Raw genomic sequence first — 72089 nt, 5'->3', positions numbered from 1 at the left:
GACTGACTGACTGGGTGGGTGACTGAGTGACTGACTGGGTGGGTGACTGAGTGGGTGAGTGACTGACTGAGTGGGTGACTGAGTGACTGACTGACTGGGTGGGTGACTCACTGACTGACTGGGTGACTGAGTGACTGACTGGGTGGGTGACTGAGTGACTGACTGGGTGGGTGACTGAGTGACTGACTGGGTGGGTGACTGAGTGACTGGGTGGGTGACTGAGTGACTGGGTGGGTGACTGAGTGACTGACTGGGTGGGTGACTGAGTGACTGACTGGGTGGGTGACTGAGTAACTGACTAGGTGGGTGACTGAGTGACTGACTGAGTGGGTGACTGAGTGACTGACTGACTGGGTGAATGAGTGACTGACTGACTGGGTGGGTCACTGAGTGACTGACTGACTGGGTGGGTGACTGAGTGACTGACTGGGTGGGTGACTTAGTGACTGACTGACTGACTAGGTGGGTGACTGAGTGACTGACTGACTGAGTGGGTGACTGAGTGACTGACTGACTGGGTGAGTGAGTGACTGACTGACTGGGTGGTTCACTGAGTGACTGACTGACTGGGTGGGTGACTGAGTGACTGACTGGGTGGGTGACTGAGTGACTGACTGACTGACTGGGTGGGTGACTGAGTGACTGAATGGGTGGGTGACTTAGTGACTGACTGACTGGGTGGGTGACTGAGTGACTGGGTGGGTGACTGAGTGACTGACTGGGTGGGTGACTGAGTGACTGACTGGGTGGGTGACTGACTGGGTGGGTGACTGAGTGACTGGGTGGGTGACTGAGTAACTGACTGGGTGGGTGACTGAGTGACTGACTGGGTGGGTGACTGAGTGACTGACTGGGTGAGTGACTGAGTGACTGACTGGGTGGGTGACTGAGTGACTGACTGGGTGGGTGACTGAGTGACTGACTGGGTGGGTGACTGACTGACTGACTGGGTGGGTGACTGACTGGGTGGGTGGGTGACTGAGTGACTGACTGGGTGGGTGACTGACTGACTGACTGGGTGGGTGACTGACTGGGTGGGTGACTGAGTACCTGACTGGGTGGGTGACTGAGTGACTGACTGGGTGGGTGACTGAGTGACTGGGTGGGTGACTGAGTGAGTGACTGGGTGGGTGACTGAGTGACTGACTGGGTGGGTGAGTGAGTGACTGACTGGGTGGGTGAGTGTGTGACTGACTGGGTGGGTGAGTGAGTGAGTGACTGGGTGGGTGAGTGAGTAGGTGACTGACTGGGTGAGTGACTGACTGGGTGAGTGACTGACTGGGTGAGTGACTGACTCGGTGAGTGACCGACTGGGTGAGTGAGTGGCCGACTGACTGACTGACTGGGTGAGTGACTGACTGACTGGGTGAGTAACTGACTGGGTGGGTGAATGACTGACTGTGTGGGTGAGTGACTGACTGGGTGGGTGAGTGACTGACTGGGTGGGTGACTGACTGACTGGGTGGGTGACTGACTGACTGGGTGGGTGACTGGGTGGGTGACTGAGTGACTGACTGGGTGGGTGACTGAGTGACTAACTCGGTGGGTGACTGGGTGGGTGACAGAGTGACTGGGTGGGTGACTGAGTGACTGACTGACTGGGTGTGTGACTGAGTGACTGGCTGGGTGGGTGACTGAGTGATGGACTGGGTGGGTGACTGAGTGACTGACTGGGTGGGTGACTGAGTGACTGGGTGGGTGACTGAGTGACTGACTGACTGACTGGGTGGGTGACTGAGTGACTGACTGGGTGGGTGACTGAGTGACTGACTGGGTGGGTGACTGACTGACTGGGTGGGTGACTGAGTGACTGACTGGGTGGGTGACTGAGTGACTGACTGACTGGGTGGGTGACTGAGTGACTGACTGACTGGGTGGGTGACTGAGTGACTGACTGGGTGGGTGACTGAGTGACTGTAGGGTGGGTGATTGAGTGACTGACTGGGTGGGTGACTGAGTGACTGACTGGGTGGGTGACTGAATGACTGACTGGGTGGGTGACTGAGTGACTGACTGGGTGACTGACTGACTGACTGGGTGGGTGACTGTGTGACTGGCTGACTGACTGGGTGGATGACACACTGACTGACTGGGTGAATGAGTGACTGACTGGGTGGGTGACTGAGTTACTGACTGGGTGGGTGACTGAGTGACTGACTGGGTGGATGACTGACTGGGTGGGTGACTGACTGGGTGGGTGACTGAGTGACTGACTGACTGGGTGGGTGACTGAGTGACTGACTGACTGGGTGAGTGACTGACTGACTGCGTGGGTGACTGAGTGACTGACTGACTGGGTGGGTGACTGAGTGACTGACTGGGTGGGTGACTGGGTTACTGACTGGGTGGGTGACTGAGTGACTGACTGGGTGAGTGAGTGACTGACTAGGTGAGTGAGTGACTGACTGGGTGAGTGAGTGACTGACTGGGTGAGTGACTGACTGACTGGGTGAGTGAGAGACTGACTGGGTGAGTGAGAGACTGACTGGGTGAGTGAGAGACTGACTGGGTGAGTGAGAGACTGACTGGGTGGGTGACTGAGTGACTGACTGTGTGGGTGACTGAGTGACTGACTGGGTGAGTGACTGACTCAGTGGGTGACTGGGTGGGTGACTGAGTGACTGGGTGGGTGACTGAGTGACTGCATGGGTGACTGAGTGACTGACTGGGTGGGTGACTAACTGGGTGGATGACTGAGTGACTGACTTGGTGGGTGACTGAGTGACTGACTCTGTGGGTGACTGGGTGGGTGACTGAGTGACTGACTGACTGGGTGGGTGACTGAGTGACTGACTGACTGATTGGGTGAGTGACTGACTGACTGGGTGGGTGACTGAGTGACTGACTGGGTGGGTGACTGAGTGACAGACTGGGTGGGTGACTGAGTGACTGACTGACTGGGTGGGTGACTGAGTGACTGGGTGGGTGACTGGGTTACTGACTGGGTGGGTGACTGAGTGACTGACTGGGTGAGTGAGTGACTGACTGCGTGGGTGACTGAGTGACTGACTGACTGGGTGGGTGACTGAGTGACTGACTGGGTGGGTGACTGAGTGACTGGGTGGGTGACTGGGTTACTGACTGGGTGGGTGACTGAGTGACTGACTGGGTGAGTGAGTGACTGACTAGGTGAGTGAGTGACTGACTGGGTGAGTGAGTGACTGACTGGGTGAGTGACTGACTGACTGGGTGAGTGAGAGACTGACTGGGTGAGTGAGAGACTGACTGGGTGAGTGAGAGACTGACTGGGTGAGTGAGAGACTGACTGGGTGGGTGACTGAGTGACTGACTGTGTGGGTGACTGAGTGACTGACTGGGTGAGTGACTGACTCAGTGGGTGACTGGGTGGGTGACTGAGTGACTGGGTGGGTGACTGAGTGACTGCATGGGTGACTGAGTGACTGACTGGGTGGGTGACTAACTGGGTGGATGACTGAGTGACTGACTGGGTGGGTGACTGAGTGACTGACTCTGTGGGTGACTGGGTGGGTGACTGAGTGACTGACTGACTGGCTGGGTGACTGAGTGACTGGGTGGGTGGCTGAGTTACTGGGTGGGTGACTGAGTGACTGACTGGTGGGGGACTGGGTAGGTGACTGAGTGACTGGGTGGGTGACTGAGTGACTGACTGACTGATTGGGTGAGTGACTGACTGACTGGGTGGGTGACTGAGTGACTGACTGGTGGGGGACTGGGTAGGTGACTGAGTGACTGGGTGGGTGACTGAGTGACTGACTGACTGATTGGGTGAGTGACTGACTGACTGGGTGGGTGACTGAGTGACTGACTGGGTGGGTGACTGAGTGACTGACTGGGTGGGTGACTGAGTGACTGACTGGTGGGTGACTGACTGACTGACTGGGTGGGTGACTGAGTGACTGACTGGGTGGGTGACTGAGTGACTGACTGGGTGGGTGACTGAGTGACTGGGTGGGTGGCTGAGTTACTGGGTGGGTGACTGAGTGACTGACTGGTGGGGGACTGGGTAGGTGACTGAGTGACTGGGTGGGTGACTGAGTGACTGACTGACTGGGTGGGTGACTGAGTGACTGGGTGGGTGGCTGAGTTACTGGGTGGGTGACTGAGTGACTGACTGGTGGGGGACTGGGTAGGTGACTGAGTGACTGGGTGGGTGACTGAGTGACTGACTGACTGATTGGGTGAGTGACTGACTGACTGGGTGGGTGACTGAGTGACTGACTGGGTGGGTGACTGAGTGACTGACTGGGTGGGTGACTGAGTGACTGACTGGTGGGTGACTGACTGACTGACTGGGTGGGTGACTGAGTGACTGACTGGGTGGGTGACTGAGTGACTGACTAGGTGGGTGACTGAGTGACTGACTGACTAACTGTGTGGGTGACTGAGTGACTGGGTGGGTGACTGAGTGACTGACTGACTGGGTAGGTGACTGACTGACTGACTGACTGGGTGAGTGACTGACTGACTGGGTGGGTGACTGAGTGACTGACTGACTGGGTGGGTGACTGAGTGACTGACTGGGTGGGTGACTGAGTGGGTGAGTGACTGACTGGGTGGGTGACTGAGTGACTAACTGAGTGGGTGACTGAGTGACTAACTGAGTGGGTGACTGACTGACTGACTGACTGAGTGGGTGACTGAGTGACTGACTAACTGTGTGGGTGACTGAGTGACTGACTGACTGATTGGGTGGGTGACTGAGTGACTGACTGACTGGGTGGGTGACTGAGTGACTGACTGGGTGGGTGACTGAGTGACTGACTGACTGACTGACTGACTGGGTGGGTGACTGAGTGACTGACTGGGTGAGTGACTGACTGAATGGGTGGGTGACTTAGTGACTGACTGACTGGGTGGGTGACTGAGTGACTGACTGGGTGGGTGACTGAGTGACTGACTGGGTGGGTGACTGAGTGACTGGGTGGGTGACTGAGTGACTGACTGGGTGGGTGACTGAGTGACTGGGTGGGTGACTGAGTGACTGACTGGGTGGGTGACTGAGTGAGTGACTGAGTGAGTGACTGAGTGAGTGACTGGGTGGGTGACTGAGTGACTGACTGGGTGGGTGACTGAGTGACTGACTGGGTGGGTGACTGAGTGACTGACTGTGTGGGTGACTGAGTGAGTGACTGGGTGGATGACTGAGTAACTGACTGGGTGGGTGACTGAGTGGGTGAGTGACTGACTGGGTGGGTGAGTGAGTGACTGACTGGGTGGCTCATACCAGTATTTGGTACACTGGAAGTGTCATGGCCCAGAGGAAAGATCCTGGGTTCCTAGTCATCATGTTCATGCTTCCAGGATGATCCTTAACTTCCATTCCAAATTTCCGGATAATCCTTCATGGAGTCGCCCAGGGGTTGCTCCTAGAGGGGGGGGGGGGGTACTGTGAGGATTCGCTGTTCCGGCATTCAGGGACCATCCCCTCACCTGGCTGTACGTCGTGGGCGCTCATCTAGTCTGATGCGCGCGGTAGGCTCCGTCCCCGCTCTGTTGTTAAACAACACCAGTATGGCAGTGACGCGCATTCCAGGCTGCGCCCCCGCTCTGATGTCTCAAGGAACCGGCGTGGGAGTATCACACACTCCAAGTCCCGCCCTCTGAACCCTGTGACACGTGCGGGCTGCAAGTAACCTCCTACCTGATCGGCTGCATCATTGGACAAACCTGTGTGTACCAGCAGCCTATGACGATTCACTTCCTGGTTCCACCCCTGCTTCCTATTGGAGCCTCCTGCCTTATATACCCTGCACTTTTAGCTTACCTTTGCTGAGCATAGTCAGTGTGACGCCGTGTCTTGCTGCATTCTATTCCTGATACCTTGTTTTGCCTTGTCTGCCTGATTAACCCTTTGTTGCCTGAACCTTGCTAGTTACTTGGACTCCGTTTCTCTCCGCTCCCGACCTTGGCAAAGTACCCCGACGATCCGCTCTTCTACAATCCTGACCTGGCAAGTATATTCGACTACTCTGCACTCTATAACACTGATCCGGCTTGCACGACTAATCTAAATCCTAAGCGCGGCCGGGTGACTGTGGGTTGGCGTTTCTCAATTCCCTACCTCAGCACCGCGATCGCACTTCGTTTGTGGTGAGCTACGCGTTACACAGTCATCGTCTGGAGTGGTGCGCAGTCCTGGTCTTCGGCATAGAGCATCCACTCCGATATTCAAGGGCCCCGGTTTATATTTCAGCGTGAATTTGTCGTTTGATAACGCTGCCAGGCATCGGTGGTTGGTAGCATCCAGTTGGGCGGATGTGAGTATGTATGTGAGTGGATTGTGATCTGTCCTCACTTCGAAAGTGACGCCGTACAAGTAGTCATGGAGCTTCTCCACGATGGCCCACTTGAGGAAGGAGGAACTCCAATTTGTGTACCGGATAATTTTGCTGACTGGAAGTCAAACTGCAGCTGACGTAGGCAACTGGTCGGAGCCCCTCCGGGTGTTTCTGGTGTAAGACTGAACCTAAGCCGTTGAGACTTGCGTCTACATGGAGGACGTAGGGCTGTTTTGGGTCAGCATAAGCGAGAACAGGTGCCTCTGTTAAGCTGTTCTTCAGGCCCCGGAAGGCCCACTCGCAGTCGGTCGTCCATTTATCATCAAAGGACTGAGTATGATCACTGAGCTGTAGCTGTGAAGCCACTTGAGACCGTGGAGGACTTGTATGTAAGGGATTCTCTCTTGGGTGACCTGGACGTGGCGATGGGCACCTTGGGAGCATGATAGTCCTCATCGCTTTCGGCTTCCTTGACCTTTGGGGTCAATGTCCCTTTGGGTTCGTCCTTTCGATACCACTTGGCGGAGGAAGCAGGCCTTTCCCTTTTTGCAGAGTCCCCAGGTGGTTTGGACAAAATACAGCCGTAAGGTACTCTATTGGGCTTGCACTCTATCCATCAAGTCTTCGAAGCTTAGAGACTGGTCCGTTGAGAGGGTGCAACTGACAAGTATACCAACGGGTGCATAGGGTGCATAGGGGATGCGCCCCCCGCAGGAGTTGCTGGATTCGCAGACCGTTAGCCTGGGACGCTGGGATAATCTTCTTCATCAGAGGCCATAGGACCAACTGGATTCGACGAAGGAATTCCGACACATCTTCTCCCTCGTCTTGCATGAGGGCGTAGAACCAAACCAGCAGAGAGATTGTGTCGTCCGGAACACCATAGGTCTTTGTTAGCGCATGTATTAATGCTTGAGCCTCAGCGTTGGGGTGACTGTCGTTGTAGAACTGTATCATATGGGCAAACTTCTGTTTGCAATAGAGGTGCATACTCTGACGTAGCGCTGAAACATGCGTGAAACGCGTTAGCGTTGCTTGCTTACTAGAGGGAGATGTTCACTGGTTTTTCCATTCTATGGACATCTCCCTCTACTGATCATTACGCCAGGGAGCACGCCCACTTGCTGGTAATGATGCATCTACGGACAACATTTCTATTCAAGACGGATCTATGTCATCGTCAAGCTACATGAGCAGGAGCTCAGTTCTCTCTGAACCTCACCGCACCGGAGGAACGATTGTCTTCCAGGGGATTTCTACAATGTGAGTACCCAGACAACTTTATCTAGTGCTTACCTTGTAACCAGTTGTCGGTGATTCCGGTTACCTGCATTCATTCTAATGTTCCATGCATGGACTGTCCGTCACATCTCTCTCCCCTCTCCCCCCCTGCCCCCCTTTTCCCTTCCTTCGTTCTGGATGTGGTTTTATGGGGTGACTTGTTATACACGGATACAACAGGGATTGCTTATATACATTTGGGGATGATTCAGCTTTTCCAGCATTTGTTCTGACTCTGAGCACTGGATGACTGTCTCAGAAGTCACCACACAATTACTTGCTTACTAAATCTTGCCATTTTGTCACTTATTCATTAAAAGATTTTTAATTTAGCTTCAGTATTGTAGCCCTCCGATTTTTGCAGCTGTGCTCTGTTTTCTCAATACTTCTGGATCCTTCGCATTTACCGGCATAGCGTGAGACACGCATGAGGAACTATCAGCATCATATTGTGAGTACATTTTGTTTCCTCACCATATTACAGTTTATATACAGTGGGAGGATCATTTCTGGACTATATATCAACAGCTCTAGGGTGGTGGTCCATCTAGGAAGAGAATCAAACAGCACTGTCTCACAACAGTCACTGTTTGTACTATCAACCAAGGACATTATTCATACACCTTTCCCGTATTTTGAGCATTATACAGTATCTTCATAAATAGCCAGACTCCAAGATGCCTTATATATATTGTTTCCTCTCAAGCAAGTGGATACTTTTCTCATCAGTAAAGAGACTGTAACATTGTATTCAACAATCTAGAAGCACTGATCATTGAAACTTAGTTTATTTTTTGCCAAATTTGACTACTGTGTAGGGCAAACCAGGTCTGAGATCTCAGCAGCGCCTCCAAATGTAGCGCACTTTCCCCCACCCCCGGGAGATTTGTGGCTAGGGTTTGTGTGGTATGGTGCGATAACTGTGGCTCACGGGAAACCTGAGCCTCCGCTGCTGGGAACCTGGGGTGTACCTGAGTTGGTGATCAGTAGCGCTTCCACCTGTACGGGATTCTACTGTGTGGTATTACCCCGTTACAGGAACCACATGCAATAAAACACACTTGTGTAAGTATAACAGTTTTACTGCACAGACTAATAATAATAACACTCCAAAACATACAAGCCTCACACCCTTTCACCGTTCTCCCATTTGCACTGTGTCCTCACCTCGTGGGGTTTACCCCCAAGTACTAAAATGCCCCTGAGCACCCAACACACTGGTGTCCATGGAGTCAATCACCCTCCCACATGTGTGTGACAGCGTTGCCCCACTAGCCCGTGTATGGTTGGTGCACTTGGTGAGATGAGGAACTGCCGGGTGTGTCCACACCTGGGTGCACAAGAATGAATATGGGATCCACGGATCTGAAGCAATGAAGCGCAACGCCTCCGCCTCCACGTTCGGTGGGTCCCACGTGGTTTGTGGTCATAGATGGATGATCTGGTCCCAGATCACCCTTGTCCAGGATGCGTGCTGGCTTTGTCCCCATGCTCTGGTTCTACAGGGCAGTGTCCCTATCTATGGGCAGGCCCGCCAACAGAGGAGGACAAAAGGTACTGGCGTCCCAGGCCCCGTGAGTCAGGGTGGCCCGGCCGTGCCAGTTATTAAAAAAAAAAAAAAAACAACGCTTGCCGGGTCTCCCTGTCGGCAGCACCGAAAGCCAGCAGCTGGGCTAAGCTGCCGGCACGCCAGCGTAAGAGGTGCCTGCAGCGGGGCTGGCGGCAACTTCTGTGACCTGCCAGCTGGGTCCCCACAGCATTGGGCAACCCCCTGCAGCACTGGGCGACCCGCCGCCGCACCGAGCCACCCGCCACAGCACCGGGACAACCCCAGCAGCACCGGGACACACCACGCATTGATAGAGAAGAAGAAAATTATTAATGTAATATAATAATTGTAACCCCGGTCTCTTTTAAGCCCCAGAGACCCCCCATATAGCGCTCCGAGGCTCTGCGGCACACCAGGCTAGCGGGGGCCGCCATGACAGGTTGTGCGAGCGTGCGCATTGGTCGTGCAGGCGCAGTAAGGGTAGCGCACGCGGTACCAATGCTAAAGAGGTCCTGAGTGGACTACAATTCCCAGCAGCCTCTGGGGATTGCCCTTTCACCCACATCACATGCAGCCAGCCAGCAAATAGGGTTTTGCAGCTTTTCCTGTGGAGGAAGGCTACAATATTGCGGGGACCACGTTTGGCAGTTGGAGCTGGGAGCAAGAAGATTAAGGAAGGGTGTAGGGAGCAAGTGGCTCCGGCAGGCCCCAATCCCCACCAGGGTAGGGGGTAGGTACTGAGGGACAGCCCCTAGGTTTGGGACCCTGCCCTTAGGTGTGAGTGTGTGGTCTTGTCTGTGTCACGGCTGGTAGTGCTGTGATCCACCTGCATAGGACAGGCTACCCCGTAGGACCCTAGGAGTGTTCCCTAAAGTCACTGAAGGTTGCTGTGCTGCAGGGATGGCCTATAGTAGTAGCAAGCATCACCCTTACTGTGTAGACAGCTAGGGACAAAGAGACAAGCGTGCGGAGCAGGTTGCTGGCGAGTCGTCCGGGACCAGACGGCTGGACATTAAGACCCCAGAGACAGACCGTGATTCATCTGACCCTTTGCGAAGAGGTACCGGTCACCGCCGTGACCGGAAGTTACTATAACATCAAGTGCACCAACACCGGTCAACAGGCGCTGATCCCGCCTTAGGCTAAACTCTTTAGGAACACTGAGCGAGTGGTTAAAGAACTGAGCCTATACCATCACTTTAAAATATATGGACATGGTGTGTGGGGCACGCGGTGAGGGGACGGAGACATTGCTCCTGAGGAGGGGGCAGCCACTAAGGTTATACCGTTAGAGTATAGTGTGTATTGATATGTGTTATTGCTAAGTTGCATGATAGAGTGATAAGGTTGCCGTGCATTATCATATTACAGTAAAGTTGGTTGCATCACATGTGTGTGTATGTATTTCTTGCCCAGGGGAATCTCACATAACGGGGATCCTGGGTAAGTGGAGGCGCTGCGCTAAGTACGTGTATGAGTGTTACCCCAGGCTCCCAGCTAGCGGAGGCTCAGATCTCCTGGAGCCGCAGATGTTGTACAGTGACCAGTAGTCTCTTTGGGGAGCGTCAGAAAAGGGGCTACATCATTTTAAAATTTAATTTCTGACACAATATAATAGGGAAGCCTATAAGAGTATACATTATTACAGAAACATTGGCATATTTTAAAAAAAAGATGTGATTTTAAAAGAGCATATACTGGATATACCTCAAGTCATTTTTAGAAAAGATCCTAATCTCAAAGGTAAATTGGCTCCGACTACTTTTAAATCTCAGAAAATTACAAATAAGTCTACATGGATGGATAAACCGAAAGGTTTTTATGGCTGTTTTATGTGTGTTTTATGTGTAAAGCATGTAAACATAGTGGGTACAGATTCCGGATGAACTGTGTACAGCCTTGACAAAGCCAATCGCGAAACGTACATCGGCAACGGACGTACTGACGTCATGTGGAAGTGAATGTAGAGACTGCCTGCTCACGATCCGCAGCTACACTTTAAATGTACTCCCTCTGTCCAGACACGTATTAGCATGACATCTGTGAGATCAGCAAGTGTATATCACTACTTCAGTGTTGCTCACATGAGCTGGGAGGGACTGCACCCTGGGAAATCACTTAGTGGCTCCTTGGAGCCTGCTCTCTTGATATACAGCGTAGCCTCCTGTGTCGGAAGCGTGGTCACACTAGGACCCAGGTGTCACGAGAGAACAGACAATATATACAATAACCGGGCCAGATTGAACAAGATTAGGATATTGTAAACTGAATGAGTTTATTTCTTGTGAGCAGAACAGACAATACATGAAGCAAATAACATTACAGAAATATTCACACTTACTGGGGTTGGATTCAGCCGAACAGCGGCTCATTTACAGTAGTTGTTACAGTCACAACCAGCTCAGGAATAAGGGGTGCAAGCAATTATATAGGTGCAGGCCCGCATTCCTAACATGGCAATTCAGTTATTGGTGAACAGTTACCTTGTCCCAATCACAGGTTGACAGGTAACGTGAGAAGCAGGGTTTACCCAGCCCCTCATTAATACACCCCTCCCCGGTTCCTACTTGGCCAGCCCATTTATAAAAAAATATGACCACAGGTCTGGGTGCCATTCTGGCTAGCAAAATACTTATTGGGCAGAGACCGTTCCTGAAAGGGTGTTACATGTGTAACGGATGGACCCCCTTGTCTGACCCCCCCAATCTCACATTGGCCCGTGTGGTCTAACCGGTCCCCATTACGTGATCGTGTATGGTGGTGCACCTGCAAGTAACAGGACTCCTGAGTCTCCCGCTTGATGGTATTAGGGGATGTCATCAGGACAGGTAGCTGAGGTAGTGGGTGCGAGTCCTACTTACATCATGTGCAGCGCCTCCACCTCATCAGGATCTGTGCTTCCGCAGGGAGATGGTCCTGGCGAGGAACTCCTTCTTGGTGGTGCCATCCACTGCTGAGTATCTTCACACTCACACAGTGGATGTATATGTGAACAACACATCTTTATTTGCATGGTATGGGCCAGCTGCCCCTCACAGATAGCAACTCAGCCGCTCATCTCTGTGCAGCACTCCATTAGGAAGGTCCCTTCTCCCTAATAGAGCTTCTTTCCACCTTTACTCTCAAAGAGATTCCCCAGCTTCTCTGGCTGCTGTAATCTCCTCTCCTGAGCTGCTTTGTCTCTCTCAGCTTCTCTCTTGAGCTGCTCTGTCTGTCAGCTCCTCCAACTCTGCCCCATGTGTTGCGTATGCTCACTGACTCACAGCTAGCATGAGACACTGCAACACTGTTGCAAACCTTCCCGTGCCTCTAACTGAACAGAGGCAGCACAACAACAGGAAACTGACTTCTAACTTTAGGCAGTGCTGTACACAAAAGACACTAGATGGCGCTCAACACTAATAAACAAACATGCAGTGAGTATAGTGATAATATAATACAATCAAAATAAAGTGCAATGAGTGCTATAGGCAAAAACTCAAACCCTGATAGGACTGTTTCAATTGTCCACAAGAAAGCACAATATAGATGAAGTCACACAGTGTTAGATCCAGAGGGAGAGACTGCTGTGAAGCTCCGGTGGCGTCTTCGATACGAGTTGAGAGAACCGGATGTGACGTATCGGCTCCAGTTGAGAGAACCGGATGTGACGTATCGGCTCCAGCAGCACAGGTCGGAGGTCGGGGATCGGTGGATGTGGCAGAAGTGTGTGGGGATTCCGAGAACGCGACTCGGCGAACATCTTTACCATACACAAATGCTGTTTAACATCTGATATCTCGTAAGCCTCCAATTTTATCACTGTCGGATAAAAGTTTGGCATTTTATCTTTTGACTCTGTGTCTCTGTTTTGGACGCATTTTTCTCCTGATTTTGCTCCTTACCGCTAGTCTGTGGTTGCAGTGTTACCACCTAGCGTCTTTTTTGCTCTTGAGAGAGATCTGCCATTTAAGTGTATTTTACTATTATGTTTTGCACTATGGTTTTATTTATTTTTTCCTATAGGTAATGATGCTCCCCTGACTTCATCTATATTTAGGCAGTGCTGTGTCTTATATCACCCCCCAGAGAACAAACCTGCTCTGTATCACTAAGTGGGGGCACATTGCATGTTGTCACTTCCTTTGGGGATATATGACACCTCACCAGGGTGTGAGGGCAAACCTCATTGATTGTTGCTGGCAATCCTGCATACTTACCAGGTTTACTGGCAACATGAGAAAGAGATATGTACACCAATCTTAGATATGGCTACATTCTCCCCCTGGTTGAATCCCAACGACCCGGCTGGAAACTAAATTTGCGGAACCTTCCTTCAGGTAGCACTGCAAAACATAACAACACATTATTACAGTGCATATCTTTTCATAACACAATAACAGATACATCCTAACATAGATGTGTAAGAACTAGGATTACCCCATGCTGGAGTATCCATTCTGGTACTACCATACCCTCTCAAGGTGGCTTGCACACAGCATGGTCCACTGGGTTTAGAGCAGCAATGCTGTAACACTCTAGGGGACATACTAGACACCCACAATCAGCCCACAACTCTGGCTTGGATGCTAGTGGACTGAGAATATCATGCCCATACATTTCCCCAAGGCATCTCCTGGAGATGTAGACTATCCCCTCTTGACTACACCACTTCTCATCTAACCCACCAGGATCCCAATTTTCTTTCCCTGATCCTTCCTCTTCATCAATGCCATATTCCCTATCTTCATCAGGGGTATCCATTTTGAACTTACTTTCTCCCTCCCATGGATGGTGAAAATAAAGTAACCACATTTTGCGATCCCTGACAACTCTTGCCGACACTGGAGGCACATAGGGGGTTCCCCGGGCAATAGGCACAATATGAGCAACATTACCCAAATTCCCAGGCGAAACTCCCAATGTCCCTGGGGACCCAAAGGCTCTTAGGATCACACCCCACACTAACAGTACTATTGCTATCATTAGTGCTGTATAACATTCTTTGCATAGCCATTTCCCTCCCCGGTCCCTCATCGGAGGCAAAGCAGTCACCCCAGTCCAGATTTTCCCCAGTCCATTCTTCAGAAGTGGCTCGGGACTCCCCAGACAACCCTTGGCTAGACTGGGACCCATAGGAAAAAGTGACAGGGGCAGGGGTTTTAACTATGGCCGAGGGTTGGGCATAGGGAAACACTGCCGGCATACGCGGGGCTACGACCCGCAACTTCTCGCTACCTAGCCCGGTACCATCGGACTGGCACTTTGGTTCACCTGTGTCCGTATTCCCAGGCTTCCGCAGGGCCTGCTGTCTCTTCCCGGACCCAGGCTTCCGGGTACAGCTTCTTGGCCGCGAGGACACGGCCATCTCGCTGGACTCGCCGCCATCTTGTGTTGGGTTCCCAACCGGAACCTCTTCCTCCAGAACGACATCCGCCACCGGAAGTGATGGTTCTGCTCTCCGCTCCGTCCGGGCCTGAGCTAGGCCTTTCTCCGCCATTCCCACCACCGGCGCCTGTGGGGGGTTAGGAGGTTCCTCACCACTCCGCTGGCTTGCGATGGGTTCCTCTGTGGTAGGCCGGACTAGCCGTTGTAGGGCACACGGGCCTACATCAGGGTCCGCAGCCGATGGGATAAATGTCTCTTTATCTTCAGCTTCACTTGTGTGGTCCGCCGGCTGGCGCATCACCACAGCTGGTTGACTATTGTCTTCAGTAGTACAGGATGGGGATAGGGACATCTCCGCAGGGGAACAGCGTCGGGGCGCTTCGCATTCGCTGGGGGCCATCGGCCTGAAGTGGTCCTGCTCCGCCGGTACCAGTGGTAGCGATCCCCCTTCTCCCTGGGCAGTCACCTTACCCTTCGTTGATTCTTTCAGGAATGGTTCCATCATCTGGGGTTCCGGTTCTGGAACCGGATCTGGAGCCGTCTCTGTCATCGGGGCTTGGAACTCCTCACTCTTAGGCAGATAAGGGCTAGACACAAGCTGGTTTGCTCCTTTTGCAAAGAAAGTAGCTCCCCAAACAAGTTCTTTTACCAGAGATACACAATCAGAGTCCTCACACCTCAAGCTGGTGATTCCGTCATTGGATACTTCCCGGAATCCTTTAGGCAATGAATAACAGGCAAAGATCATATCACCCTTCCTCACTTTATGTATACACGGGCACAAAAGAAAGGGGTAAGTCACTCCTCTGGCCCGCCATGCCCCTGGTAGCTGAGGTTGTGCTTTGCTGCATTCTGTTTCTTTCTTAGGGGGAACAGAAGTTGCTACTGGCAGTTCACTGTGCTCACTCCCCCTGGTGGACTCTAGAGGAGGGTCTCGTAGACTTGTAGGCTGACCCAGCACAGGGGCGGAGTGAGTCATAGTCCATGAGGGCGCGGCTCCAGCTTTCGCGCCAACCTCCCCAACAGGGTGGGGTTTCCCCGTTGGCGCCAATCCTGGCCAACAATCAGCAAACTGCAAAGTTGCAAGACTTTCTGCAGCTGGCCCACGCGGTGTCCCGGGAACGCGGGAACTGCCGTCTTGGGTCGTATTATCTTTCTTCATCACATTTGAGGTAGCGTTTGGCTGTTTGTATATTGAATAATAACAAAGTCCATTTCGTTCCTCCCATCTATCAACACTGTCGTTCTCACTAGCCTCGAGGTTACTTTCCCGAGAGCATAGACAGAACAAACCCGGTGCAGCCGCGGCTGTCACGCCAGTCTCCAACAGGCTCACAAAAGTCTCTTCTGTAGCTTGTTCTTCAACCTCGCACAGAACAGGTGCGATCTCTTCGTTTGCCTGCCATCCTGGACCTTCTGCGCTCTGCAGATCCTCCATTCTGACGGTTCTCTCTAGATCACTGTATACTGGATTCTTGTACATGGAGCTTCTCTCTGCGGGACAGCTGCCACACCGATGCAATAAAATGCCTTGTGCACCACCTTGTGTACCTAATGTAGATCTGACTCGTGTTTGCAGTACCTCAGGCTAGGCTCACTCTTTCTGTGTCTACTGTAACGCTTTCCTCCAGTCTGTGCTCCTTGGTCAAGCGATCTGGAATGGAGAATAGAGTACTCTGGCTCTTCCATGCAGTACTTTGGGCGTCTACCTACTGTTGGCTAGCCTAGTGCGGACCCTTCCAGAATTCCTGCCCTAAGTTACCAGTTTATCCCTTCAGGAGTCCCCCGCTAGCGCTACCTCAAGGTGACTAGAACAGCAATAGCCTCCCGCTCCAGACTCACTAACCCCTAGCAGGATCCCAAGGCGTCTTTGCGGCCTGCAGCTCCAGCAGCTCCCTGACTACCCCTGGTTCCGTCCCACGCAGCACAAAGTGGCAGCAGATACTCTCCCTGTTTCCTAATGTGTGCCTAGCAAAAGCCTGTCCTGTTGACAGGTATCTCAGCAGCGCCTCCAAATGTAACGGGTGGACCCCCTTCTCTGACCCCCCCAATCTCACATTGGCCCGTGTGGTCTAACCGGTCCCCATTACGTGATCGTGTATGGTGGTGCACCTGCAAGTAACAGGACTCCTGAGTCTCCCGCTTGATGGTATTAGGGGATGTCATCAGGACAGGTAGCTGAGGTAGTGGGTGCGAGTCCTACTTACATCATGTGCAGCGCCTCCACCTCATCAGGATCTGTGCTTCCGCAGGGAGATGGTCCTGGCGAGGAACTCCTTCTTGGTGGTGCCATCCACTGCTGAGTAACTTCATACTCACACAGTGGATGTATATGCGAACAATACATCTTTATTTGCATGGTATGGGCCAGCTGCCCCTCACAGATAGCAACTCAGCCGCTCATCTCTGTGCAGCACTCCATTAGGAAGGTCCCTTCTCCCTAATAGAGCTGCTTTCCACCTTTACTCTCAAAGAGATTCCCCAGCTTCTTTGGCAGCTGTAATCTCCTCTCCTGAGCTACTTTGTCTCTCTCAGCTCCTTTCTTGAGCTGCTCTGTCTGTCAGCTCCTCCAACTCTGCCCCATGTGTTGCGTATGCTCACTGACTCACAGCTAGCATGAGACACTGCAACACTGTTGCAAACCTTCCCGTGCCTCTAACTGAACAGAGGCAGCACAACAACAGGAAACTGACTTCTAACTTTAGGCAGTGCTGTGTCTTATATCACCCCCCAGAGAACAAACCTGCTCTGTACCACTAAGTGGGGGCACATTGCATGTTGTCACTTCCTTTGGGGATATATGACACCTCACCAGGGTGTGAGGGCAAACCTCATTGATTGTTGCTGGCAATCCTGCATACTTACCAGGTTTACTGCCAACATGAGAAAGAGATATGTACACCAATCTTAGACATGGCTACACATGTAATAGGTCACAATGGTTAGTGTCCATCTGTGAGAGCTGGCTGTAAATGCAATGAGGCGAGTCACCTCCATTGATGTCCAGGTCTTTTCTCACCTCTGGCTAACCTCCACAGGGGACCGAGGAGTAAAGTACCTCACAATGCCTTTCAAGGGTGTTACATGTAACAGGTCACAATGGTTAGTGTCCATCTGTGAGAGCTGGCTGCATATGCAATGAGGCGAGTCACCTCCATTGATGTCCAGGTCTTTTCTCACCTCTGACTAACCTCCACAGGGGACCGAGGAGTAAAGTACCTCACAATGCCTTTCAAGTATCTTTCTTTGATTGTACAATTACACATCAAAGCTGTCATCTGGCAAGCTTTTTGTCCTATGTCCAAAGTTATAGTAAAAACAGCGATAACTCATAACTATATTTCACATGTCATAAATCAGATTAACGATATGTGTGCGACCTGTGTTATTTGCATAGGAAAACATATCCAAATTTCACCTTTGTAGCATGTATTACACTTTATCCATTGCCAATTATACAATACAATTCTCCCCCTCCCTCCATGTTAACATAGCAATTAATTCTGCTGAAGCGAGGAAATGCAGATCCACATATACACAATATGGTTAACCCTTTCCCTCCCGACATGATTTATACACATACAGGAATATAACACAGACTGCTTGGGGAAATAAATCTAAGACCTGGGACAATTCTGCTGAAGCAGGGGGATGCAGATCAACATATACACAGATCCCATTAACCCCTCATATCCCGATCATGACACCAGGGTGAGCCGATGGTAGGCTACCCCTGAATCCAGACATGCAGTTCACCCGGAATCTGTACCCACTATACTGAGTTGGGATCTGTTGAGGACTACTCCCCTAAGGGGAAATGTATATCAATATTAAGGTAAAGCACTGCTTAGCTGCCTACATATGATAGCATACTGATAACGTGCTCATTATGGGACAAATGGTGAACCGAAACTTGACTCACCCCTAGTCCAGACACATGATATATCCAGTTCATACTATTGCTACTTTGGGCTAAATAAATACAATTTTAGGCAGCAGCTGTTCACACCCGCTAATACATCTCAGCACAGACCACGCAGTGTGCAACGTGCGCTAGAGGCTGCTAGCGTGATCACTATAGGACCTTAGGTGAGCCGTTGCCTGGCTATCCCTGGGCCCAGACACGCTCATTATCCAGTCTACTTACCTTATACAGGCTGTGTTGGCACTGGGTTCAGCCCCTCCTCTTCTCCCCTGTCATTTCTGACACTGTTGCATACACCACCCACGTTGGGGACTGAAGTGACATCACATAGCATCTCCAGACGTGTGTGAGTGCTTACGTTGATGTGGTTTGCTCACTCCAGCCTGTTCTTCATGTTCGCCAGTTTCCCTATTTTTAATTAGCTTAGCTTTAGTATTATGTACATCAGGTTCATGGGTTTAACCCAATTTATTGTAGGTTGGAGACATACTCCTTAATAAAGATTCGTGTTTTAAAATTGAAACTATATCATTTGCTCTGATACCCATTCACATTGAGGTCCTTAAGTCCCCGTGTATAACCCAGTTCTCCATTTAGCCTCGCGTGCTCTCACCACATAGGGGATTCTTGTTCTGCGTGTTTCATTAGTATTTATATTATATATACTAGTTTATGTAGTGCATATTATCCTTTGACACTCACTGCTATGTGTTGGAGCAGTTGAAGTGGTAAATTAACATATTGTAACTGATTGGTTGATAAGCGCCATCTATGGCTACAAAGAGCTAGAAGTCAGGCGGCAGGATATGATTCTTGAGAAAGCCTATGAGAAACATGTTGGATCTATGATCCTGGGAGGACTGGAGACTGAAAGGACTGGCAGTGCATAGCTGGAGAAACCAGAGAAGCCACTTCCGCCCACAGTTGGAGTACAACCGGAAGTGACCAATGCGGATGCGTGCGGTGTATAGTGGTGTGGCGGTTTGCTCCGTGAGACGTGCAGCAGACCAGTGATCTCTTCAGCAGTTCTCTCCCACGTATTTTTTTTTAACATTATCAAATGTGAGTGCAATTGTTCACTTGTTACTTTGTGCAATATATTAATCAGTACAATATCACACTATTGCGATATATCTCTTCTTAAGTTATTTATGACTGTTATCTGATGAGAACAAGTGGCATACAACAGAGGGTGTTTTCCAACACAAACTCCTCCTGGGGGACACACACAAGGGCTCCCATCAGAGAGAAATTAATCTCTGATATGCTATATTACATCAGAAGAATATTGTGAGTGAGACCAACACTGAATTAATAGATTGGAATATTTTTTTTATCACCGATTACACTATTATTGGTTTTGTCTCTCCCTTTTTATCTTCATATATATCACTTATCCAACAAGCGCTCCTCCCTTACCTGGAAGAAGAAAACACGGTGTAATATGTCATGTGCTGTTGTTCATCTGAGGTTGTATTTACCTAATTTTAAGACCTGCTAAGGAACAGTTGATTGTTATTATGTCCTGATATGTAAAACCATAGAATTCAAAGAGGTTGTACTTTCTTTTTCACACAACTGTGTGTGTGTGTGTGTGTATATATATATATATATATATATATATATATATCTCCTAATAGGGGATATCTGGCCTTGTGCAGGTGCCAAAGACATCTGCTCATACCTCATACTCTTTCCTTGTCCCAGCTCTGACTGGCATGGCTTGCAGCGCACAAGAAGTATCTATCTGCAGAGCAGGAGAATTCAGGAGCCCTATTGGCTATGTGCTAGGCTGATTGGATATGTAGTACCTGCTTGGAGCCTCTACCTATAAGCCGCCATTCACGTGCTTGTCCTGCGAATGTGCAGCATCTCGTGCATGTGCAATTGCCTCTAAGATGGTGGTGCCCTGCAAAGGGAGCCGCCAGTGACGAGATCACCATCGCAACCTTCCTTGCACCTCTGGAACTTGCTCCGTGCCTCAGCTCCTGCTCAAGGATGTCTTCTCTCTACCCCTTTCTTATCTAAAGCCCTCTCCTACCTTAAACCTTTCTCACTGACTGAACCACACCTCTGGAATGCCCTTTCCCGCAGTATCCGACTAGCACCCTCTCTATCCACCTTTAAGACCAACCTGCTTAACGAAGCATATGAGTAGCTCCATGGCTGATAATTTACAACTCATACATAAACCTTGGCCCTTTGCAGACACTTACCAGAACTCCCTCCTACTGTCTCTGTACGTTCTTCCTACCAACCAATTAGATTGTAAGCTCTTTGGAGCAGGGTCTCCTTTTCCTAAATGTTACTTTTATGTCTGAAGCACTTCTTCCCATTATGTTTTATTTGTATTATTTGTTATTTATATGATTGTCACGTGTATTAGTGCTGTGAAGCGCTATGTACACTAATGGCACTATGTAAATAAAGACATAGCTACCCTGTGTAAACACTTGGGTGACAAGGTTTTCTTACTGAGAAACATGTTATACACTCTGCACATGGGAAAGGTTTCTGCACATGGGAAAGGTTTCTCCCCTGTGTAAATGCTCTGGTGTCTGAGGACTGTCCTCCTATTACAGAACTGATTATGATGTAATCCCCTTTTATGAATTGTCTGGTGTATGTTGAGGTGCCTCTCAGTGCTGAAATGTTTCCCAAATTCTGTACAATTAAAATGTTGCTCCCTTGTGTAAATCTGCTGGTGTAACAAGAGGTCCCACTTTGTATAAAATGGTTTACCACACTCTGAACAAGCAAATTATTTCCCCTGTGAGAATCATGTGGTGTGTGAGGTCATTCATCCAAGAAACGTTTTCCTATACTCTGTCCATGTGAAAGGCCTCTCCCTGCATGAATTTGTTGGTTTCTGAAGAGGTGACCCTTAACACTGAATTGTTTCCCACACTGAACAAGCAAATGGTTTCTCCACTGTAAATACTTGGGTGTGACAGGAGGTCACACTTTGTACTGAATTGTTTCCAACATCCTGAACAAGGGATAGACAATAACAAAAATACTTCCCACCATAAGAGTATTAAGTAATTTATTGTGATAACAATAATCAGCAATATATTAACACCCAATAGAAAGCAAAAAAGCAAAAGTTCTCAAAATGTTCAAGGTCATTTGTTGTGAAACATATTTCTTATACAAATCTATTTCATTCTTAATAAAAAAAATTAAAAAGCAAATATATTTTAGTATATTTAAATTTTAAGAATAAAAAAATGTTTCAATGAAAATGTTACACTAACTACACCCACACTAAAGACCCCTTTCTTCACCATTTTATTTTTATTTATTTATAAAATGTTTTACCAGGAAGTAATACATGGAGTTACCTTTCGTTTTCACGTATGTCCTGGGCATAGTGTTGAAATGACAAATAATACATGGTTACAAATACATAAGTGAACAGGGTATACATTATATACAAGACATTGCATGCACAGTTAAAGATAATATATATTATAGGCGTATGTAACAGTTACAGACCAGATTAAAATGTGAGAGCCTTAGTTTTGAAAGAACTTAAACTGGTGGTAGATGCGAGAGTCTCCGGGAGGTTGTTACAGTTTTGGGGTGCATGGTAAGAAAATGTACAATTATCCCCATGACCCCCCTTCTCCTGTACACATTAATAGGGCATGGGGAGGCGTGGGTTAATGGACATGGGGAAGGAGGGGGTCAAGAGGCACGGGTGGGGGAGAGCCGAGAGAAATACAGGGGAAGAGAGAAAGGGATTGAGTCATGGTGGAAGGGAAGGGGTAAGAGGCATGGCAGAGGGGAAGTGGTTAATTTGGGGTGAGATTACCAGCAGGAGGATTCCTTATAGCTGCAGCATGTGAAAGTCATGGAGCTTCTAGACTCGATCCCATTCCACTGTCCTTACCAGACCCACACTCTGTCCTCTCTCTGACAGTCCCCACCCCCACACCTCTCTGCCAGACCCACCCCCACTCTGCAGCTGCTGATAGGAATGCCATGGTAAGAAGTAATGGCAAATATTTTGTTACCGTCCATTTTTATTACTGCAGTATTACTATGCTACTGGTATATTGCCCAACCCTACTTTGAACAATCACATATTTTACCTTGTGTGTAAGGAGGCTGATCCTCTGTGAAAAGCTTTCCCCACACTATGTACACGTGAATGGTTTCTCCCGTGTATGGATCTTGTGGTGTGTGAGGAGGTTGCTCTTAACTGTGAATTGTTTCCCACACTCTGAACATGTGAAGGGTTTCTCCCCTGTATGAATCTGCTCATGGATGAGGAGGTCTGTCTTCCGAGAAAAGCTTTTACTACACTCTGTACATGTGAATAATTTCTCTCCAGTATGAGTCATCTGGTGTCTGAGGAGGTTTCTCTTAGAACTGAATTGTTTCCCACACTCTGTACATGTGAATGGTTTCTCTCCTGTATGAGTCATATGGTGTGCGAGAAGCATGCTCTTAATACGGAATTGTTCCCCACACACTGCACATGTGAAGGGTTTCTCCCCTGTATGGATACGCTCATGGATGATGAGGTCCGTCTTCCGTGAAAAGCTTTTACTACACTCTGAACATGTGAATTGTTTCTCACCTGTATGAGTCATATGGTGTCTGAGGAGGCTTGTCTTATTACTGAATTGTTTCCCACACTCTGTACATGTGAATGGTTTCTCTCCTGTATGAGTCATATGGTGTGCGAGAAGGATACTCTTAATACGGAATTGTTCCCCACACTCTGCACATGTAAAGGGTTTCTCCCCTGTATGAATCCGCTCATGGATGAGGAGTTCTGTCTTCTGAGAAAAGCTTTTACTACACTCTGTACATGTGAATGGTTTCTCACCTGTATGAGTCATATGGTGTCTGAGGAGGCTTGTCTTATAACTGAATTGTTTCCCACACTCTGTACATGTGAATGGTTTTTCCCCTGTATGAATCCGCTCATGGTTGATGAGCGCTCTCTTGCAAGAAAAGCTTTTACTACACTCTGTACATGTGAATGGTTTCTCCCCTGTATGAGTCATCTGGTGTCTGAGGAGGTATGTCTTAGTACCGAATTGTTTCCCACACTCTGTACATGTGAATGGTTTCTCCCCTGTATGAATCCGCTCATGGTTGATGAGCTCTCTCTTGCAAGAAAAGCTTTTACTACACTCTGTACATGTGAATGGTTTCTCCTCTGTATGAGTCATATGGTGTCTGAGGAGATTGCTCTTAATTCTGAATTGTTTCCCACACTTTGAACATGTGAATGGTTTCTCCCCTGTATGAGTCCTCTGGTGTATGAGGAGACTGCTCTTAATTCTGAATTGTTTCCTACACTCTCCACATGTGAATGGTTTATCCCCTGTATGAGTCATATGGTGTGTGAGGAGGGTTTTCTTAGTACTGAATTGTTTCCCACACTCTGTACATGTAAATGGTTTTTCTCCTGTATGTATCCGCTCATGGTTAAGAAGTTCCGCCTTCAGAGAAAAGCTTTTACTACACTCTGCACATGTGAATGGTTTCACCCCTGTATGAATCATCTGGTGTCTGAGGAGATTTCTCTTAGTACTGAATTGTTTCCCACACTCTGTACATGTTAATGGTTTCTCTCCTGTATGAGTCATATGGTGTCTGAGGAGGGCCCTCTTGGTACTCAACTGTTTTCCATACACTGTACAAGTAAAAGGAGTCACTGCTGTCTGAATCATCGGGTGTGGAAGAAGTTTCCCCTTCAGTGAGAAACCGCTTCCACCATCTGTACATGTAAAGGTTTGCTCTCTAGCGGGGACACAAAGGTGTGTGAGCAGGTCCCTGTCCAGTGAGAAGCTTTTGCTACACTGACAACAGAGAAAAGGCTGAGCACCACGGCTTCTTCTTAAATCTCTCTCATACCTTTTGCTGGACCCATATTTTGAGTCCGTCTCCGCTGTGTGCTGTACAAGGTCTGTAAATTCACCATCATGTGGCACTGGTTCCTTGAACAAGTCTAAAATGTGGCAGGAATCATTGTTTTTTGGTACTTCTGGGCTGCGAAGAGTCAGCCAGCTTATGGATGTATCAGAGCTCAAGTTCTGGTCCTCATTTAGACCGTTCTCTAACAGAAGTAAACAAAAAAGCCAGAACAAATGTTTTCAATCTGTAAATCAAATTACTGAATGCAAATTACAAATCCAAAACACTGAAGAATCTATTTCACCAATACTTAATTAACAAAATATTCTCTTCAACCAGGGTTTTAAAATTGTGGCACATGGACATCCAGTGGCCCCTAATGACAGTGGTGGTGGTTCCTGAAGGCCTGAAATGTATTTGTAGCAGCTCTGACAGTGAAATCACTGATACATACAGGCATACCCCGTTTTACATACACCCACTTTACGTACACTCGCAAGTACGTACATTTTTTTTTAGCTACACCATACCCCTGTGTACGTACACGTGCTTCGCGAGTACGGACACCAGGGGGCGGCGTGCGTGCGTGCGCACCTCCAATACAGCAACCTCCTTCATTGTGGTCCCTTACTGAGTGGGAGTGCAGTTAAAGGGTAACGGGGAACGGGGCCGGATGGCAGGGGGAAGGGGGAGATCGGGCGCGCCATCAATCAGCTGCTATAGCAGTGATTCCGCCCGCACTGCAGCTCCTGGCTTTTCTCCCTCCGTTCTCCTCCTCCCTCCTCCCTCCTCCCTCCTCAGATCTTGCTCTAGCCTGCTGCTGATGCAGCAGAACGGAACTTTGCATGTGAGTTACAGGCTACGGGGGAGGAGGAGGTGATCTTCTACTGCATTCTGTGCTTGTGTGTGTGTGTGTCTGAGTGTGTCTGTCTGAGTGTGTGTCTGTCTGTCTGAGTGTCTGAGTGTGTGTGTGTATGTGTCTGAGTGTGTGTGTGTCTGAGTGGTGTGTGTGTGTGTGTGTGTGTGTGTCTGAGTGTGTGTGTCTGAGTGTGTGTCTGCGTGTGTGTCTGCGTGTGTGTCTGCGTGTGTGTCTGCGTGTGTGTCTGCGTGTGTGTCTGCGTGTGTGTCTGCGTGTGTGTCTGCGTGTGTGTCTGCGTGTGTGTCTGCGTGTGTGTCTGCGTGTGTGTCTGCGTGTGTGTCTGCGTGTGTGTCTGCGTGTGTGTCTGCGTGTGTGTCTGCGTGTGCGTGACTGAGTGCATGTGCGTGCGTGATTGTGTGACTGAGGGAGTGCGTGCGTGATTGTGTGACTGAGGGAGTGCGTGCGTGATTGTGTGACTGAGGGAGTGCGTGCGTGATTGTGTGACTGAGGGAGTGCGTGCGTGATTGTGTGACTGAGGGAGTGCGTGAGAGATTGTGTGACTGAGGGAGTGCGTGAGAGATTGTGTGACTGAGGGAGTGCGTGAGAGATTGTGTGACTGAGGGAGTGCGTGCGTGACTGAGGGAGTGCGTGAGAGATTGTGTGACTGAGGGAGTGCGTGCGTGATTGTGTGACTGAGGGAGTGCGTGCGTGATTGTGTGACTGAGGGAGTGCGTGAGAGTGTGTGACTGAGGGAGTGCGTGAGAGATTGTGTGACTGAGGGAGTGCGTGCGTGACTGAGGGAGTGCGTGAGAGATTGTGTGACTGAGGGAGTGCGTGAGAGATTGTGTGACTGAGGGAGTGCGTGAGAGATTGTGTGACTGAGGTAGTGCGTGAGAGATTGTGTGACTGAGGGAGTGCGTGCGTGATTGTGTGACTGAGGGAGTGCGTGAGAGATTGTGTGACTGAGGTAGTGCGTGAGAGATTGTGTGACTGAGGGAGTGCGTGCGTGTAAGCCAAGCTGATCAAGGACCTGAGTAAGGCCGTGCGTATAGTGCCGGCGATGCCGCCCAAAAACAAACACATTGCCGCCGCCGCGTGCGCTTATAGTAAGCGCGAGAGCGGCAATGCGACGGAGCGGACTTTGGAAGCCGGGAATATTTGATTTTCAAGGGCTGTCACCTCGTGTGACAGCCCCTGAACAAATCAAATGTCCGGGAGTCTGCGATGCCGGCGCAAAGCGAAATATAACTTTCGCTAGCGGGGATGGGTGACGTCGCCGGTCGCGGGCACTATACGCGCGGCCTAAGCAAGCACAGCATTGTAAAACACTGTACTGTACAGTATTGTACTGTTTTCACCAAAGTCACAAAAAATAAGTCCCAAAAATATATCAGTCAGTCAAATAAATGCACCTCACCTTCATGCCCTTTCAGTAAAAATACTGTACAGTAGAAGATATGCCCTCTCCTTCATCCTTCCTACATATTTTTAAAATAATTTTCCATTCATCCATGTTGTATCTGTCAGCACATAAGAAAAATCAGCTGACATTAAAGATTTTATTTCAATAAAGACTACTGTATTTATTTTGGTTACAAATGCGTTATTACATCAGTTATGCACATATATGATGTTTGCAGTACAGAACATGCATTGTAAAGTGGAAAAAAGGTAGTGCTTCACTTTAAGTACATTTTCACTTTACATACATGCTCCGGTCCCATTGCGTATGTTAAAGCGGGGTATGCCTGTATATAACTTGTATTTATTATTTAAGGACACATGTACATCCTCCAAATAATTAACATTAAAATGACCATGAGAAGTAAAGTTAAGGAACTCCTGGTCTATCATATTACTGCGTTAATAATATCAACTAAACCAGACAGAAACCTATAGTGTAAAGATACTGTAGATACATGTATGTATGTCTTTATTTATATAAGGCCCGCAGTGTACTCAGCGCTTCACAGCAGAAACAATACAATACAGGGAATTATAATACAATAAGTGCAACAAACAAAATCAGACAATAGGAACGGAAATCCCTGCCGTCATTGTAGAAAAAGCTTATTACAACTTTTAATTACCGGGATCATTGATTGAGCAAGCAGAGATAAAAATAAATTGCGTTTATTCACCTAATGAACGCACGCAACTATGTTAAACAAAAATACAGTAAAAAGACACACTTACTTTGGAAAACTGGGATAACAAAACTAATCTTTCCTAATTGCAAATACATAGCCACATATTCCAGGCCACTTTTCATTCCTCTGGCCTCTGGCTGTTGAATATTCCGGTCACTTATCCTCTGAGAAATGTAGATGATTTACTCAGAGCTGGAACTTCTCAAATGGGACTGAATCTCAGGTGAATCACACAAGATGGAACTGATGAAACTCTTAGATGGAACTCTTAGAACAGAAGCATCTGACCTGTGTCAGGGCTTTTCAAACCTCTGGTGTCCAGGTCCCAGAAAACCTGCAGCCCAATCAAAAAACCTTAGCAACTGCCTAGTGACCAATCTAAAACACTCATACAGGGTTTCCCACCCTTGAGCCCTTTCCCCAGGCAGGTGAAAAATCCCCCTCTGCCCCTTCGCCCCCCACGGTGCGAGGCGCCACAGCAGCTGGCTGTTTAGCAAAGGGTGTTAGGTTGCCTTGTTTCATGCCAGGATATGGGTGCTCTATAATAATGGCAGGGCCCATATGGCCTCACACCTAGGCATCTCTGAGCCCTTTCAAGTTTGACCCCTGGACAGACACAATGGAGCCGAGCCTGGTAACCATCTGTGCCTTCCAGAGTCTATAACTTAGAAAGCCCTCAGCTCATATACTGGTCAGCAATATCTATACATATTAAACTATTCCCATTTAATAAAAGATGTGGTGTCCTGTCTGCTGCATGCAAAAAGTTATGAGTTCCTATTCTGGTGTCATGCATGGAGTGAGTGTAAATATTCCCTACAAATCACTAGCCTCATTCCTGGCACACATTAGAAACATACTTTTAAACACTGCAAATCTGCTCAGCTTCATAACCTTAGCGTGAGCACCTTCCTGAACCCCTACTCTAGGCTCAGGATACCTGGGCATGGACGCATTCTGCAAAGACTTTCTCACCCAAACCCACCCTGAAACTTATAGCCTAGAAATCTCCCGATACCAGCATCCCCAGAGAGGAAATAAAATCACATCATTCTTTAATGTCGCAAAATCAGTATACAGTTGCAGTAATACATTTTTGACATCTGGGTCCCAAAGCTGACACTCTAAGACCCTAACACACGGTTAGGGTTAACCAAGTGGGCCTGGACTTTATTATAAGCCCAGTTAACCCCTTCCCTGCCACACCTGCCCCGGAGAGCTTACAATCTAAGTGATGCAGTGACTATACTGCCCATGTAATCTTCTGCCATAAGACCCACATAAACTAAACTGCTCCATTTTGTGTCATATTTTGTCAGTCAAAAATACTATTCATATCATTTCCCAAGCACGCGGCCTTGGTGTAATATTTGACTCCTCTCTTTCCGTCTCCTCTCACATTCAAAACAAAGAAAAAAAATGAGCACTGCAGAAAAGAAGAACTGGAGGCAAAAGTAGAAAAAATAAAAGTTACTGAGACACAGCCTAAGTTACAAGAGAAACCTCCAACGCGTTTCTCGCCATGGGCGCTTTATCACAGAGTGGTTTCCTGAGTCTAGAGAGTGTCACGTTATAGTCACTCCCCGCCGGAAACACTGCCTACCTGTATCCCAGGTAAAAACGTCCCATGGGAACAAAACAGTCCGGAAAAAATGTAACCACGGAAAGAAGGCAGTATAACTGTGGGGGAGAAATCCAACAAAAGGACACAATAAAGAATACAATAACAATAAACTTACATAGACTCATAAGGACAATAAAAATTAAATGAAAAAGCATCAAATTTAAAAGTGGATAGGATGTGGAGAGAATAACATTATCTTATATTAATTTAATTAACTGTAACACCAAATAATATAATATAATCATGTAATAATATACATATAATAAAAGTAACTTCAACTACCACGGCAAAGAACAATTTGAATCTTGATAAGGGGAATATACATAATGAATAAGATGTAAATAAATAAACCACACTGAGAAAATTGCCACAGTAAGGATACAATACTACTCATCAAATGTGAATAGAGAGAGACACATATGTATCTCAATGATAGAAACAAATGTACAGGCAGTCCTCGGTTATCCGACACAATGCGTTACTCAAAATAGCGTTGGATAGCGAAACGTTGTAAAGCAAAACACGTTTTCCCATAGGAACACTGTTTAAATGAAAGGTTCCGTTCCTGAGGCATTTTTAATGCTAAAATATATATATATATATATATATATATATATATATATATATATATTATATACACAAACAACTTTGCAAAGCGTCTTAAGAGCGTTGGATAAGCCATTTTGGCGTTGTAAAAATGAACATAGGTATGCATTGCATAGCGTTGGATAAGCCATTCGTTGTAAAGCAAAGCGTTGTAAAATGAGGACTGCCCGTATATGAAAAACACACAGTATTATATAACCTGAGAATGGGCAAAGGAATAATATAGCTTAGAGAAAATGTTTTAGGTCCCATTCTGTATTAATCCCAAAAGGGGATAGAGTATTAAGTGAGTGGATCCAAAACATCTCACGCTGATTAAGCTGTTTAATTCTATCACCCCCTCATGTAGGGACAGGTATAGATTCAATCCCCTCGTGTAGGGACAGGTATAGATTCAATCCCCTCGTGTAGGGATAGATATAGATTCAATCCCCTCATGTAGTGACAGGTATAGATTCAATCCCCTCGTGTAGGGACAGGTATAGATTCAATCGCTGAAAAATGAAAGTGGACAAGTTTCCCAATGTACAATGTGTAAAATGTTTGGAAACTGGGAGCATCTGATCTAGTTTTTTAATAGAACGAATGTGCTCCATAATTCTGACCTTCACTGGTCTGATTGTCCGCCCAACGAATCCTCGACCACAACCGCAGGTTAAGTAATAAATTACAATATTACAATGAATAAAAACTGGAATTGTGTGTGTTTTCTTACTGTGTACAATATCAATAGATTTGATAGGATTGGCATAGCAACAAATACACATTTACCACATTTGAAAAAAACAAATAAAAAACATGTATTATAAATGTCTCTATGATTTGGGCTGGTGAATCACTGGGCTAACCATGCAGTTAAAGAGAACTGGATCACAAGTGTATACATACACTCCAGAGTGGAGCGGATTTTGTTTGCTGATTTACATGTTTGCTGTGGTTAAAGCAACAGGTGCAATAAAGCCTTATTTTAATTTCACCTTAAAACAGTCTCCATTGCGTACCTCTGAACACGTCTCCTACATATGGTGTCAGAAGTTTGGGATGAGAGGTGGCCCTTGAAGTTAAAAGGGGCCCGGAGATTTCCTGTGAAATTTTTTTGTGCTTTTTGCCTACAAACAGCCTGAGCAACATAAACAAAGATTCACCTGCAGCAGAGATCAGAATTAAAGGGATACACATCCAGGCAGGAAATCTACACTGCACTGAAGAAAGCCACAAAACCACAGATGGACTCTTTTCCCCAATCCCAAGAGGAGAGAGAGAGAGACTGCTGAAGCAGGCAAACCTTACTTGCTTATCACAATAAAGTGTAATATGGTCGTTGAAATAGGGGTTTTTGCCTTGCAGCCATAGTCAGGGTTCAAGAAGTAAGTTAGCCCTTAAAAAGGGATAGGAGTTTGTTGTTTTCAAATGTTTCGCTGAAGCATTGAATACAGATGGTGACCCACGAGCGGTACTGATTCTGCAAGTAAAGACTGACACACCACATAGGACTACCAGCTGTGAATGGAGTATATGCAGAAAAGTGGGAAAATTGATGCAAGACTGTGTTGAAGCAGGGGAATTTTCAGCAAACAAGTGCCGAGTGTAAAATTGCCCTACCGGGAAAAAAGGGATTGCTGAACTGTGTAAAAGGTAAATTGGCATAATGAGAGCTAGATGAGTCGCCCATATAAAACAGTGCATCCAAAAATTGGTAAGGAAGGTTTAATAATAGACAATAGATAATAACCCCAGTTCCTGAGAAGAGGGCTAATGAAACAGCAGTAGGTAGTGAGTAAGATGAGATAAGAAAGCTCATTGAAGGGTGGACAATATTGACCTGTAATATGTGAAAAGAAAGGGGTCACAGATTGAATGGCCCCATCTAAAACACAACACCAGGAGTCTTCGCTAGAGCATGAGACCCAGCCAGGGTACAAATCAAAATAAATTACTCACCTACTGGTAGCTGATGAAATGTCCTCTTACTGATGCGTGCATCACGCGTTGAGACTGATGTGTAGAGAAGGATCCAAATTGGAAGTCACGGTGCACAGCCAGGTACTGGTGAAAAATTGCAGTGGGAGCCACGACCAAAAATTGAATTAAAATTTATTGAGTGGATAACACATGGGTAAGAGAGAAGCAGGTTAAGAGACACCCCTCTGGTCTATCACCCCACGCAGTAATCAGTGCCAACATTTCAGGGGTGAACGGACTGGTAGCCGCAGCAACCAGTACCCCTCCTGTTGCACTGCTCCCAGGAGGTGCACTCGTTCCCTCCCCAAGATTCCATCGCCCCGGCACTGGGTTCCTTCCCTGATCTCCGGGTGGCTGTAAAAGGGAAAGCTGAGCCGTATCCTGAGGCTCTGCAAGCCGGGCTTCATAGTCACCGATTGCGTCAACCATGTCTGCGACCTCCTGGGTCTCATAGGGCAGTCCATTTTCACGGCACTTGTCCTTCAGCTGAGCTCGGGTCCTCATGTTGGATGAGCCTTCAGCCTCGCTCATGGTTCACGGTCGCAGCAGTGAGGTGGTGTTACAACTTGTGTTAACTGTTGCACTACTGTGTGTTCAATATCTTTAGTCCCAGGAACTCGCAATTACTCTCGAGTTCCCACCAAATGACAGAGTCCCGCAAAACACTGTAATATAGGTTCAGTTCAATCCCACCTCTGCCACCAGTTAATTATAGAGCTTGTCACGGTAGCTTATGACAAGATATAATGAACACCAAATATCTGGGTTGAACTGAACGAGGCTTAGATATAATAAAATATATTTATTCCTTAAAAAAGGTGAACACAGCAATATAGTACAATTAACAGGCAAGAAGGTAACACTTACTTAGGGTTGGGGGATGGAGAAGTATCAGTTAGCAATTCTCCAGCAATCCGGTGACATTCCAGGTGGAATAAGAAGCAAAACTAAAAACTGTAGGGTTGACACAGTTTATATACCTGTGTAACCCTATTCTTAACATTGAATACAGACTATTGGTGAACAATTATCTGTATCCAATCCCTAACGTGGAGACACAGATTAACCCATGCCCCCCAGCTAATTAGCCCATGTGTACTGGGACTCTATGGGTAGCCCCATAATTAAATCAGGGGCGACGACCAGTCTACCAAATTAAGTATCTGCATTGTTTGTAGGTGTAGACATAACACTTACAAACCACTCCAGTTTGATGATTCTCCACCCTCAGGTAACAATTAGAGTGGCAGTCTGTTGATTAGTACTTGGTCTGTTGATTAGTACTTAGTGTAAACAATCAGGGCAGTTACCTTTTGATCACAGTGCTTAGGCTCAATCAGCCGGCTGCCCTTCATGATCTATTAGCATAGAGGATGGCGTCTGCATTTTCAGAGCAGATCCAAAATACCATACATATACACTTTAATATCTACACATATTAATAAGTTCAATTCTGGTGGGCTCAGTGGGTCGAAATTTGCCAGTTTTTAATGCCTACAGTGACTCCACATATTGGCCAAATATGAACTCTCTGCGACCTCCAGAACTGGAGATACAGAAATGCACTTTAAAACATCTTTAAAATACAGGATTATAATGAAACATGGGAACAGGGGAACATACATTTTCATGACATGACAAGGTGTAAACCACATTCCTGGACTGCAGTCCAGTTAACCCCTTGCCTCCCTGGTGAGGTCAGGGGGTGGCCATATGGGGTGCAACCCCTTTTAATACCGGGCCAACCCCCCTCTCCCTCTACACCCCAGTATTCCTGGTGGGACGGAGTCATCCAAAACAAAAAGGCAAAGAAAAAGAAAAGCGGTTCTTCATGTACCGTGGAAGGAACAGACACGTCCGCAGATCCGGCGGAGAAAAAGGGGGACCGAGATGCCCTGCAGCCTAGAGAAAATGGAGGATTCGTCATGCGGATGACCGAATATCCAGAGGGCCCAAGGCAGAAGTCGGGTAACCCAAAGAAGTGTCTGTCCGGTGCCAACAGTGAGCAAACCTCAATCAACCATTCCAGGGAACAGAGCCGAAACCAGTGAGTGACTATCTCTTGACCAGCCCTGAAGATGCCCTGAAAATTGCCAGGCGTGACTGTGATCTGCTCCGGGAACAGTTGAAACTGAAGAAAGATGGCTACGCAGAGCTACTGAAAAATAACGTGGAGCTACAGAAGAATGTGTTCGCGATGTACTCCTTGGCCAGGACAGAATTGGACGATCTCAAGACTGAGCTAGATGCTGCAAACACTAATAATGCCACCTGGTGGAAAAGCAGAGCCAATCTGATAAAATGATGGCTAAGCTGAAGCGGAAGTATGAGGAGGCACTGAAGGAGATTACAGTTTTTCAGCAAGATGTTCACAATCTTCGCGCAGCACTGGATGCCTCACAGTATGAGATCAACAGCGGCCACACAAAACTGGAAGTCTCCAGAAAGGAACTTCACAGTCTCGCTGAGGAGCTGGACATTTCAAAGAAAACTATCCTCCATCTTAATTTAAATCTCAGTCTCTCAGAAGGAGCTTCAGACCCTCAACCTGGAGATGGAAGTCTCACGCCAGGAGACAGCCTGCCTCCATGCAAATGTGCAAAAATGGAAGGTGGACTGCAAGGAGGCCCTGAATAGTACTGAGACTGAAAAAAGAGAAAATGTAAGATTAAAAAAAGAACATTCTGATTTGACAGACCACGTCAATGAAAAGAATGAAAAGCTGCACGAGCTTAAATAAATAAATAAACTTTTGGAAGATGAAAAGTTTGAAGCAGAGCACCGACTGCAGAACCAACTGCAAGGTCTGCGTACACACCTCCAGAATGTCGAGGAGAATGCAGCGAACTCTGCAGGAAGAAAATCTGCAGGCTGCTAAGGAAATACATGGGCTGCAGGAACGTCTGATTACCCAGTGTGTCCTCGAAAAGCAGTAGGATAAACTGAAGGCTACCCTGACCATCACCAGGCTAAACTCATAGGCCAGGTGACTCGGTACAAGAGGGAGCGCATAAAAGGTCCAGAAACTGAGACGAGTATCTGCGGCCCAAGCGAAGAAGCTCACAGTGCTCCACAAAATAATGAATGATAGGTGGAAGCAAGATCAGAGAAAGCACAGGGAAGAAATAAAGACCCTGAAAGGAGAAACAGCGTGAGACTCTGCAGACCAGTAACTTACAGATTCCTCCAATACGGGAAAAGGTATTGGCTCTGCCCAAGCATCGGTATCCCACAGTAACTAATGCCCGTGAGGACAAGGGTACAGTGAGAGCTGGGGACTCCACGCACCTTCAAAAAAAGATTACGAAGTTTGAGCCACCTAAGAAAGCACTAGCCAAACCTGCAACTGCCCGACAGGTAACAAACAGAGATAGGAGTGCAGAATCAAAGCCAGAAGAATCCTTAGCTGAGGAAGCTGCAAAGATAGGACGTTCTCTGGAAAGGGAGGTGGAGGTGCAACTCAGTCCCAAAGAAGCTGAACTGGCGACTGCGTTGTGTGGAGGAGGTGCAGAAAGACCGCTTAAAGAGCGGAAAACTCTAAGGGCTAGTCCTAACTGCTCTACAACAGTTGCAATACAGTTTGTCTACAAAAAGGGGAGTGCCCGACGCAACGGAAATCTCATGACCGCGCACTCGGTAAGAAGATTTTACTTGGAAAAAGTCCTCCTCCAGCGACTGAGGAGTGCTGATCTCAAGCACCTTCGGGAGGAGACAAAAATAAAAAAGGGCTCCAATCCCAGCGGGACTGAGGGTTCTCTTCCTCCATCCACTCTCCTTCAAGTCACAGAAAGATCTCGAATGAGAGTGGAAGGATGGGCTTTGGCCGTGGGAAGCCCGAGCTTCCCACAAACAGGGGAGGTATGTAACAGGGGACTTATCCCTGTTCACAAATGTGCCTCTAATCCAGCAGTGTGGTGGTTAACTGCTGGTAGGCAATTAACTAACACCACCTGGCTGATTACAGGTGTTAGAAAAAGCCTGCCTCTGAGACAGGAAGGGAGAGATTCCTTAGTCCACAACTGGGCTGAACCAAGGAACGACAGATGTCTTGAGCGGCAAGCTGACAACAAGACAAAGGGGACAAGATTCTAAACCTGTAGCCCGAGATTGCCTTAGCACACAAGGGTGCGGATTAGAGAGAGCAGAGAAGCTTCCCCTACAGCAGCCCAGCTAGCAGATAAGACTTTTCATATAAGACTATTATCTATGTCTATGTATATTGATAAATGTCTCTATGATTTGGGCTGGTGAATCGCTGGGCTAACCACGCAGTTAAAGAGAACTGGATCACAAGTGTATACATACACTCCAGAGTGGAGTGGATTTTGTTTGCTGATTTACATGTTTGCTGTGGTTAAAGCAACAGGAGCAAAAAAGCCTTATTTTAATTTCACCTTAAAACAGTCTCCATTGCGTACCTCTGAACATGTCTCCTACACACCTCCTCTGATATTGGTATCATATAATACCTCTTGTAAAGAAATGTATTACTAGCCCTTCTGGCAGAAAATGACAAAGAGTTGAAGATATATTATCTTCTTACCTGCTGATGGTCATGTGATAGAAAACGAAAAAGGCTCCAAGGAGGAGGTGATGACAATAAATGTGCTAAATAATCTTAACTTAATAAAGTGAAAAACGTGATAAATACTGTGACTTAGTCCCAGGATATTAGGCAGCTTTCTGCCCGATTTAGGTCAGAAAGTGCAGGAATAGTGCAAAAGGATCCATCCCACAGCTTCACATTTACTCAGGCAGGTGGATGGAAAGTCCAGGCCACAGTTTACAATGGGTCTAGTTCTCCCTCACCTGCTCTCCCAATTACAGAAACAGGTATATATGGCAGCAAGCCGAGCTGCTTCATTCTCTCTTCTGGGGGCTGGGGGCACGCTGTTCCCCTGTATCCAGTTCGGGGAGGACGCCCCCATCATCACTTTCACTGTCCGGAAGATATGCCTGGACTCTGGGCTCCAGGAGTGCGCAAACTGGGGGGGGCGCAAGATTATTTAAGGGGGGCGCATGGCTGGTGCAGGCGGCGGGTGGCGAAAGCTGTTGAGGGGGGGGGGGCAGACGGCACAACATGCAGTGCACAGTGCAGGTGGCCGAAAATATTGATGCGGGGGCGGGCTGCCGGGTAGATGTCCTACCAGCCCCCAAGAGCGTTCTGTAATATTTTTAGAGTAGGAGCGGGTGGCGTGGCTATTACGGGAGGGGACGTGGCTATTATGGGAAGGGGCGTGGCTATTATGGGAAGGGGCGTGGCTATTATGGGAAGGGGCGTGGCTATTACGGGAGGGGACGTGGCTATTATGGGAAGGGGCGTGGCTATTATGGGAAGGGGCGTGGCTATTATGGGAGGGGGAGTGTTCTTGGCTGGATCGGGTCTGTGTCTCTGTCAGTGTGTGTGTCCCTCCATTTTCTCTCCCCCTCTATCCCCCTTTCTCTCCTCCACCCCTCCTTTCGCCCCCTTCCCTCTCTCTCTCCCCTCCTCTCCCCCCGTTCACCTCTCTCTGGTCCCCTCCTGTTCACATCTCTCCAGAACCCCCCCCCCTGTTCACATCTCTCCGGTCCTCCCCCCCCCCGATCACATCTCTGCGGTCCCGCCCCCTCCCCCCTGTTCACATCTCTCCGGTCCCCCCCCCTTGTTCACATCTCTCAGGTCCCCCCGTTCAAATCTCTCCGCCTATCCTGCCTCTGTCTTCTCCCATTGGTCAGAGCACGGTTATGTGACCCTGCTCTGAGCCCGAAAGTATAGTTCTCTTGTCTCCCCAAGCACAAAGCTTGGGGGAGAGCGTGCGTGCCCGCGCATGAGCGTGCATGCAAATTCCCATTCACAGAGGTAAGCGCGCAATCAGAAGAGGCCAGTACTGCAGTAGGACAGCAGGGGAGGGGCACGAACCAGCGCGGTATCGATGAATGTCCCTCCCAGTGTCTATCCTGAAATAACTCTCTGGTCCTGCTCTCCGCTGGCACCCTGATTTGCTGAGACCCAGCTGAGATCTGAAAGGGTGAGCTGCAGCTATCTAAATGTTAGAGTACTTTGAATGCAATAAAATACTAAAAAAAAGAAAAAACACAACATTAAAACCGGAAAAATAAATAAATAATACTGGTAGGTACTGTAGGAGGGTGGCAGGCATTTGGGAAGGCAAACTACACAACTAAACAAGCTAAAGAGCAGGGGGAAAAAGGCTGAACTTGGCGGCAGAAGATTGTAGATGGGTGGCGGGGGCGTCACAAAGCTGGTTCACCCTCATTGGCTGAACCAGATCACTTGCACAGTCACGCGGCAGCCACCTGAAAATACAACATTTGTTGCATTTTCAAAACGCTGCCGCATTAACGCGCCTCTCCGCCTAGAGGCGCGCAGGCACAGGGGTAGCTCCCATAAGAAAATACAGCAGTGGTTGCCGGGCGCGCGCACGCAAGTGTGTTCATGCAGCGACGCTGGCACCATAATCCCAGCCATAGATAAAATGAGCCGACCCAAGCCATGTTATTAAAAAAACACTTAAATGTTAATGTTTAACTGTTTTTAAAATGTTGCAATATGTAAGTATTTAGACGTATTTGTATTTACATTGTATACCGTTTAATAAAGGATTTTTTTTTTCCATGTGATTTTGAGGCAGGGGGGCCCGAGAAATTTCATGGATGAAAAGGGGGGCTCGGCTGAAAAAGTTTGCTCACCCCTGCTAGAAGACTGTGTTAGTAAGAGCCCAGACAGACGTCAGCGCTACGCAAAGGTTGCCGTTTCTCACTTATGGTTGAGAATGTTGGTCGGCACTAAAAAGTCTGTGGGTTTACAAATAAATGCGGGAGTTTAAAATGGCCGCCCAGCCGAAGTAAAGTACTCTGTGAGTAAAGTCTGTCCTACGGTGTAAGGCTAAGGCTCCGCTCCCTCAGTCAGACGGGCGCTGACAGACACAGACCGCGATATGCGGTCTGTAGGGAGCCAGAGCGGGAGTGGGGGGGGCGTAGTTTGAGTGGAGGGACCCGCTACTCCCCCCACGGGCTCGGGCTGAAGGAGGGAGCTGCTGCGGGCTGCTGTAAGGTAAGAAGCTCCCTCCCCCTTCTGCCACAAACGACACACACACCCCTCCCCCTACCTTGTGTAGGAAGCTGCCTGATGACAGCTCCCGCTCCCGCCGCTGATTGGCTCATGAGCGCACCACGTGACGCGTCACCGCTCAGTATCACAATTTTCTTGAATCCCCTGGCGACTGACGCGTCACAGCGCGTAGTGAGCCGTGCAGCGAGGGGGGAGTGGGACCTGCTCGGGAGGATTCCCCTGCTGGTGGGGAACGCTCACGCGGCCGCAGCGGTCCCAGCCCTTAGACTACCAGTTCTGCATACACAAGGAAAAGTGTGACAAATATTGACGCAATAGCACCTCCAGAGGTCAGGGTGAAGAATACACCTGAAAGTGCAAAAAAGGAAAAAAATTGTTTAATGTGTCATGTGTCTGACCACACAAAGTGGTGTCCTTTCAGGAATGAGCGTCTGAGTACCCAGTGTGTCCCCACAGAGCAGTATGAGAGGGAGCACGAGAAGGTCCAGAAACTGAAGCAAGAGTTGGAGGAGCAGAGACGCTGCTCCATCCCCAACAGTCAGGATGACCAGGAGAAAGAAACCTGGGAAAGACAAGCTGATGGGACTCTAGCAACGGGATTTGTAGAGGCCCTAGATGTAATGAAGGCAGAGTTTCTAAATGTAACGAGGGATGCGGTCATGCACACAGAGCCAGCGCCAGGAAGAGATGGAGGCTCCGAGAGCAGAATTGCGAGATGTACGCAAGGAACAGGATTCTCTCACAAGTGGACTAAACGTATTGAAAAGGGAGAAAAGCATTCAAATTATTCAGAAGCCCTGCAAAGCTCTTATCCAAGGAAGATGGGAAATTATCAGCGTATACGCGCCGCAACTATCGTCCTACAGGCTGCCTACAGAGGGATGAAAACTCGTCAGTTTAATCATCTAGTTCTCCCTCACCTGCTATCCTAATTAAGGAACAGGTATTTATGGCAGCTAGGTTTGCTGCTTCATTCTCTCTCCTAGAGCCTGGAGGCTGGGGGCACGCTGCTCCCCTGTATGCAGTACGGGGAGGACGCCCCCATCATGACCTTCACTGTCCGGAAGAATTGCCTGGACTCTTGGGACGCTGTTCCCATCTATCAGTTAAGCTATGTCTAAAGACTGAGGCTATTATTGCGCATCTAATGACCCTAAATGAGAGGGTATTGTTGAAGCCGGGGAACCAAGTTAGTTAGGGAAGGGTCCCTTGAATTTGTTTTCCCAAATGCGTTTTATCGTATCTATTGATGGTCAGATACCCATAACTCTGCATTTCCAACCTTTATACGTGTCTGAGAGCCATATTGCACTTCTAACTCTGCTGCATGTGGCTTGTCCCAGAACACCCAGCAGGCCTGGGGACTTCCTATGAGAGGCAATTAACCATGAATATTCGCTAAATGTGACCATGCGCCTTGTAACAAGATAACATCCCTTTGTATTGTATGTCTTTATTTATATAGCGCCAAAAGTGTACTCAGTGCTTCACAAAGAATACAGTACAGGGAATTATACAATAAGTGCAGCAAAATCAGACAATAGGAAAGGAAATCCCTGCCCCGAAGAGCTTACAATCTAAGAGGTTAAATGGGAAACTTACAGAGACAGCAGGTGAGGGAGTAAGTGCTGTAGATGGCAGTGCTTGGTCACAATTGGTGGTAGGAGTGACTGAGTGTGGGACATTAGCCATGAGGGCAGGCTATTGGGATGCTTGATTTGTGGGGTAAAATTAAAGGAAGGTCAGTGTTAAATGAAAAAATTTGTGCAGACAAAGGGGAAAAGGTACTCACCAGAGACAGGAAATGGAACAGTTCCACTCTTTATTGGGGTCAGATGTTCCTCTGTGTTCGGCTCTTCTTTCTCTGACTTAATCTCTAAACTCTCTGGTACAACCACTGGGAAACCTGGCAATAAGAAAAGGGAAATCCATCATGTAAAGCTGGGAGTGGGGGCGCTTCTTGTGATATCAGAATACAGAAATACTCTATACTGATCCCTATGGGGGAGGGGTGAAGTGATTGATTTTACTTTGTTAGTTACCCTTTGAGTGCTGAGTGTGAGTGCTGAAGAAGTTTTTATCCCCAAGTGCTGAAAACATTTTGGAGCTACCAATGTTCAAACCTCAATAACACTAATATCCTCAATATAACCTTAGACAAATTATTTTTTTAATTAGGACAGGTATCTTATAATTGTATGCACGCTTTAATATTATTTCCCAAAATATTGCAGACATTTCAGTCCATTTTTAAACATATTGAATACAGATAAGTGAGGATGTAAGGGTACTTACCACAAACAGGAAATGCATCTATTTCTTTCTTTATTTGGGTCAGATGTTTCCCTGTGTCGGTCTCTTCTTTCTCCGACTTCATCTCTAACTCCTCCGGTACAACCACTGGGAACCCTGGCAACAAGGAAAATCCATCATGTAAAGCTGGGGGGGCGATTCTTGTGATTTCACCTCCTCTGATATTGGCATAATATAATACCTCTTGTAAAAAAATGTACTACTAGCCCTTCTGGCAGAAAATGACAGAGGTGAAGATATATTATCTTCTTACCTGCTGGTGGTTCTAGAAGAATACAGGATTCGTTTGGGTGTTTGACTCGCATAACTGCCAAATAATCAGATATTCCATCCTTGCAGATTTCAAAGACACCAAAATATCTCCTCTACTCACTTAACAAGCGTGGATCCATGCTGGCAGTGGGCAGTGCTGCTCTGGAGGTGCTGGCAGTGGGCAGTGCTGCTCTGGAGGTGCTGGCAGTGGGCAGTGCTGCTCTGGAGGTGCTGGCAGTGGGCAGTGATGCTCTGGAGGTGCTGGCAGTGGGCAATGCTGCTCTGGGGGTGCTGGCAGTGGGCAGTTCTGCTCTGGAGGTGCTGGCAGTGGGCAGTGCTGCTCTGGAGGTGCTGGCAGTGGGCAGTTCTGCTCTGGAGGTGCTGGCAGTGGGCAGTGCTGCTCTGGAGGTGCTGGCAGTGGGCAGCGCTGCTCTGGAGGTGCTGGCAGTGGGCAGTGCTGCTCTGGAGGTGCTGGCAGTGGGCAGTGCTGCTCTGGAGGTGCTGGCAGTGGGCAGTGCTGCTCTGGAGGTGCTGGCAGTGGGCAGCGCTGCTCTGGAGGTGCTGGCAGTGGACAGTGCTGCTCTGGAGGTGCCGGCAGTGGGCAGTGCTGCTCTGGAGGTGCTGGCAGTGGGCAGTGCTGCTCTGAAGATGCTGGTAGTGGGCAGTGCTGCTCTGGAGGTGCTGACCGTAGGTTACTTAATCTATATGTGTTGGGTTTTAGAATGTGCCTGTATATAAAAACAGAATTGGAATGATCAGTTTTTTTTTGGACAAATATACAGCATTTAGTATCAGCTTTTTCAAACCTAAATCATTAACCCCAAAGGAGTCGGAGAAGACAGGGGCACCAAAAAACACATATGGTCCATTCGCAAAAAGGAACTTCATTTCAAACACTGCAAAACTTTAATGGCTGAGGATTGTGTCACAACATAACCACCTAGAAAAGTATAAAGAGAGTCGGAGATTAGCAGCCAAAAGACCAGTAAAGTCCTCATAGTGTAACATAGTAACATACTGTACAGTTCCATAGTATGAATAACAAGCAGATACAGTACATGAGTGAGACTTTGATAAATGTTCCCGATACTCTCTCAGGTCCAGCAGTTCTGGCTCCATACTGACACAGTCTCACTTTCCTATTTCATACGGTGAGAAGTGGGTAATGCAGAGGAACCAGTGCAGTAACTTCCCCTCACCTTACCCCACCATAATAAATAGGGGGGTTTGATCCCTCACACCCTCATTAATTTGTTCCTCGATCACCTCCAGTTTCTCACATTCAGCACATTTGTACCTGGCAGGACATTCTTATATAAAGGTGTGCCTGGGAAACACTGACATTTTACTCACTGATTATTTATTTTCCCCTGGTCTCTCAATGTCAGCACATGACATGAGGGAATAGGCTCAGTCCATCTGAAGGTAGGACACAGACTTCTGACCTGCTCACCCCCTTATCAGCCCGTCCTATTATGACAGGATCACTGCTTCCCGACCCAGATAATTTCCAGCGGAATAGTTATATTCTGATACTGAATCAAAAGCACTATTCTCTGTGTTATATCTGTGGAAAGTATCTACACATATTGTAAACACAATAAGAAAGGGTTCGAGATTGTACAGTGTTCGACAAACCCAGCCGCCCGCAGGCCATGGGAGAGTGGATTTGACCTCGTGGCAACCTCAAGGCCTCCCGAGCAGCGCACGCGGTTCTTTGAAATTTTTCCTGCTCGCGCTGAAAAAAATAAATTAATTTTTTAAAATCCAGCAGTCTGTTTGGCTGACAGGACTTGGCGGGCTGCCAAGATTTTTCCCCCCCATCCAGGCTCAAACCACGCAGGCGCATCCTCTTCCTTTCTGGAGCTTGAAGAGGTTAGTACTCACTTCATTGCATCCCGCGGTCCCGCTACCGTGTGAACACCCCCACCACTGGCTTGTGTTCCCCGCTTCCCCTCCCGGTCCCTGTGACTGCCCGCGGGGCGGGAGGTGGTTCCCCCGGTCCTCGCTTCCCCTCCCGGTCCCCGTGTCTGCCCGTGCGGGGGGAGCGTGGTGGTGGTCGCGGCCTTTCTTCTCTCCTCCCTCCCGTGTGGAGAGAGAGAGAAAGACAGACTGTGTCTCTCTCTGAGAGAGTCTGTCTTTCTCTCTCTCTCTGTCTCTCTCAGAGAGAGAGAGACAGAGAGGGAGACTGTGTGTAGGAAACCAGAGGTACCCCCCAATCAGTCCCCGCCTCCCCACCCAGTCAGTCAGTCACCCCCGTCAGTCACCCCCCGTCAGTCAGTCACCCCCCAGCTCTGTCACCCCCGTCTCTCTGTCATTCTCCCTTCTCTCTCTGTATCCCTCTCCTCTCTCTCTCTCTCCCCCTCCCCTCTCTCTCTGTCTCCCGCCCCTCTCTCTCTGTCTCCCGCCCCTCTCTCTCTGTCTCCCCCGCCCCTCTCTCTCTGTCTCCCCCGCCCCTCTCTCTGTCTCCCCCGCCCCTCTCTCTCTGTCTCCCCCGCCCCTCTCTGTCTCCCGCCCCTCTCTCTGTCTCCCGCCCCTCTCTCTCTGTCTCCCGCCCCTCTCTCTCTGTCTCCCGCCCCTCTCTCTCTGTCTCCCGCCCCTCTCTCTCTGTCTCCCGCCCCTCTCTCTCTGTCTCCCGTCCCTCTCTCTCTGTCTCTCGCCCCTCTCTCTCTGTCTCCCGCCCCTCTCTCTCTGTCACCCGCCCCTCTCTCTCTGTCTCCCACCCCTCTCTCACTGTCTCCCGCCCCTCTCTCTCTGTCTCCCTCCCCTCTCTGTATCTGGATATCTTATTTACCCTGTATATCTTAACTGCCCTATACCTACACCGAAATAACCTATACGGCTTTCTTCCAGATCTGACTCTCAAGCTTCATATGGGAGACATCGGAATCCCCCCTAACCCAGAAGGCAGGTAGAGAACACCTACCCTCCAACTTATAACATTGCGGGAATGAGGTACCTGGACATTGAGGGACTGCGGATCAGGTAAGATCCCAGGTGGGATTGCTGCTTTAGATATTGTGAAGCGGGGGCATCCAGACACTGGATAAAGGGTGCAGGAAACAAGTCATTCACATCTGGCTTTTTTTTTGTAAATCCGACATTTATACACACACACGTAACCATGACTAATTGTAGTATAATGTAATACAATAAATAAACATATGTCAAAAACAAATGTTCTTACAAGGGATTTATTCAATTTTATTTATTTTTAAGCGTGCCTGGGGTCGGGACTAGGGCGGGGTTGGGACTAGGTGGCGAGTAGCTTTCTGGGTGATTTGTCGACGTGTGTGTGTGTGTGTGTGTGTGTATATATACTGTATGTACTGTATATGTATGTGTGTATATACAGTTGTGTGAAAAAGAAAGTACACCCTTATTGCTTCCATAGGAATTAAGATGCTAAGTAGCAGACAGGTGCTGCTAATCAAATGCCCTTTATTAATTGATCATCAGCAAGTGTGACCATCTCTAGAAATGCTGAAGTTTTAGCAGTTTGCTGGTCTGGAGCATTCAGGTGTGTGTTAACACAATGCCAAGGAGGAAAGACATCAGCAATGATCTTAGAAGCAATTGTTGCTGCCCAATCTGGGAAGGGTTATAAGGCCATTTCCAAACAATTTAAAGTCCATCATTCTACAGTGAGAAAGATTATTCAAAAGTGGAAAACATTCAAGACAGTTGCCAATCTTCCCAGGAGTGGACGTCCCAGCTAATTCACCCCAAGGTCAGACTGTGCAATGCTCAGAGAAACTGCAAAAAAAACCTGTCATGTTGCGCTCACAAGAAACAGGACTAGACCGCGGGGCTGAGATGGGGATGTATATAACCGCCGCCCTACAACCACGGAGCCAGGTCCGGAATGCGTAGTCGGAGTCGTGGAGCTGGATCGGGGTAGGAGAGTTCGGGGAAGCCGTGGTACTTGCCGTGATCGGGGGAATGGTCGTTATCCGAAGCCGTGGTCGAGGAGAAAGCGGGGGTCCAATAACAAGCCGAAGTCCAGGGGTAGAGTAGAGACCGATCCGGGTACGAACAGGGGTCACAACGAGTCAGGAAAGGCACAGGAACAGGCAAGATCCAGGAAGCAGCAAGCACAGCACAACAGTGTTTATGTTCAGCAAAGTGAAAGTGAAACAGGAAGGCATTTAAAGGGGAAAGCACCAATCAGGAACCAGCAGATGATGACCTCACATATAAGCCACCAGCCGATAGGATAGTGCAGGATTGGCTGCAGGTGTAACACAGCTGATGCTGCTAGTGTTCATTGCCGCGCGGTGTGCACACGTACGAGGAGCGCGGCGCAGAGTGGGTGCGCCGCCAGAGAGTGTGCCGTGATAATACTGCGGGAGCGCGCCTCCGCGGATGAAGCATTGCGCAGCTGCGTACGCACAGATAGCGGTCTGAGTGCCAGAGGTACAGCCGCGTGACGGGGGTGGAGCCTGGCGGCGATCCTGACAAAACCCAAGAGTTACATCTCAGATTCTACAGGCCTCAGTTAGCCTGTTAAATGTTAAAGTTCATGACAGTACAATTAGAAAAAGACTGAACAAGTATGGTTTGTTTGGAAGGGTTGCCAGGAGAAAGTCTCTTCTCTCTAAAAAGAACATGGCAGCACAGCTTAGGTTTGCAAAGTTGCATCTGAAAAAACCACGAGACTTCTGGAACAATGTCCTTTGGACAGACGAGACCAAAGTGGAGATGTTTGGCCATAATGCACAGCGCCACGTTTGGTGAAAACCAAACACAGCATATCAGCACAAACACCTCATACCAACTGTCAAGCACAGTGATGGAGGAGTGATGATTTGGGCATGTATTGCAGCCACAGGACCTGGGAACCTTGCAGTCATTGAGTCGACCATGATTTCCTCTGTATACCAAAGTATTCTAGAGTCAAATGTGAGGCCATCTGTCCGACAGCTAAAGCTTGGCCGAAATTGGGTCATTCAACAGGACAATGATCCCAAGCTGTCAGGTCGAGCTCACCACAAACGAGGCGGGACCGCAGTGCTGAGGTGGGAATAGATATAACGCCACCCACAGCCACGAGGGCATGTCTTGAGTGTAGAATGGTCTGGAAGTCCTGAGTTGGGGCAGGAGAGGTACGGATGAGTGGGTGCTGTTTAGCCAAGTCTGGGGTTAGAGAGAGAGACGTAATCGTTTTACCGTTTGCCGAGTTCGTGATTCCAGAGGTGCGGAGAGTCGTATTGCCGGATGCCACGTTCGGGGTGCCAGAGGTGCGGAGAGTCGAATTGGAAGCCGGTTCGGTACACGGGAAGACTGTAAGACAAGACAATACAAGACTAGGGAGGCAGAGAGTAAGGAGAACAACTGGTTCTATGCTCAGCCGACGAGTCAGTGAACCTGCAGGGCATATATAGGTGAGAGGATCCAATGGCAGCGTAGCCAGGTGGGGGGGTGTGGATGGGCCAGGCTGCGGCAGGGATAGGTCCAGAATGACTCCCAGGGGAGGAGCAATAAAGCCCAGTAGTTAGGCTGCTTTTGACTGCAGCAATGGACGGCCCTTGAAGAAGGGGACCGGCGTGCGCGCGCCCACGTGGAGGAGGAAGCGGCGTATTGGAGGGAGGCAATGTGAGAGCCGCGGGAGGGACCGGCGGCGCAGCAGGCGAGTGGGGAGCACGCCGAGAGCGGCGTGACTCCCCGGTCGTTACACAAGCACACCAGCAAATCTACAAGAGAATGGCTGAAAAAGAAAAGAATCAAGGCGTTGCAATGGTCCAGTCAAAGTCCAGACCTCAACCCGATTGAAATGCTGTGGCTGGACCTTAAGAGACCTGTGCATAAACAAATGCCCACAAACCTCAATGAACTGAAGCAACGTTGTAAAGAAGAGTGGGCCAAAAGATATTGAATCATAAGGTATACTTAGTTTTTCACACATGGTTTCTCAATTTTGGCTTTATTTTTGTTAAATAAATCATGACAGTGTAATGTCATGTGTTCATCCGAGGTTGTATTTACCTAATTTTAAGACCTGCTAAGAAACAGATGATTGTTATTATGTCCTGATATGTAAAACCATAAAATTCAAAGAGGGTGTACTTTCTTGTTCACACAACTGTATAGTATGTTGGATTAGTATAGGAATGATATATCCCGAGCTTTAATTATTTATGCATTATATATGATCATATGATATGTTATTACATATGTTTTCCAATATATATTCTGTCCCTTGTTTTAGGTATTGCTCATTTTGAATATGTAGTTTGGGTATATTTATATACTTATCTAAACTAAAGTTGATCCATCAATATGGATATATATATATATATATAATTATTTTTTTAGTGTATATATACCCATACTTAGTTTAAGGTATTATGTATACCAATGCTGAAGTCTGGTTTAAATATAAACAATTACTTTAACATTGATATAATAACGACATTTGCATACTTATAATGCTTACCAGGCATTCCAATGTGAGCACATATGGTACAAGTTTGTACTGAGAATAATTCAATCTTACAACATTCTCCTTTTTTTTAAACCATGTTTTTATTTTTATTATTATGTGTCTGGACAACATAATTGTACTTTTGTTTTTCTTCTTTTCCTTATTTCACTGTATATTTTTATGTTATAATCCACACCCATTATCGTTTATGTAGTTTTTGTATGGTGTTATGTGTTAGTGTTTGTGAGCACAATAAAGTTTGTTTCGTTGCACTAGTTGACGTGATGACATCAAAATTGTCATCACGTCAGTCTGTACGGCGCGAATCTGTGGAGATACTTCCGGGTTTGGCGAGCATACAAAAACCAGGACAGGAGGTAAGATTTTATACACTTTGATAAAGCTCCACCGAGCGATACATGTCAGTGCAGTGTTCTCCTGTTTCTGCGCTTAATAAATTCGTTTTATTTTTCACCCTCTTCACTTATTCATTGAAAGTGGTACTGCGCTTTTTCTCTAGGGTAGATAAGTGGACTCCCACCTGGCGGGGCGTCAGGGAGCTGTAAGAACGGCGGGGCATTGACCCCCATAATGCCATGGCGGCAATCAACCAGGAGGGTACTCCACTGTATGTCGGTATCCCATTTAGCGTCTACCACACAAGCTTTTGTGAACCCTGGTATCTGTCTCAGGGCAGTTTGTAAGTTGGGTAAAGGCAGGGAAACTGGGACTCGACTAACAGCAACCACGTGGCGAGGAGATGTGTGGTGCCACAGGGCCCACTCGCGGACGCTCTTGCGGGACGGTATGGACATGTTCCTGGACTGATCAGACCTCTTTTAAATTTAAGTTGGGCACCCCAGGTCGGAGATTTCAGCAGTGCCTCCAAAATGTAGTGCATTTTCCCCCCACCCCCTGGGAGATAAGGCGTCAACGGTGTATGTGGTGCTTTATCTGTGGCTCAGAGGAGGCCTGAACCTCCGCCGCTGGAAGTCTGGGGTATACCTGATTCTTCTGAGCGGGATCCTAACTATGTGGGATAACCCCGTGTAGGAACAAATATGTACAATACACACTGATATAATAAAACAAAGCACTTTACTGTATACATATAAGCAATAATAACCAATGACATTACTATAAACCTAGGCCTCGCAAGGCCGCGACCCCTCACTGTGTATCCCCAACACCGTGTCCATACCCTTGCAGGGTTACCTCGATGTAGTGAGGTGCTTCGGGCACCGTACTGTCCCAGCGTCACCCAGAATCACCCACCCGTGTGAGACAGTGCTGCCCCGAAGGTGAGTTGGTGCACGTAGTTGGGTACCTGCCGGGTGTGTCCACACCTGGGCGAGCAGATGCTGTACTTAGAATGGAATCCACGGATCCTTAGCAGTAACCCGCGAGGCCTCCGCCTCAACGGTGGGTTGGTCCCTTAGGGATTGTACCACCTTGGATAGTCTCTGTATTAGATGGGTGTCTGGTCCCAGAACACCTGAAGCCAGACTGCAGCTGTGTCCTGTGTCCCTCACTATTATGCTACAGGGCAGTGTCCCTATCTATGGGCCTGTCCCTGTAGCAACCACAATCTGTGGGGAGTCGGGGCCTAGCTGGGGCCTAAGGGGGTTTCTGACCTAGTGCAGGGGCTACTGGCCCCCTGCATACCCTACCTTCTCTGCATCCCAGCTCCGACTAACGCGCGGTCTAAGCACGCAAAAATGTATATCCTAGTGCAGGAGAATCCTCTATCCCTATTGGCTGCCTCTCCCCACCTGACAAGCAGCCCCTAGGGCTGCTGGAGATTGTAGTTCCCCAGCGGAGCTGAATTGTATTGGCCGCCGCTCTGTCTACTGCGCATGTCTGCGCCTTTAATGGCCGCCGCGAGCCCTCCTGCACATGCACATGCACTTAATCTCTCGCCTGCTTGCAGAATCCAAGAAGGCGGCCCCGGTAGCCGGGTACGCCGCGAGCTCCCGGTGAGCGGCTCGCCCCACAAGCCGCCCACACAACATCCCCCATGGCAGCGGAGGTAAGGGGAAAGTAGGAGGACCGGGGAGCCAGAGGGGACCTGGCTACATATAGATGTAACCATATCCCCCTGGCCCCCTTACCTCCGATGCAGGGCAGGGGGAGGCTGTGATGGCTGCGGGAGCGATCGGATGGCGCCGGTGCGGTATGCGGCTGTCAGGGATACTGCAGGGCGGCGTGCGTATAAGGAGGGGGAGGTCCGTTGCTCCGCGTCGCACCCAGCTAGCGGGGGCCGCCATGACAGTTAGGCACGCATGCGCAGAAGGGTCCTGGCGGCGATCAGGAGCTCGCAAATGCGCAGAGGCCTTGGTAGAGCGGTGGCCATGGTAGGAAGGGTCAGCAGGGGAACTACATATCCCAGGATCCCCTGGGGCACCTCGCTCATGAAGGCAAGGTTAGCCAATAGGGCTGTAGTATGGTACTGGGAGGGATTGGATACATTTTGCATGCTTGGAGCCACGCTAGTCAGTTGGAGCCAGGACAGACAAGGGGAAGGGAGGGTCTGAGTGTCAGTGGCACTCAAACTAGGCCAGAGAATCCCCAGAGGTCCCAGATAGGCCCCAATCACGTGTAGCTTGTGGCTGCTCCAGGGAAGGCCCTTAGATAGGGACGCTTCCCCATTTTAATGTAGTGTCAGGGACAAAAGGAAGACGCTGTGTGGTGATCTCGGCCTGTGGTCTGGGGCCAGACCACCACGGTGTTATCAAAGACTCTTAAAAAGGTGAGACTCTCCTACCGGAATCCACCCAATGCAGAGGCGGACGACGTCGCGGAGGGCCACGTCGCTGGATCAGACGGATCCTCATTGCTACTGGAGTACTCGGCAGGACGCTCAACAAAGTGCACCAACAGATCACGGGATAGCGCTACTTCCTACACTTTTGGGTGGGCTGGACCCTGGGAAAGGGACATCAGGGTATTGGTGCCTAGCACCCAATGTTCTTTGGGACACTCACTGGTGGTACTGGGCGAGGTGTTCATTATACTGTGCGGTTATGTTATATGTGCTGTTAGTAAAGGTTATTATATACCGTGTGTGTTTACTATTAGTTCCTGTGAGGGGCTCCTCCCATTACGCTGGGATCCCACGCAGGTGGAGGCGCTGCACTGTGCCGATAATTATACCACCCCAGGCTCCCCATGGCAGAGGCTTGGGCCCTCTGTGAGCCAACAGGTAACGGCAGTCCCTTTATTTAAGGACAAAGAGGGTGTGTGTGTGTTATATATATATATATATATATATTTATTTTAAACACACACTTTCTTTTACGTGCATACTTTTGTAGCAAATCACATGTACTGTACATAGTGGGTGTATGTTTGCATATTTATAGACATGTTTGTTTATGTATGTACAGTACGTACATGTGCCAGCTTACATGCATGTACGGTATATATCCGTGTATGTACACTGCTTGTTGTGTGTGTATGTATTAATATGTAAGTGCCTAAGTGCCTATGTGTGTACTGTACACATGCACATTTGCACTATTCCGATAACATTCTTTATATAGATCAGCAGACATAAAATAATTAGTGTTTTTATATTGATAGATAGTTTAACACATTCACTGCCTTATCCCCCTCACATCTCCTTAATGTCTAGGCTGCCTTTGCATGTCAAAGAGAATAGCCTCCTACAGTCTGTCTCTGCTGTTTATTTTCACACCAGCGTACCTGCTTCTACCTCCTTATTTCACACGTCCTATATACATCCATAGTAACCAAATATCCCTCTTACATATGTAGCCCCCGTGTCTAGGACAGGGGTCTCCAAACCTGTCCTCAAGAGCTGCACACAGGCCAGCTTTTATGGATATCCCTGTTTCAGCACATGTGGCTCAATCAGTGGCTCAGTGCTTGACTGGGCCACTCATTGGGCCATCTGTGCTGAAACGTGGATTTCCATAAAAGCTGGCCTGTGTGCGGCTCTTGAGTGCCGAGTTTGGAGACCCCTGGTCTAGGGAGACTACCTGTGCTGCGTTACCTGAGTGGCTTACAGGAGGCCTGATCCTCCGCCGCTGGGAGCCTGGGGTGATCCCGTTCGTGGTACACAGCGCCTCCACCTGGGAGAGATCCTAACGCAGTAGGATAGCCTCTCTCAGGAACCCAATGCAGACAGTAAATACACACAACCGGTATATAACAACAGTATTTACTGGCACAAAACAAGACAACAATATATCAATGGTCATACAATATTCTGCCACCCACAGTAACACCTCCCGGCGGAACCCCCAAAGTACTGGAGGGTCTAGGCACTTAACCCATTAGTGTCCACAGACCAGTCCCTCCTCAAAGACCCTGTGTGGGATTGCGCTACCCACAGTGTTATAGCCATTCGTGCATATGGATGTAATACCTCCCTGGTCTCAGTCCAGACCAGACCAACAGAGCAGCTGAGTCTGTGTATCCGCGACGTGGATCCACACCACAATCTGCCGAATCCTCTTCCGCTCTGATCCTCAGGCGGATGCCTCTGAAGGGGTCTCCCGCTGAAGTGTGCCCCCATAAAATTGTATAATGGGGTCTGCCTGGATCTGGTCCCAGACTGCAGGCTATACCTCACCACGTGGCGTGATCACGGTGTCCCTGACACTATGCAGTAATGGGGAAGCGTCCCTACCTATGGGCCTTCCCTTGCAGCACACACAACTACAGCGAGTCGGGGCCTAGCGGGACCTGGGGGAAATCTGGCCCAGTCCTGCGGAGCACAGCTCCCTGGACATTACCTTCTTCCTCTCCATCCTGCTCCTGACTGGCGTGATGTGATGAGCGCACCAAATGTATCTCTTTGGGGCTCCGTGGGTCCAGCAGCCTTATTGGCTATACTGGCCAATGTGACCCCCGTTACATATACTCTCTATACCCCACCTCTGTGGTGATGAAGGAGTTAAACTCCAACCAATACTCCCTCAATCTAATTACTTTCTAACTCTATTTAATAACTTTCCCAATCTTATCCTCACTGATTCCTAATGTTAATTCCCAATGTAAAATAACCCCCATTATCTCCCAGTCCCTGTGATACAGGAGGAGTAACCCCCCCAGTGCCAGAGGCTCCCCCTCACTATCAGAGGCTCAGCCTCTCAGGCTCCTGTGTGTAAGGAAGCTCAGAGCAGCACTGGGATAATGTGCACAGGTCACACAAGGGAGGGGAAGGGAGGAGGAGGAAAGCACTTACCCAATAACACAGGCTGAAGATCTCTGTGCAGCAGGGGGTGGGCAATGTGAGGGGGACACAGGAAAAGGGACTTAGAGGCTGCAGAGCCTATTCCTCAGTGTGTCCCCCCCTCAGTGCCTGAGATGTGCACTTTATCCCCCCCTCACTGTGTGTGTACTTCCTATGGAGGGTGGGGGGAGCCCCTGTGATCTCTCAGTCCTTCCCTGTGGGAGTGACCTGGATTCCCCCCTCAGGATGTGGGACAGTCTGTGCTCAGGGTCAGTGTTTCCTGCCGGAATCAGATCTCACTGTTCCATATGAGCTCAGGAGGAGCTGGGTAGAGGCGCTCTGGCCTCCCCTCTTCCCTCTCTATGATCCCGCTGCTGCAGCCGGATGTCCTGGTGCGTGAGGTTTGATTCCGGCAGGAAACACTGATCCTGAGCACAAACTGTCCCACATCCTGAGGGGGGAATCCAGGTTACTCCCACAGGGAAGGACTGAGAGATCACAGGGGCTCCCCCCACCCTCCATAGGAAGTACACACACAGTGAGGGGGGGATAAAGTGCACATCTCAGGCACTGAGGGGGGGGGGGGACACACTGAGGAATAGGCTCTGCAGCCTCTAAGTCCCTTTTCCTGTGTCCCCCTCACATTGCCCACCCCCTGCTGCACAGAGACCTTCAGCCTGTGTTATTGGGTAAGTGCTTTCCTCCTCCTCCCTTCCCCTCCCTTGTGTGACCTGTGCACATTATCCCAGTGCTGCTCTGAGCTTCCTTACACACAGGAGCCTGAGAGGCTGAGCCTCTGATAGTGAGGGGGGGCCTCTGGCACTGGGGGGTTACTCCTCCTGGTATCACAGGGACTGGGAGATAATGTGGGTTATTTTACATTGGGAATTAACATTAGGAATCAGTGAGGATAAGATTGGGAAAGTTATTAAATAGTTAGAAAGTAATTAGATTGAGGGAGTATTGGTTGGAGTTTAACTCCTTCATTACCACAGGGGCCAGCATCATGTGTGTGTTATGGGCTATAGCTTCTCTGTGTGAGGCTGACACGTTTGCCCGGGGACAGTCCTGGTCTGACCGTATGTTCTGATGTCCCAAATATCTGCTGCATTCTCCCATGTCCCAGTTTTAAATCATGTGTCTGGGTGGGGGAGGGGGAGGAGAGGTCTGTGCAGAGGAGAGAGGGAGGGGGGGTCTGTGCAGAGCTGGAGATGTAGAAGTGAGACACAGAGCCCTCTTCCCCCCCCCCCCCCAATCTGCAATGCAGAACTACAGCTGAGGGAGATTAGGGTGACCCCAGGCACAGAGGTGGGTGCTGTGTCTGGTTCTCTATCAATGCGCCGCCATATAGAAACCCAAGCATGTGGTAGCCTCGTGTCTGTAGCATACTAGGGTTTAACCCCTCATTTTCTAAATGTTGCTAATATACAAAGGTCACATAACGCTGTGTGTACACCTGCACTTATTAATATACACAAACACACACACACACACACCAAGCAGTGTACACACCTGCACTTATTAATATACACAAACACACACACACACCAAGCAGTGTACACACCTGCACTTATTAATATGCACATACACAACAAGCAGAGTACATACACAGCTATATACCGTACATGCATGTAAACTGGCCCATGTACGTACATACATAAACAAACATCTATAAATAGGCAAACATACACCCACTAATATGTACAGTACATGTGATTTGCTATAAAGGTGTGCACGTAAAAGAAAGTGTATGTGTATGTGACGGTGAAGGGGTTAACCAGGCTTATAAGAAACGTCAAGCCCACTTGGTTAACCCTGATCCATGTGTTAGGGTCTTAGTGACAGCTCTGGGACCCAGATGTCGAGAATGTATTACTGCAACTGTATACTCATTTTGGCGACATTAAAGAATTATGTGATTTTTGCCTTCACTGTGATGCTGGGATCGGGAGGTTTCTAGGCTGTAAGTTTCAGGGTGGGTTTGGCGGAGAAAGTCTTTGCAGAATGTGTCTATGTAGCGGGGTTCCAGGTTATGGGATTCCCCGAGTTGTATCCGGACATTGAGTGATGTCCTCGGATACAGCTAAGCGCATTACTCCGCCAACCTCGTACCCTGAAAACGCTCTTACGACACCGCCAGAGTTCCTGCTGCAGCATCTTCCAGACAAGGTGAAGAAGGGGTTAAAATATATCTGCAGGTATCCACAGAGTCCTTAGTGTAGCAAGGGGCTCCCCAGTATAGCAGAGGAACCCACATCCATGCCCAGGTATCCTGAGCCTAGAGTAGGGGTTCAGGAAGGTGCTCACGCTAAGGTTATGAAGCTGAGCAGATTTGCAGTGTTTTAAAAGGTTAAAGTATTTTTCGAATGTGTGCCAAGAACGAGGCTTGTGAATGTAGGGAATATTTACACTCACTCCATTCCTGACACCAGAATAAGAACTCAACTTTTAGCACGCAGAAGATAGGACACCACATCTTTTATTAAATGGGAATAGTTTAATACGTATGGATATTGTTTTAATGGAGTGGATATGTTCTATGATATTGACTATTTTATTTTATATTGTCCGAAGCCTGTCAGCCTGACACAAAGCCCACCTGATCTATGTTAAGCCTTGGTAATATTGGGTTTAACCTATTGGCTAGGATCTTGCTGTATATTTTAATGTCTGAGTTTATTGGGGTTATAGGACGTTAACTGCCACATTAGTGGCAGTTATGAATGGTTTTACAGTTATGAAATTACTTTTACAGTTGCTGACCAGGACTTTTTCATGTGAGTATATTTTTAAATATAAAATAAATTTAATCCTGCTCCGTCAGCAACTCTTTTTTCCACGTCTCTTTCTCCTGGGCGTACTGACTTTTGGGGATGGAGCAGTCTCTCTGTTTAATTAAAACAAGCATGTGACAATAAAGCCAGTGACTGTGATAAGCCATGCACAGAATATGGGCATAGATTGCCACACTGACAATGAATGGGCAACCTAAATAAAAACACGCAAAATACAATACATTACAATGAAATCAAAACAACCATTTGCCTAAATATGCATTGCTTGTCACTGATTATCTATACCCATAAAGGGGCATAGATAAGCACATTGGCAGTTAATGGGCATCCTAAAATACATAATTAAATAACATACAACCAATGTGTTTGTTACCTTTGCTGCATGCACCCTCCAAATCCGGCTCCGTCAGCAACTCTTGACCCACGATGCAATGCTCCTCAAACAGCCGATGTGAGGAAGTCCCAGATCATATTTTGATTGAAGAACAAACAGAAAAGGTCTGTTGTAGCAGAAAAGCTCAATGAAAGAGGAAGTACTAATTGCCTATATATAGAGTAATAGCCGGGTATAGAGGAGAGCTATCCCAGATCTAGCCTAGACGGAGGGCATAGGGAATTGCTGTTGGTATAGTTACACAGTTACATAGTTGCATAGTAGATGAGGTTGAAAAAAGACGTACGTCCATCAAGTTCAACCTATGATAAATTTAGACAACTGATACTTTATCCTATATTCTTATTGATCCAGAAGAAGGCAAACAAAAAAACTCATCCAATAATATCTCATAGGGGTAGGGTGACCATTCGTTCCGGTTTTACCGGGACAGTCCCGGTTTTTTGTGTCCTGTCCCGGTTTTAAGTCGTCCCGGTTTTTGTCCCGGTTTTTGTCCCTGGTCCCGGTATTGCAGGGTAGCGGCGGTGAGGAGAATGCGGCGGCCGGTAAGTATTTTGTATTTGTGTGTGTGAATGCTACCGGGGGGACTAAATGAAGGAGAATGCCGGGGGCGGGACTTAGAATGCTGGCCGGCCTGCAGGGGATTGGATGAATGATGCTGCCGGGGGCGGGACTTAGAATGCCGGCCGGCCCGCAGGGGATTGGTTGCAGGCAGGTTAGAGGAAGCCGGGGGCGGGACTTCCGCTTTGTGCAGTGCACACGTGTCTTCCCGCACCCGGCTCCTCTGTGCGCGGTGAGTGTCCCCCTTCTGTCCCGGGTCCCAGCCAGGGGGGGGGGGGTAATAGGAGGTGGTAGCGGGGTTGCGCCTGCCTTTGTACCACCTTGTACCTTTGCCCCACCCCGGCGCTCCCACCATTGCCCCCCCCCGGCGCTCCCACCATTGCCCCCCCCCGGCGCTCCCACCATTGCCCCCCCCTGGCGCTCCCCACCATTGCCCCCCCCCCCGGCGCTCCCACCATTGCCCCCCCCCCGGCGCTCCCACCATTGCCCCCCCCCGGCGCTCCCACCATTGCCCCCCCCCGGCGCTCCCACCATTGCCCCCCCCCGGCGCTCCCACCATTGCCCCCCCCCCCCCCGGCGCTCCCACTATTGCCTCCCCGGCGCTCCCACCATTGCCCCCCCGGCGCTCCCACCATTGCCCCCCCCGGCGCTCCCACCTTTGCCCCCCCGGCGCTCCCACCTTTGCCCATCGGCGCTCCCACCATTGCCCATCGGCGCTCACAGCTTTGCCCCCCCGGCGCTCACAGCTTTGCCCCCCCGGCGCTCACTCCCCCCGTCCCCTTGGTGTGGGAGATGGGCTCGGGGGCGGGCAGTGGTTGCTGCGCGGTCGCGGGCGGTGCAGGGGCTGGCGGGCGGTGCAGGGGGAGGCGGGGTGTATCTGTGTGTGTGTATCTGTGTGTGTATCTGTGTGTGTATCTGTGTGTGTATCTGTGTGTGTATCTGTGTGTGTATCTGTGTGTGTATCAGTGGGTGTGTGTGTGTGTGTATCAGTGGGTGTGTGTGTGTATCAGTGGGGGGGGTGTATCAGTGGGGGGGGTGTGTGTGTATCAGTGGGGGTGTGTGGTATCAGTGGGTGTGTGTGTGTGTGTGTGTATCAGTGGGGGTGTGTGTGTGTGTGTGTATCAGTGGGGGTATGTGTGTGTGTATCAGTGGGGGTGTGTGTGTGTATCAGTGGGGGGGGGGGTGTGTATCAGTGGGGGTGTGTGTGTATCAGTGGGGGGGGGGGGTGTGTATCAGTGGGGGGGTGTGTGTGTATCAGTGGGGGTGTGTGTGTGTGTATCAATGGGGGTGTGTGTGTGTGTGTGTGTATCAGTGGGGGGGGTGTGTATCAGTGGGTGTGTGTGTGTGTGTATCAGTGGGGGGGGTGTATCAGTGGGGGTGTGGGGGTGTATCAGTGGGGGGTGTGTGTATCGGTGTGTGTGTGTATCAGTGGGGGGGGGTGTATCAGTGGGGGTGTGGGGGTGTATCAGTGGGGGGGTGTGTATCAGTGGGGGGGGTGTATCAGTGGGGGGGGTGTATCAGTGGGGGTGTGTGTGTATCAGTGGGGGTGTGTGTGTGTATCAGTGGGGGTGTGTGTGTGTATCAGTGGGGGTGTGTGTGTATCAGTATCAGTGTGTGTATCAGTATCAGTGTGTGTGTGTGTGTGTGTGTGTGTGTGTGTGTGTGTGTGTGTGTGTGTGTGTGTGTGTGTGTGTGTGTAACATTATCAGTGTGTGTATGTATCAGTGGGGGTGTGTGTGTGTATCAGTGTGTGTGTGTGTGTGTGTGTCAGTGGGTGTGTGTCTCTCTCCCCCACCCTGTCTCCCTCCTTCCCTCCCACCCTGTCTCCCTCCCACCCTGTCTCCCTCCCACCCTGTCTCCCTCCCACCCTGTCTCCCTCCCACCCTGTCTCCCTTCCACCCTGTCTCCCTCCCTGTCTCCCTCCTTCCCTCCCACCCTGTCTCACTCCTTCCCTCCCACCCTGTCTCCCTCCTTCCCTCCCACCCTGTCTCCCACCCTGTCTCCCTCCTTCCCTCCCACCCTGTCTCCCACCCTGTCTTCCTCCTTCCCTCCCACCCTGTCTTCCTCCTTCTCTCCCACCCTGTCTGTCTCCCACCCTGTCTCCCACCCTGTCTCCCACCCTGTCTCCCACCCTGTCTCCCACCCTGTCTCCCACCCTGTCTCCCACCCTGTCTCCCACCCTGTCTCCCACCCTGTCTCCCACCCTGTCTCCCACCCTGTCTCCCACCCTGTCTCCCACCCTGTCTCCCACCCTGTCTCCCACCCTGTCTCCCTCCTTCCCTCCCACCCCGTCTCCCTCCTTCCCTCCCACCCCGTCTCCCACCCTGTCTCCCTCCTTCCCTCCCACCCCGTCTCCCACCCTGTCTCCCTCCTTCCCTCCCACCCCGTCTCCCACCCTGTCTCCCTCCTTCCCTCCCACCCCGTCTCCCACCCTGTCTCCCTCCTTCCCTCCCACCCTGTCTCCCTCCTTCCCTCCCACCCTGTCTCCCTCCTTCCCACCCACCCTGTCTCCCACCCTGTCTCCCTCCTTCCCACCCACCCTGTCTCCCACCCTGTCTCCCTCCTTCCCTCCCACCCTGTCTCCCTCCTTCCCTCCCACCCTGTCTCCCTCCTTCCCTCCCACCCTGTCTCCCTCCTTCCCTCCCACCCTGTCTCCCTCCTTCCCTCCCACCCTGTCTCCCTCCCCTCCCACCCTGTCTCCCTCTGTCCCTCCCACCCTGTCTCACCCTCCATGTCTCACCCTCCCTGTCTCACCCTCCCTGTATCCCTGTCTCCCTGTCTCACCCTCCCTCCCTGTCTCACCCTCCCTCCGTCTCACCCTCCCTGTCTCACCCTCCCTGTCTCACCCTCCCTGTCTCCCTGTCTCTGTCTCCCTGTCTCTCCCTCCCTGTCTCACTCCCTCCGTCCCTGTCTCCCTCCCTCCCTGTCTCCCTGTCTCCCTCCCTCCCTTTCTCCCTCCCGCCCTGTCTCCCTCCCGCCCTCCCGCCCTGTCTCCCTGTCTCCCTCCCTCGCCCTCCTGCCCTGTCTCCCTCCCTCGCCCTCCCTTCCTGTCTGACTCCCTCCCTCGCCCTCCCTTCCTGTCTGTCTCCCTCCCTCGCCCTCCCTTCCTGTCTCCCTCCCTCGCCCTCCCTCCCTGTCTCCCTCCATCCCTGTCTCCCTCCATCCCTGTCTCCCTCCCTCACCCTCCCTCCCTGTCTCACTCACCCTCTGTCTTATCTTAACTGCCGTATACCTACACCGAAGTAACCTACTCTGCTTTCTTCCAGATCTGACTCAAATTTCACGCGGGAGACATCGGAAGACAGGTAAGGAACACCTCCCCTCCAGTATAGTACCTTGAGGGACTGCGGATCAGGTAAGATCCCAGACGGGATTGCTGCTTTTAGAAATTGTGAAGAGGGGGCATCCTGGCACTGGTTAATGGGTTCAGAATCATTCACATCTGGGTTTTTTTTTTGTTCGATTATTGAGGTGTACACACACACACACACACACACACACACACACACACACACACACACACACACACACACACACACTCTAATGGTAGTAAAGTATAAGTGTACTACAATAAATAAACTGTTATATATATATTTTTTTTTAAAAATGTGTCCCGGTTTTTCATTTTCAAAATCTGGTCACCCTACATAAGGGGAAAAATAAATTCCTTCCTTACTCCAAGAATTGGCAATCGGATTAATCCCTGGATCAACATCCTGCCCATGTATACTTATTTGGTGTATCCCTGTATACCTTTCCTTTCTATAAAGATGTCCAACCTTTTTTTTTTTTGAACAAATCTATTGTATCTGCCATCACAGTCTCCATGGGTAATGAATTCCACATTTTAACTGCTCTTACTGTAAAGAACCCTTTCCTTTGTTGCTGGTGAAATCTCCTTTCCTCCAACCTTAAGGGATGGCCCGAGTCCTTTTGTACTGCCCGTGGGATGAATAGTGCTTTTGAAAGCTCCTTGTATTGTCCCCAAATATATTTGTATATAGTTATCAAATCCCCTCTTAGACGCCTCTTTTCTTTTTTTGTATGTTTCAATTTTTTTTATTGTTTTTCACATATGATATCACATTATACATTTCTGACTCTTCAGGAAAGAGTGGCATACATATATGTTTGTAGTCACATAAGATCACAGAACAGATAACATTTATCTTAATACAACTTATATGTCCATATTGACTGTATGGTTCCCCATACACTTGTGAATTGAATGAGGGTGACTTCTGATATACAGTATAACTATGAGTTTGCTCACTCTTGGGGTTCGTCAATTTTGTATTAAAGGATAGATTAAGAGAAAGGGATAGAAAGAAAGAGGGGGGGTGGAGGGGAAAGATTGAGAGTGTAGACCAACATTGTTCCTTCTTCTGTTCTATTAGCCACCACGTCTCTTTTTATTTTTGTTTCTCCCTACCCTGATTTAGCTTAGGATGGGGACCATAGGTCCCAAACTTTGTGGAATTTCTCCACTTTTTGAGAGAGTTGGGCCGAGAGAAGTTCCATTATTTTGACTTCTTTCAGTCTTTTGTTTACCGTTTGTTTGGAGGGCGCATTTATGTTCTTCCAGGCCGCTGCTATTGAGCAGCGTGCGGCCGTGAGAATAAATCTAATCAGTTTGCCCACTGGGGAGGGGACCTCCTCAATAGGTTTTCCTAGTAGATATGTCACAGGGTCCAAAGGGATACTCAGCTCCGTGGTTTCCTGCAGCATATTTTGAATATGTGTCCAAAATCGTTGTATTTTTGGGCAGAACCACCATATATGAGCCATATCTCCTCTCAGGCCACACTCTCTCCAGCAGAGACCCGGTGTGCCTGGGAAGATCTGGCTCAGCCTACTCGGGGTTAGGTACCACTGGAATAAACTTTTATATATATTTTGTTTCGTGGTCGTGCAGATTTGATGTTTTCGCTGCCGATTCACAGATATCCTCCCAGTCTTCCCTATCTATTTCAATCCCGACATCTTCAGCCCATTTCAACATATAGTTATGATTTTGTGGGATGGCTGTCGAAGTCAGTCCCGTATATATCCTCGAGATCAGACCCTTCTGGTGCACCCCTACTGTGCATAGTCTTTCAAATTTGGTTAAATTCAGAAAGCTCTTATTCTGCGATACTGATTGCAGAAAGTGCTTAATCTGTAGGAAGCTGAAAATTGGGATATCTTGTGCTTGAAATTTTGTTTGCACCTCTTGGTATTCTTCTCACAATCCAGGGGGAGCATGGGGAGTATAAACACAAGAAACAGCACTCTAAGTGTAGATGTACCAATAATGATAATAATAAGTCCCTAGTGAAACTTGGCCCCTACGGGTGTCCTACTCACAAGAAGGTAGTGATGATCAAGCAGAGGTAATCAAGGGCTGACCATGGATATCAGGAAAACCGGAGTTGCCCCTTCACCGGGGGAATGGGACCTCAGCAAGAGAGAAATGCACGCACATAGCACAGATCATATGATTTCAACAATTTATAAAATAACTCTAAAAAGTGCACACTTACAGTGTTGCAGATAAAAAACAGCGTGTAAGCTATAATAAGCTTAAAATGACCACTTGGGAGACAAATGCCGCCTCTTGGTATGTCATTGGTTTGCCTCCGATCACCAGATCTTCTAATCTTACGATATTGAGCTCCCTTAGTTTCTTAAAGGAGTTTTTTATGCACCCTGGGGGAAACTCAGGGTTATTAGATATATAGGAGTTAACAATGAGGAATTCGAATTGAGTGCGTATTTCTTTTTGTTTTTGGACCAGATCTCCCATGTACACCTCATCGATCCCAACTCAAACCTTCCAGTAGGTCCCTCACTCACCGCCCCACCCCAGATGGGCCGATTTCAAGGAGCGAGGGGACACATAGACCGACTCCATCTGCAACCAGTTTGCGGATGAGGGGTCGTTATTCCATGACACCACTTGTTTCAACTAGGACGCTTGATAGTATTTGGTAATATCAGGCACCCCCATGCCCCCTCCCTCCTTGGACGCCAACATTACTGATCTCGCCACTCTTGGTCTTTTATTTTTCCACACAAATTGGAACACTCTGTTTTGGATGTTTTTAAGTTCCGTCAACGGGACTTTTGCTGGGATTGTTTGGAATAGGTACAGTAATCTTGGGACTACCTTCATTTTTACTGTAGCTATCCTACCTATCCAGGAGATCTGTAGATCGTTCCAGCGCTGTAGGTCTTTTTTTATTTTTTCAAACAGGGGAGGGTAGTTACTCTTATAGAGATCCCGGAATGATTTTGTTATTTTGATTCCTAGGTATTTAATATTATTGGCAGCCCATTTCTATTTAAATTTAGATTGTAATATTGCCATCTCTGTGGTTGGTAAGTTTAAGTTTAGTATTTCAGATTTGTCGTTATTCATTTTGTACCCGGATTTTTTGCCAAATTGATTTAATTGTAGCTGGAGGTTGGGAAAGGATATCAATGGGTTTGCTATAGACAATATAATGTCATTTGCAAAGAGAGATATCTTATAGTTTATCTCCCCTATCTTGATACCTTGGATATTTTGATCCTCCCTAATTGCAGATGCCAGTGGCTCAATTGTTAATTCAAAGAGGAGCGGGGACAGGGGGCAGCCTTGTCTGGTGCCATTTTTGATTATAATAGGAGTCGAGTCCCCTCCCGGAAGTTTGACATAGGCAGTGGGCGACCTATACAGGGCTCTAACGCCATCTAGGTATGGTCCGAAGAATCCGAACTTTAACAATGTTTTATCTAAAAAAAGCCCACTTGATTCTATCAAACGCTTTTTCCGCGTCTAAGCTTAATAGAATCGTCCTTTGTATTAGTCAGGTGTACGCAGTCCACTATATTAATACATTTTCGGGTGTTATCAGAGGCCTGTCCTGAATGAAGCCCATCTGATCTATGTGAATGAGTCTTGGTAGGATCGGAGACAACCTGTTCGCTAAAATTTTACTATATATTTTCAAGTCTGTATTCAACAACGAAATGGGCCTATAGCTTCCACATTGGAGAGGGTCCCGTCCCTCCTTATGGATAATGGCTAAGTTGGCCATGGACATCGAGGCCGGAATGGGCTCCCCCTCCAAAAAAGAATTGAATGTCTCAAGAACATACGGGGAGAGCACTTCTTTAAAATTTTTGTAGTACAGGTTGGAAAAAACGTCCGGGCCTGGGTTTTTATTTGTTTTTAATGAGTTTATAGCCTCTGTCAGTTCTTCTTTAGAGATGCTTTTGTTTAACATTTGGGATTCCTTCTCTGTTAGGCTCGGCACTTTACAGTTATTTAAGTACTCTGTTATTGCCTCGGACCCTGTACTACCCCCTTGGTTAGGGTGGAGATTATATAATTTCGTGTAGAAATGTGAGAATTCCTTAGCTATGTGTTTTTCATTATACGTAGTTGGCTTTTGTGCGGATTACTGGGATTTGAGATTTAACTCTCAGACCTCTTAATTTACTGGCCAACAACCTATCTGCCTTATTCCCTTTATCATAATATCTTTGGTTTGTCCACCTCAATGCTCTCTCCACTTTATCAATTTGGACTTCTTTAAGGTCCATTCTGTTTTTTTTCAATCTTTTAAGGAGTTTCTTACATGGGGTATCTTTATGTTGCCTTTCCAGTAAGGCTAATTGGGCGGATAAATCTTTGTATCGTTTTAGTTTCTCTTTTTTCTTGTGAGATGCTATGGAGATCAATTCTCCTCTGATCGCTGCTTTGTGTGCCTCCCACAGAATTGATGGGGATGACACAGAGCCTTTATTCAATTGGAAATATTCTTTCTATCTCTTTCGAATTTAGTAGGGAGTCATTCAGTTTCCACATATAACTGTTATTTTTTCCGAATGGTAGAGAGAGCATTAACTCAACCTGAGCGTGGTCAGACTAAGATATAGACCCTATGATGGACTGGGAGGATGCCTGGAGAATATTTTTGGTACCCAAGAAATTGTCAATCCTTGAGTAGGTCTGATGTGGGGCTGAGTAGAATGTATAATCCCTTTGTCCCTGACGTTGGGCCCTCCATATATCCGTTAGTGAAAACTCTTTTATTGTCTCTCTGAATTTTGTGGAGTTCGACTGGATTGGTTTGTCCCTGTTATTGTGGTTTTCTCTATGTCTGGGTTGTAGACCACATTCATATCTCCTGCTATCAGCAAGGAGGATAGTGTTTGTTGATCTAGCATCTCCAAAACCTGTTTAAGAATTCGGCCTGAGCTTAATTTGGGGTATAGATATTGAGAAGGGAGACTTTAACTCCCGACAGAGATCCTTTCACCAACAGATATCTGCCCTCTGGATCTGGGACAACCTCTTCCACTGCAAATGGTGTGTTATTTTTAAACATAATAGCTACTCCTCTTTTCTTTGTGTTAGAGGACGCAAAGTATGCTTGGGGATAGGTTTGCCTAAATGTGTTAGGGGGGGGAGTTGGTGTTGAAATTAGTTCCTTGAATAAACACTATGTCCCCTTTTGACTTTTTAAACTCCTGGAGAGCTAATCTTCTTTTTTTTGTTAGAGTTGAGGCCTTTTACATTTAATGATATTATTTTTATGGCTGATGTATTAGCCATAGCTCAGTTTCCTCGACCTTAATGGCTCGTCCAGCCACTTTCCCACTTGGTCAGCACCCTTCCTCATGGTATACCACCTCCTGTTCTTGCGCTGTTCGTCCGCACCACTCGGGGGGTGGGGGAGGGTCAGAGGGGAAGGACACGGGGGCGGGGAAGGACACGGGGGTCAAGGGGAAGAAAAGGGAAATAGAGAGGGGAGAGAAAGAGAGTGGATTTTTTGGGAAAAAACCCTAATATGGAAACCATCTGGATCACCTGTGTGATCTGGATTTTGGGCTTATTGCCCTTGTGGAGACGACCGTGAGTCATGAACACGTTCAGCCCTCCGCGGTCATGTCCCGATCCCTCCACTTCACATTTATATATGAAACCCTTTTCTTTACTTTGTTCCCCCCTCTCCTGTGTTGGTCCAACCTGTATAACTCTTGGAAACTAAATAACACTCTCAAACTATATGATACTGTTCCTATGGCACCTAGACCACAATCGGAGAGTCATCCTCCTCTCTCCAGTGTAAACAGATCTCTCAATTGAGGTCTTATATCTGAATTTCCTTCTTTGGACAGCCTATCGGTTATACACTTGTCATGTACTTGATTTTTCCTTTAGTGTCTATCCTCAACCGGAGGGGAAAGTGGGGAGGGGGGGATGGGGGGTGGGGGGAGAAGGGAAAAAGGGGGGTGGGGAGGAAGAGTGGAGAGGCGGGGGAGGAAGGGGTACATGGGGTGTACACTCCGATTACAGTAACCGTTGCGTAACTTGATTTCCTGTCTGTTCAGACCTGCATACTGACACAGTTCTGTTATCTGTCAGATGCTGGGTGGGGGTTGCCCAGGGAAACTTAGCCAGGCGTGTTGGAAAGGAATGGGGGGTAGGGAAAGGAGGGAGAGAGAGGTGGGGGGGAGGGACAGGGGATTGGGTACATCACATAACATATTTAACACAACATATTTGTTGCGCCTCCTTGGGCTTCCGTATACATTTCGGTGATACAAAAGTAGGCAAGCTATGAACTTATACGGGAGGGGAGGGGGAAGGGGACTGGGAGGGGGGGGATGGAGAAGGTGGAAGGGGAAAGGGCAGGGCAAGGGGGATTGTAACTTAACATCACATATTTGGCACGTATTCATAGTCTTTCGTATACATTTCAAATGAGCAAAGGTAGGCAAGATAAAATCTTATGTGGGGGGGGCGGTCGAGGAAGGGGTACATGGGTGTACACTCCGATTACAGTAACCGTTGCGTAACTTGATTTCCTGTCTGTTCAGACCTGCATACTGACACAGTTCTGTTATCTGTTAGATGCTGAGCGGGGGTTGCCCAGGGAAACTTAGCCAGGCGTGTTGTAAAGGAGGGGGGGGGAAAGGAGGGGGGTGGGGGGGACAGTGGATGGGGTATCATCACATAACATATTTAACATCACATATTTGTTGCGCCTCCTTGGGTTTCCGTATACATTTCGGTGATACATGAGTAGGCAAGCTATGAACTTATACGGGAGGGGGGGTGGAGAAAGTGAGAGGGGGAGGGGAAAGGGCAGGGGAAGGGGGAATGTAACTTAACATAAAACATTTGGCACGTATTCATAGGTTTTCGTATACCTTTCAAGTGAGCAAGAGTAGGCAAAATAGAATCTTATGCGGGGGGGGGGGGTGGGGAAGGGAGGAGAGAGGGGGAGGGGGGGCAGGGGAGGGGGGGAATGTAAAGCAGCATAATTTATTGGTTACACCTTCTTATGTTTTCCTATACATTTCAATTGTATTTATTTTTTTATTTTATTTATTTATTTCTAAAATATTTTACCAGGAAGTAATACATTGAGAGTACATCATGGCAAAAATCCAAAGGGCCTTATCTGTCAACCTATTGAATTGTGTACACCCAATTGGAGAGGTGGTAATAACATTCAACACATCAATAGGAGGGAGGCCTTTTGGATCTATGAACTTAAGACTCTATCCCCATATGGGCTCAATATTGATTTTGAATTGGGCTCCTTTTTAGGTAGATGAAATGGCTCAAACAAATATTAGTTAAATGCAACCATTACTTAATGGATGACACCTTATCCATTTGACTCTGTACCAGCAGTAGCATACTAAGTGGCTTAAGCAGGTTTGTTTATCCTTTGGCCACAATTTGGCATTTTGGTATATATCAATGCCTATTATGATATTACATCTGGCCTCAATTTTGGGATATATGGTTATCAGTTGATATCTGAATGTTTTTAATGTTGTTTAATGTATTGTATGTGTATTATGTTGTTAGAGACGTAGTGATTTGATATTAATGACATGCAGGCTATACAGCCTAATTGGGCAATTAATTTTTAATTGGTTAGGGTATATGTACATGTCATTCAGTGTCAGTCTTTGTAGCCCCTGAGGAAGTGGAGTAACATCCACGAAACGCGTAGGGCAGGTGACACAGTCACTTTGAGCTTGGTATTGGACTTTTTGGGACACTTGGTCACATTTGAGCCCCATTGCAGCCGTTAGTTCTTGGCACACAGGACGCTTGTACTGTCCCTTTAAGGGCACGTGCACACTCGCGTGCAGGCACGGTGAGACAGCCTGTGTAACTGGAGGAGGAAGTGAGGAGAGCAGCCTCACGTGGAGGAGAGCTGTGAGCCCCACAAGCAGGCCTCCAACACTGCCACTGTTCCTGTTAACCCCTGGAGGGAGAGTCAGCACGAGAGTCACGGTGCAGCAGGAATCACATCTCTGCAAAGACATCAGCAGCAGCCGGAAGACTCTTTGTTGCATTGCCTGTATTTGCCTTGCTGCTTGTAAGTAGGGCTCTGATTTTTAACATCTGGATGACCAGCGGTGTTCTCATTTGTCCAAACCATTTTATGGCATAGTTCTTTTTATATAATAAATAGTGTGTATTAGTGTAGACCTGTTTTAACCCTACAGTGTTGCACTATGATCTGTGTCTGTTTGTGTTTTTTCCCCTATATGGCCTGTCAAGCAAGTGTGCTGATCCCCTGAGGAGTACAGGATTATCCAATGAACTTTTGGCGCCAGGTTTTTTCTTTGTTTTCACTTTCACTTTCTCTGTCAGTACTGACAGTATTACTAGGCAGCCTTTATATTTATATATATTTTGCAATTGTCACACTGGTGTTTTAGTCTTTAGCGCTTGTGCACATTTTTTCTTTTTCACATTGAGAGTTACCTCTCGTTTTCAAGTATGTCCTGGGCACAGAGAAAAACAAATAATACATGGTTACAAATACAGTTACATAAATGAACAAGGTATACATTATATACAAGACATTGCGTGCACAGTTAAAGAAAATATATATTATGAGCGTATGAAACAGTTACAGACCAGATTAAAGTGTGAGACAGCCTTAGGTTTGAAAGAACTTAAGCTGGTGGTGGATATGAGAGTCTCTGGTAGGTTGTTCCAGTTTTGGGGTGCACGGAAGGAGAAGGAGGAACGTCCGGATACTTTGTTGAGCCTTGGGACCATGAATAGTCTTTTGGAGTCTGATCTCAGGTGATAGGTGCTGTATGTGGTAGGGGTGAGGAGCTTGTTCAGGTTGCTGGGTAGCTTGCCCATGAAGTATTTGAGGGTGAGACAGGAAAGGTGAACTTTGCGCCTAGACTCTAGTGATGACCAATCTAGTTCTTTGAGCATTTCGCAGTGATGTGTGTTATAGTTGCATTGGAGAACAAAACGACAAATTGAATTGTAGAGGGTGTCAAGTTTGCTAAGGTGGGTTTGAGGAGCCGAGCCATATACTATGTCTCCATAGTCAATAATTGGCATTAGCATCTGCTGTGCAATACGCTTTCTGACCAGGAGACTTAGGGAGGATTTGTTCCTGTAAAGTACCCCTAGTTTGGCATAGGTCTTGGTTGTCAGGGTATCAATGTGCATCTCAAATGTTAAGTGGGAGTCAAACCATAAGCCCAGGTATTTAAAACTAGTGACAGGTGTTAGGGTGGTGTTAGCGTTGGTTCTAATCAGGAGCTCAGTCACTGGAATCTTTACAAATTTAGTCTTGGTCCCAAATACCATTGTTACCGTCTTGTCAGTGTTTAAAAACAGTTTGTTTTGGGAAATCCAGTTTTCGAGTCTCAAAAAGTCAGACTGAAGTATGTGTTGAAGGTCAGATAGGCTATGGCTGTGTGCATATAGGATTGTGTCATCTGCATACATGTGTATTGAGGCTTCCTTACAAGCTGTGGGAAGATCATTAATGAACACTGAGAAGAGTAGGGGCCCCAGAACAGAGCCTTGCGGGACACCACAGGTGATATCCAGGGGGTTGGAGTTAGAGCCTGAGATGGACACATGTTGGGATCTTCCTGATAGGTAGGCCTGAAACCAGTTTAAAGCATGCTTCCCTATTCCAGAGCTCTGGAGTTTGTTAAGCAGGATAACATGCTCAACTGTGTCAAAAGCCTTTGCAAAATCTAGGAATACTGCACCAGTGAGTTGTCCCCGTTCCATTCCACACTGGATTTCATTGCAAACTTTTAGCAGGGTAGTTACGGTGGAGTGTTTGGGACGAAACCCAGACTGGAATTGGCTAGGGAAATTTGTCTTGGTGTAGAAATCGCTTCATTGGGAGTGGACACATTTTTCCATGACTTTGGATAGAATTGGGAGAAGTGAGATTGGCCTGTAGTTTGAGACAGTGTTTTTGTCCCCACTTTTGAAGATTGGGACATCTCTTGCAGTTTTCCAGGTCTTAGGGATATGGCCTGCAGACAGGATAGAGTTGACTATGGACGCAATTGGTTTGGCAATGGCTGGGGCACCAAGTCGTAGGAACCTAGATTGTAGTAAGTCGGGTCCCCATTGGCTACTTAGTTTTAGTTTGAGGAGCGCTTGTGTAATCTCCTCTTCAGATACTGTGCTAAATTGAAAATTGTGGGCAGTGTTGGGAGGGGGTGGGACTGGTGATTCGGCAAGGAACCCCGTTCAATCTTATCAAAACTGTGTCAGACCCAGATGGTAGATTCTTAGTGGTATATGGTACCCTCTCGGGATCGGCAATCGCCCTGGTCAACCTATACGCGCCAAATGATAATCAGATTGATTTTATAAAATCGGTCATGGAGGAAATTAATCCTGCTTATCTGTCCTCACTGATAATAGGTGGGGACCTAAACATGGTCCTAAACCCAGTTGAAGATAAATCAGTCCTGGTACTGTTGCGGCAGCTTTTATTCTTACAAATCACCGGCTTTTACCTGGCTTGTTCCTGGAATGCCACGCTGTTCACTTGGAGCATGCCGCTCTCCTTTTGCCTTCCCAGCCAGGGGTCATGCCCGGCTGACGCGCGGTTGATGGGTTTATTGATAATGGTTCGGATTTAAATAGGCTGCAATGCTTCGCGTGTCCGCCAGATGGCATAAATTCATGAATTGTAATGCGCATGCGCTTCAGTAATGTGTCGGCTTGCAGGTGTTTCGTTTAAAAAAGATACTGTACCACAGTGTGCCATTGTAACTTGGCCTTGAGACTGAAGGAAGAGTTGCCAAAATGTATCAATTTAGGCTTTTCATATTAAAGAAAGACAAAGACCAGTTTCAGTTTGTGTTACACTATTCTGCAGAGACCCACCATGAGTGTTCAAGTGCAGCCCGCTTTCCAAAAACCTGACAGAAGTTACGCGTATTTGATATGGGCCGCGATTAATGCAACAGAGGATAAGATGGCAACAGTTGCTCAAATTTATCAGTATTTTATCGAAAACTATGACTTTTACAAATTTTCGCCAACTACTCATACGTGGAAGCGTGCAGTAAGGAAAAGGTTATGTAGTGACCCCTGTTTTCACCGTATTGAGCCCCAATTTGTTGGAGGGTATTGGTGGGTATCACCGGGTTTTTCCCGTATCTATGACCATGGAGGCGGCAAAAGGCAAAGGGTCGTGTTAAAACCAACTAAGAAGCGACAGTCACTGCCAAGCAATGCACCAGCACCGGCTTCCAATGACGGTCCTACTGTCAGTGACAACCCTGAGCCTGAGCCTGAGGCTGAGCTGGATTTGGCGTGCAGTTTTGATGAAGCTTGCATGTACCTAAGCGATTTCCAGCCTCACCTGCTGACTACAGGTGGACTAGTCCCGCTGCCAACTATCGACGTGGATGATGAAGAAAGCTGGAATGGCAGTGCGCCGGCGCAAGCTGAATGGGAAATTCAATGGTGAGTACTGTCTTGTTGCCGTATTATTTTGGTGGGGCTGGCTGGGTACTTCTTTAGGGGGCTGACCATTACTGTACATTAAAACTTTTCTTTTTGTTTTTCCTCAGAAAAGAAAACGGCTAATGGGGGGATTTCGATGGATAATATTGTACTGTATGCTGATGTTTTCCGGCCGTACAGTATACTGTGTAATAAACCCGAATAAATAAAACTATGCATTTATTCTACATGTTCAGTATCGTTTCATTATGTGTCTTCCACAGTATACTGTACAGTGGTATACAGTGCCTAACATCTATGGCCAAAAACAATTTTATTCCTAGGTGCCCTAGAACAGAAGTTCCCACGCCAATTGCCCGTGAACTTGACCGCGGCCCTAAGTAGTTCCCACGCCAATTGCGCGAATATAATGTAAAATAACCCGTTCTGTGGGTCTGAGCGGGTTGAAATTTACCTGGTCCTCATGCGGGAGGACCCTTGCCATAGTGGCAAAATATCAGCCTTGCACGACCCCCGGAACCGGAGGTACCAAAAGACAGTTTAAAAGCACATTACCAAAGTGGCTTTTTTTCTGCCATGCAAGATGGAGAAACTCCATCCTTGCGGATTTATTTCACGGAAGTTTTCTACAGCAGAAAGGAACTATGATTTATTTATTATTTATAAATAAAATATTTATTATTTATTATTTATAAATAAAAATATTTTACCAGGAAGTAATACATTGAGAGTTACCTCTCGTTTTCAAGTATGTCCTGGGCACAGAGTTAAGACAAATAATACATGGTTACAAATATAGTTACATAACTGAACAGGGTATACATTATATACAAGACATTGCGTGCATAGTTAAAGAAAAT

The 72089-nt window shown here is 48.1% G+C and overlaps 2 protein-coding genes across 3 annotated transcripts in view; one reads left to right on the top strand and one right to left on the bottom strand.

The window, feature by feature from the left end:
* Window positions 1-21465: 21465 nt before the first annotated feature.
* Window positions 21466-41197, bottom strand: LOC142488044 (uncharacterized). The gene is made up of 4 exons (XM_075588400.1): window positions 41099-41197; window positions 40828-40941; window positions 40325-40438; window positions 21466-24461 (listed from the first exon to the last, which is right to left on the bottom strand). The coding sequence occupies exons 1-4, from the start codon at window positions 41148-41150 to the stop codon at window positions 22525-22527; spliced, it is 2217 nt and encodes a 738-aa protein (XP_075444515.1). The 5' UTR covers window positions 41151-41197; the 3' UTR covers window positions 21466-22524.
* Window positions 41198-53158: 11961 nt separating this feature from the next.
* The window catches only part of LOC142488043 (uncharacterized), a 444382-nt gene continuing 425451 nt past the window's right edge, over window positions 53159-72089 (top strand). For both annotated transcript variants that reach the window (XM_075588398.1, XM_075588393.1), the window contains exon 1: window positions 53159-53410. The gene's annotated coding sequence lies outside the window, so the exon portion shown is untranslated. The remainder of the gene's footprint in view (window positions 53411-72089) is intronic.

The sequence above is a fragment of the Ascaphus truei genome, chromosome 2 (genome assembly GCF_040206685.1).
Source record: "Ascaphus truei isolate aAscTru1 chromosome 2, aAscTru1.hap1, whole genome shotgun sequence".
NCBI classification, from domain to species: Eukaryota; Metazoa; Chordata; class Amphibia; order Anura; family Ascaphidae; genus Ascaphus; species Ascaphus truei.
The sequence above is the reverse complement of the archived record's forward strand: the minus strand, read 5'-3'. Positions and strand labels throughout refer to the sequence as shown.

Excerpts from the sequence above, each read along its gene's own strand:
- LOC142488044 (XM_075588400.1), bottom strand. The coding sequence starts at position 41,150 with ATGCGAGTCAAACACCCAAACGAATCCTGTATTCTTCTAGAACCACCA. Across the intron at positions 40,942-41,098 it reads TCTTCTAGAACCACCAGCAG|GGTTCCCAGTGGTTGTACCG; the intron begins GTAAGAAGATAA and ends CCTTGTTGCCAG. Across the intron at positions 24,462-40,324 it reads TGTTCCATTTCCTGTCTCTG|AGAACGGTCTAAATGAGGAC; the intron begins GTGAGTACCTTT and ends TACTTCTGTTAG.